At 43.2% G+C, this 63906-nt stretch overlaps 1 protein-coding gene and 1 pseudogene across 1 annotated transcript; one reads left to right on the forward strand and one right to left on the reverse strand.

The window, feature by feature from the left end:
* The first annotated feature begins 12841 nt into the window (after nt 1-12841).
* LOC136377073 (centrosomal protein 20 pseudogene) lies at nt 12842-13472 on the forward strand (annotated as a pseudogene).
* A 31700-nt stretch (nt 13473-45172) lies between these two features.
* Nucleotides 45173-58015, reverse strand: POLR2M (RNA polymerase II subunit M). The gene is made up of 4 exons (XM_066343581.1): nt 57769-58015; nt 54639-55292; nt 51970-52174; nt 45173-49481 (listed from the first exon to the last, which is right to left on the reverse strand). The coding sequence occupies exons 1-4, from the start codon at nt 57879-57881 to the stop codon at nt 49335-49337; spliced, it is 1119 nt and encodes a 372-aa protein (XP_066199678.1). The 5' UTR covers nt 57882-58015; the 3' UTR covers nt 45173-49334.
* Nucleotides 58016-63906: the final 5891 nt, after the last annotated feature.

Consider the following 63906-nt stretch of genomic DNA (forward strand, 5'->3'; position numbering starts at 1 on the left):
GCTCTCAACAGTCTGATGTTCTTGTGTATGTCAACTGTGAGATGAAGGAGGGGACTAACGGCATTTTCAGGCATCGTGTCCATGTTTTTTGTATAAACAAAGGAAAGAAACCAGGCTCAGAGTCAACTGGTGCCTTTACACCACAGATGATTAAACCTCTCTATAGGAAGCACGCGCATCATGACAGACAATATGCTACATGACCCCTCATTAGCTGCAAAAAGAAGACTCTTGTGAAATAGAACCCAGGGCTCCTATTCGGGGAGTTAGGTGATGTGGAGAAAATCTGCTCTAGCCACCCCAGCTATCACTGAGTGAATTTTAGTTTTTAGCAATTTCTGTAGCAATGCACTCTTTTTTATCAATGTAAACCCCCAAGTTCCCACATCACTTACATGATGCAATAACTCATAAAGTTGCAAAAAGTAAATGTTACTTTTCCCACTGGGGTGATCAATCAAGAGAATGGAATTAAACGTATCTTGCAGGTTAGAAGAAAAGAAAGAACTACAGAGGTTTGCCCAAGCTGAGAAGGGTAACCATCCTTCTTCCATGTCAGCCAACTTAAGTATGCTGACAGGCAGGGACCATGAACTGCAGCTCAAGGCCCTTAAGAACCAAGATTGTGTACATCTCCTTGTGGCGGGACCCCCAGTGCTTCTCTTGGGCTTAGCCCATTAAAAGGAACTCAACAAATAGTCACTGAATTCGTGAATAAACAAGTGATCATGGTGCAGATGCATATGCATATCCATAAGAAATAGAATCAGTATGTTGGGTCATAGATAGATAAGTTAAATATATTTGGTGCCTTGAAGGTGCTGAGTACATAATGTATATACTTGAAGTATATAAATGAAAGCACGTGTCCCTCCACTGGGGAGAATGCTAATCAATCTCCATTTTTAAAATGTCAGCTCAACTGCTTGAACATAGAACTAAAACATTTGGAGCCACAGAAATCCGGGACTCCAGGCATTTGTCTGAGATATCAACTGAGAACTAACAGCAATCTATACCTTGTCAGATTCATTTGAAATATTGGTTCTCTCAGAGACAATGCAAGAACATGGAAAAAAGTATTGTTAAGATCCCCAAATTCTACCCCAATGGTGAGTTATATCTGGCTACCTAATAGTCAATGGCCACATTCAGCATTTAAAATGGAGGTAATCTAAATAAAGCTGCGCTACAAATATAAAAAACACATCAGACATCAAAAACTGCATATGAAAAAATGTTACATATTAGTAAATGTTTTACATTGATTATATGTTGAAATGATAAAATCTCAACTGTATTAGGTCAAATAAAACATATATTTTAAATTCATTTCACCTCTTTCTCTTTACCTTTTTAATATCACTACTAGAAAATCTTAAATTACAAATGTGATTCACAGCCGAAAGGTGGAAGCAATTCAAATGTCCCTCAGTGGATGAATGAATAAACAAAGTGTAGTGTAGTATATACATGCAATGAAATATTATTCAGCCTTAAAAAGGAAATAAATTCTGACCCATGCTACAATATGGATGAACTTTGAAAAATTATGCTATGTGAAATAGGCCAGTAACAAAAGGACAGTAGTAGTATATGATTTTACTTATGTGAAGTAGTCAGACATACAGACAGAGAGCAGAATGGTGATTGCAAGGTACTGGGAGGAAAGGGAAGTGGGGAGCTATTGTTTAATGGGTTTGCTAATTCAGTTTGAAAAAATAAAAAAAAAAGTTCTAAAGACAGGTGGTGATGATAGTTGCACAACAATGTGAATGTACTTAATGTTACTGAACTGTACACTAAAAATGGTTAACATAGTAAGTTTTATGCTATGTATATTTTACCAAAAGGAAAAAAAAAGAATACAATTAACTGAAAGGATTTTTAATGAGTTAAAAATAAACCTTGGCCTTGGCCAATGGCTCAGTGGAAAGAGCCCAGAGTATGAATGTCCCAGGTTTGATTCCCAGTCAGGGCACACAAGAGAAGCAACCATCTGCTTCTCCCCCTATCCCACTCCCTCTTCTTTCCCTCTTCTCCTCCTGCAGCCAGTGGTGCAATTGGTTCAAGTGTGGCCCTGGGCACTGAGGATAGCTCCACTGAAGAGCATCAGCCTCAGGTGTTAAAAATAGCTCAGTACTCAAGTGTCAGTCCCAGATGAGTAGCTGGGTGGATTCCGGTTGGGGCACATGTGGGAGTCTGCCTCACTATCTATTGTCCTCTCACCTAAAAAAAAAAAAAAAAAAAAATCTTCATTTTTATTAGATCTTTAGTTTCTAAATCAATTTTAAAAATGCTGCTCCACTACTTCTCATGACTCAACTCAAGAATCTGTCTACATTGAAGGAGATCTTTCAGTGATTATATAGAAGAGTTTTCTAGGTTATTCAATCAGAAATTCTGAGGTTTGCCCTTTGTGGTCCTGCTGAGCCAGGGGACCCCACATGTGAGTGTATACTGCTTGATATGAGTGGAGAGTTCTGGTTTGGGGTCTGAGAAGGAGGAAGGAGAGTTTTGTTGTTGTTGATTGCAGTATATCATAAAAGAAAGGAGAGAGATGAGAACAGGAAAGAGTTGTCACAAGGGGCTCATGCCCTACCAGGTCTCTTGGACTCCAGAGGGAGAAAGAATTAGGGCAGAAAAGAAGCTGTTGTCAAGAGGAAGTGTCCGAGACATAACAAAAGCAGGGCCACTTTGGGGTCCAGGTGACAGTATAGTACCAAGCAGGGGGAAAGGTCTCTTCTCCCTCCACTTGGACATGCAAACCACCTGAGGGCGACTGTGGGAACAGAATCTGCTCTGGGCACAGACGCTAGCTTTGCTACCAGCCACGGAGACTGAGTAAGGAGCAGCAGGAGGAGGACCAGGACAGAAGTCACATGGTGACTACAGACTGCTGGCTGGTTGTGGCCCTATGGGGGCTTCTCTTTGTAAAGTCACAAAAATATTTAGAGAGGCTTTGTAGGAGGCTGGAGGACTCTTATGAGCACATGGGGCAGCAAGAACAGGAACTCAGAGTTATTGACATTAATGTGACTTCACTTGCACTCGGAGCCTGGGAGAGGAGTTATGTTACATGTGTGCTCCAAGGGTGCCCCAGTTTTTCTCTAGAGGAAAAAATACCCTATAAATGCCATAGAATGGTTTGGTAAAGTAAATTTAAGTTCCCTGAACAAACAAAAATCTGAAGGCAGGATGATTTAATTCAGTTTGAAAGGACTGTTTGAAAGGAACCCCAAAGGGGATTCTCTTAAGAAAAGCCTCCAATGTTAGAAACTGGGACTACTTTTCCTGGCAAGTCAACCCCTGGGAAAGAAGAAGGTGAACTCTTTTCTGAAGCAGTTAGGATGCATGTAACCCTGCTCCCTGGTCACAGCCAGTAGGACCAAATATATACATCCCACCTAGCACTAGGGCAGCTGTTCTGTGCTCCATCAAAGCTATGAGTTCTGGTCCAACTTGAAAAATTATCAGGAGCAACTGTATTGCAAATAAAGAACAACCCACTCAGCAGGGTACTTAAAACTAAAGTACCTTTTGGGAGTTGTGAGATTATGCAAAAGAGGGAACTCTCTGTTCCTCTCGCCTTATTCTGACTCTTGCGCAAGAGGACAAATCTTCCTGAACCAGACTTCAGGACATTGAGTGGGCTGGTGTCCCAAGGACCTCATCCTTCTCACTCCCAGGTGAAATTACCCAGGGCCTTACCCAGCACAGGGAGACGTCTGAGCATTTAACCTTTTCCTCCTATTCTGCTTGGAGCAACCCTACTAGTATTTTGATCTCCAATCTATGTTCCTAATAAGTTATGAAATTTTTTTTAAATTTTATTTATTTTTTTTTTACAGAGACAGAGAGTCAGAGAGAGGGATAGACAGGGACAGACAGATAGGAACAAAGAGAGACGAGAAGCATCAATCATTAGTTTTTCATTGAGTGTTGCAACACCTTAGTTGTTCATTGATTGCTTTCTCATACGTGCCTTGACCGTGGGCCTTCAGCAGACCGAGTAACCCCTTGCTGGAGCCAGCGACCTTGGGCTCAAGCTGGTGCACTTTTGCTCAAACCAGATGAGCCCGCGCTCAAGCTGGCGACCTCGGGGTCTTGAACCTGGGTCCTCCGCATCCCAGTCCGACGCTCTATCCACTGTGCCACCGCCTGGTCAGGCTGAAATTTTAATATATAAATATTCTTGGAAATCATAAAAAGAAATAAATTCAGATGGTCTCCAACTTATGATGGTTCGAGTTTTCATTTTTCAACTTTAGGATGCTGCAAAAGTGATACACATTCAGTAGAAATCATATTTTGAATTTTTAATGTTCATCTTTTCCCAGGCTAGCGATTTAAAGAATGGTTCTCTTTTATGAGTCTAGGCAGTGGCAGCCAGATGTTTTGCCCAACTAGAGGCGAATGTAAGTGTTCTGAGCACGTTTACGGTGGGCCAGGCTAAGCTATGACATTCAGGACGATAGGTGTACTAAATGCAGTTCTGACTTACAATATTTTCAACTTAGATAAATTTATCAGGACATGACCTCATCATAAGTGAAGGAGCATCCACATAAGTTTTGGTGGCTACCACTCTTTTTAGTCATTATCATCCCTTGTGTGATTTTCATTAGGGTCCTTAACAGAGTATACTAAAAGTCCCCAAATGGAATTTTTACTTCGTGAGCTATTTCCACATGAAAAAGAACAGCACAATCAGAAGGAATTGCGACACTCTGTTCTTTGTAGAGAAGGATGACAGCCAAGACTTCTGCGGCTTATTGATGTCCACTGATGCCTATTATGTTGATCTTGCATAATCTGGAAGGCCTTCTGAATCATTAAAGAAAGCTTAGTGTTTCTAGTTTAGTTGTTTAATGCTAAGTGTATTTCCTTGTATGTGAACTCTTAGCAAATTTGGAAACCGCCTGTGGTGGTGCAGTTATTAAGCTGTGGAATGTGCTCTCCATTAGCCAAGCGAGCCAGACACACTCTGATGTGGACCCAGAGCACCTGAGCTTTCATGACCAGTTCCAAAATTCTCCCCATGACTGTGCTCCTCTGCTTCATCACCGGATCCAAGGGTGGGTCCTCCCCACAGCCTGTGTCAACATGTAAAGTAAATAAATAAGACCAAGACTAGTTCGCTGAATCACGTTTACGTAAATCAGAGCCTGTTGGGAAGATCAGAGTGACTGCAGAGCATGTGGGCCTCCGCAGATGGGGCACAGGGCCACTGCAGCAGAACCACCCAGGGGCTGTGACCTGTGCACTGCCAATGGCCACCCTGTCCTCACGCCATCCCCCTCATAAGAGGCAGTTATTTTACATTCTTTTTTTATTTAAAAAATTTTTTATTTAAAATAATCTCAGACTTCCCAAAAGCTTGCAAACATAGGACACGTGTACTCTTTATCTGGATTCCCCGAAAGTAAACATCTTCTGTAAGCACAGTACAAGGATCAAGTCAGGGTATTAACATCACTGCAATACTTACTATCTATATTACACACCTCATTCAAACTTCATTGACTGCCCCACTAATGGTGTTTTCCTGATCCAGGAATCAGTCCTGATCACATGTATCTTGGAGCCAATGTTCACACCTATTTCCCACCCTGGGCCCCAAGGAGAGTGGACATTCCGTTTGCATTGCACGAGCAGGGGAGGAGCTCTGTTCTCTGGGCATGGTAAATGCTGAAGGGACAGAGGCCAGACAGTCAGTGGGCATTCAGGATGTGCTTCCCTCCGGAAACCAAAGACAGAATTCATTTCTATCTCCCCACCTCACCCCACACCACCCGGAAAGTGAGACGCCATCCAGAGCTCGATAGAGTGTACCCCATCTAGGGGAGGAATCTTTAGGATTTTCATCCCCCTCCTTTCAGAGTTTTTGCAGACTACACTATTACTTACCCTTTCTTGGTCAAATAATTTGGATTTTCCACAGAGAATTTTTTTCATCATTTTAGCCATGTTGTTTAACCAACAAAGATTCCTTTTCTCCATATTTTCCTCAACCACAATCAGAATATAATTACAGTATATGTCAAGAGGTTATACTCACCATTCTCTCTTTCTCCTTCTCTCACATACACACACACAATTTCCTGAATGAGCATTAACAAGTTTTAGTTATTCTTGAAAAGCAGCATAGCATAGTAGTTACAGTCCACATTCTAGAACCAGACTGTCTGAGCTTTAAACCCAGCTCTGTTCCTTACTAGCTTTGTGACCTTGTGCTCAGTTCTTATCTATGAAATGAGGCTAGTAATAGATCATATATATCTGTGAGAAGGAATAAATGCTTGCAAGGCATTTAAAACAGCTTCTGGAATATAGTTAGTACTATATGAGTATCTGTTTAAAATGTTTAAAAATAAAGAGGCTAGTGAGACTACTTTAACTAATTAGCACCCTTGCTATTCATATGCCATTAGATATAAATCTTCATAAAATGGAATTGGTCACATCAGTTACATTGTTAAAGCTCTTAGGTTGTTGGCAGTGCTCTACAATGGGCAGTTTCCAGATGGAGTCAAATCTACAGATGTGTGTTATGTTCATGTGTGTTCTGCATGTGCATTTCTCCACTTGTTATTAGACCACCGTTTAAAATAAAAGGTCACAAAAAGTAAATTTCTGGCATTTCTTGAAAATTCAGATTTATTCACATGGAGCTTATGTCTCCCCAGAACAATAATGTTAAATGGAGCTAAACAGAGATAAATCCCCTTTAGGCAGGGACTGGGCGGCACTTCAGCCGCAGTCCGCACCCCTCCCCATAGCCTTCCTGGCACTGAAGTGAGAGTGAGTTACCATATAGGATCCTGTGTACACTGTTGTTCTCTTGACCTCTATCAAGAGTAGAGCAAATAATTTTCCAAACACAGGCCTTTTACATCTTGGTGAAATATACTCCTAGATATTTTTTATGCAATTGTAAATAGGATTGTTTTCTTAATTTCCTCTTCTGATCGTTTGTTATTGGTGTATAAAAATGCAAATGATTTCTGGATATTTATTTCATATCCTGCTACTTGACTAAATTCATTTATCAGTTCTGTAGTTTTTTAGTGGATTCTTTAGGGCTGTCTATATAAAGTACCATGTCATCTGCAAATAGTTACAATTTCACTTCTTTCTTTCCAATTTGGATGCCTTTTATTTCTTTTTCTTGTCTGATTGTTGTGGCTAAGACTTCCAGTACTATGTTGAATAAGTGTGGTGAGAGTGGATATCCCTGTCTTATTCCTGACAGGGGAACACTTTTAGTTTTTGCCTATTGAGTATGATGTTGGCTATGGGTTTGTCATATATGGCCTTTATTGTGTTGCGTGGTACATTAATACAATAAAATACTACTCGGCAGTAAAAAGAGAAGGAAATCTTACTTTTTGTGACAGCATGGATGGACTTGGAAAGTATTATGCTAAGTGAAGTAAGCCAGTTAGAAAAAGACAAGTACCATAAGATTTCTCTTATATATAGTATAACAAACAACATAAACTAACAAACAAAATAGAAACAGACTCGTAGATACAGAAAACAGGCTGACATCTGTCAGAAGGGAGGGGCTTGGGGACTGGATGAAAAAGGTGAAGGGATTAAGCAAAAAAAAACCTCTCATAGACACAGATAACAGTACGGTGATTACGAGAGGGGAAGGGGGCTTGAGTTATGTACGGAGCATACAGGTGGGATAAATGGTGATGGATGGAAACGACTAGGTGGTGTACACAAACTACAATAGACAGGTGATGTATTATAAAATTATACCCGTGAAACCTATATAATTTTATTAACCTATGCCACCCCAATAAATTCAATAACAAAAATTTTAAAGAGTAGAACAAATAGTTTGTGAGGGCCACATTTAAAGAAAAACATGAGAATGCATAGTTCTTCATAACCATGACATTTTTCTCCAATAAATTTTATAAGAAAATTGTGTCAGATTTGAGAAAGTACAATCAAAGCTGTCACTTCTTATAGTGGACAGCTTTGTTTGCTGTTGCTTCTCATTGCTGCCTGGCCACAGTCAGTATTCTAGTTTGTGAATAAAGCACCAATATTTGGCCTAAGATTTCAGACCCGTCAGGACCTCATCCCTGTGGACTCCCTCACATTTACTATCCCACACACGTATTTTATACTCAGCAATTTTGCACTATTTTCAGTAATGTGACTCTATGTCTTTTATTTCACATTGATGTCTTATAAATGGAACATCTAGTTACAAAGAAGAAATAACAGCCTTATGTTCAATCTTAAATCACTGGTATTTATCAGCATTATACATTCCAAAATATCCATTAAAAAAAGATAACATTTGGTTTAATCATGTAACCAAATTCCTTTTGATGATAAATCAAAGCTAGACCATCAAGAACAAAAGGTATCTATAAATCTTCAAGTATAATTCATTCTGACTACAAAACAGTAAAAACACACAAGAGGAGAGCAAGTACAATCCCACATGCCATACAGTGATTTAATAAACTGACATATGCTATTATGAATTGGAAAATATATGTGACAGCCTATATTTTGAATAGATTAGTAACATGCTGACATTTCCTTCTGGAGGTTCAGACTGTGTATTTATTACCAGGATCATCTTAGCCCAAACAAAATTGATCCTGGTTTAGGAAAGATCTTGACTTGGTTGAGAGTTCAGAGTAAATGGTGGGGGTGCTGAAAAGAATTTTTTACTTAATGGATATCTGTGGGAACAAGGGCATGATTGCTAGTGGTGCTGCTCACATGGCAGGCCCTTCAGGCAGGGAAAGAGGCCCGGGATTGGGGAGGGCAGGAGAGGAAGGGACAGAGAGGGGAGTCCTCTTCTTCTAGCCCCTGGCAGTTTGGTGATCTAGCAAAACAACAGAATGTGAAATGAACAAAGCTTTGATAGTGCCCTGAAAGAGGTGAGATCTGAAAAAAAAATTTTCTCTGTCCAAATTCACACATTTATGGATGGACATATATCCTTTTTAAATCCTCTATGTAAGAGTTTGACTTGCTTGGGAATGCACAGCTAATAAGACCTTGAATAGTTGAACCCCAGAGGCTGTGATAACTAGCCCACAGCTGCTTTCCCTATCACACTGCAAAAAAAAGAGGACATTTCAGTTTCAATATTTTACTGATTTTTTCTCTCATCTTAAAAAACTTCTTCAGTGTCAAATGGCTATGATTCTTTTGTTGTTGGATGACAAATGATACAAAAGTAATGATATATCTCACACATGGAAATAATTACCACATTTACTGAGTACCTACTATGTGTTAGTCACTAAACATAAGTCATCTCATTTAATTCTCACAATAATACTGTAAGGCAGGTAGTATATCATCTCCATTTTACAGATAATAACATAGAGAAATAACCTGTCCAGGTGACATCACTCATAAATGGTGAAGCCAGGATTTTTCAGGTTTGTCTGACTCCAGATCCTGTGCTCTTTGCTCTAGGCTCATAGATCATTGTTACCACCACACCAAGGAGGATATATTGATATAATTGCCTATTCATGTATATAGAACAGACCTTCAGGGAGAGTTGACACCAGAGTCTGTATTTGAACAAGGGCATTTCAGTGTCCAAAGCCAGGCTTCACCTTAGAAGGGCTCACGGATTCTGGTGGGACATTCTAAACATAGTGAGCAAGTAGTCTAGATGAATGCATTTAGAATCAGCTGTACAGCTTTTAAAAAAAACGTAATGCCCATATTGTTTAATGGGTACAGAGTTTCTGTACTTGGATGATGAAAAAGCTCTGGAAATCAATTATAGGAATGGTGGCACAACATTGTAAAGGTGTTCATCCACACAAGAAGGTTGGTATTGCTTGCCCATGTCCCTGCTACAGCACTGATATTGTAGTGATGGGCATGCCCAGCACTAGAACCCAGCAAGTAGCAGAATCAAAATTTAGGGTCAGATCATGTGGGTACATTTTGAAGATTCAATAGGTTTGGCATGAGCAGAGAATTAATTTAAAATTGACCTGTATCCTCAAAAAAAACACAAAAGCATTTTAGCACAGAGGTTTCAGATTACATTTAGTAGGTGCCAATCTCTGGCTTTTCTTTCTGCCTCCTTCCAAGTCTCAAACCAAGTGCTGTGGGTCCTGCCGGGATTCCAGCGCTAGCAGTCCTGCCCTGGCTACAACCACCACTGTCTCCGGCCTGGAAAAAGCCACTGGCTCCAGCCACTTCCTCCCCCTGGCCAAAGTGCTCTTTCCAAAAGGCACTGATCAAGTCTCATCCATGCTTAAAACCACCATCAGGACCCGTGCCTGCAGGAGAAAGTAGAACTCTCTGGCCTGGCTAGGACTCAGCATTGGTCCACGGACGCTGGGGGTGCATCTCTACTCAATTGCTTTTCAGGTTCCCACATGTCCTGCCCTCCCAACACCTGGATGCTGCTGCTGGTCCCTCTACTTGGCTGCCCTATGCTTCCTTTCCCACTACTTACCTGAGTAACTCTACTCAGCCTCTGGGTTTGGGCTTAGTCACCCCTTTCTTCCAAATCCTTCCAGACCCTCCATCGGCATCCCCAAGCCTTAGTTAGGGCCCACCATCCCCCTGCACCCTGTGGTAACCACACGGCACTCAGGTCCCAACACCCGACTCTTTCTCCCACTAGACCTGGGGACTGGAGCTAAATCTTGTTCATGAAGAGATCCAAGCCCTGGCCCAATGCCTGCAACAGAAAGTGTGCTCAAGTGTTCAAATTCTGAGTCCCCCAGGCCCTGCGGAGGCATGATACAGACTTCTTACCTGCAGCTGGCGGGCTGCCCTCACTGGGAGCTCACCTGTCAGCAGCCACCAGTGAAGCCCAGAGGAAAAGGATGGGAAACAGTGTCACCCAGGCCTGGACAAGCCAGCAGAGGGCCCTTGCTCTACTCACAGTCGATTTAATCTGTGCATGTGATTGTGCCCCTCCTCTGCTCAATCTCAGGGTGGCAGAGTTCACACTGTTCCCTACCAATCCAGCCACTGTACATCTTTTCCACCTTCCGCCCTCCATGTCCTTCATATACCCCACAGAGCAGCCGGAAAAATGCCTCTCTTTTCCCCACACACGCCCCAGTGAATCCTCAGCCTCTGCGCCTTCCACTGGAATGCCTTCCTGCCCCCAGCCCACTCTGCAAATGCCCAGCCTCTCCTACTGCCCTGTCCCCTAATACAACCTCCACGTGAGCGCCTCTAAGATTCCTCTAGCCAGAGAAATGGCTCCTTCCCTGCTCACCCCTCTCATATTATTGTCCCTTTCCAGCAGGCCTTACATAGTTTTCTGTATGCGTCCTGTTTCCTACTAGACCTTCGTGGGGAAACACTTGATCTGCTTTATCTGCCCGCTGCACACTGCAGGCTCTGAGATACCTGTTGAAGGGACTAATTAATTAGGTAAGCAAAGTCAATGATAAGAGGATAAACTGCAAGAAGGCAGCAATTGATAATAATGGCTGCCACTACAATCACACTTTCTGTCTGTGCCGTCTTAACACCTGACACAACCTCACGAATTTCACCCACTCGAGTCCCATGAATATCTTTAGGACTGGCAGGGAAAGTCTCAGTCTCCCTAATATACAGGTTGGAGATACGCCTTCAGGAGGCCCAGTGGCTTGCCCAGGCCACCACAACTGGCCAGAGGTGAGGCTAAAATTAGACTATTCTAAATCCAAATTTGACTCTGTTTTATTAAAACATGTTACACACATAATAACAGTTTGGCCCATTCTTACCTTTTCAAAAAATAGGAACAAGTATAATTTTTGCAGTTCCTGACCCAAAGTAGCAGGAGGGAGGAAGGGAAGGAGGCAGCCCTCACTGCATAGCTTCTCGCCAGGAGGCTCCCAGCACATGAGCCAACCAAACCTTTCTGTCCTGCTGGTGGCACTGCCTGTCCTAGCCCCGGCCCAGCGAGCACGCCAGCGGGGTAATGCTAACTCTGGTCAGGATTAGCCCTCAGACTCCTCCTTCCCCAAAAGCCCGCCTTAGACAGGTTTTTTACACTGTGTGTTCCTCATTCCACTTCAAAAAAAAGGGGGGGGGGGGGGTTCTGTTTTTGCTTAATTTTAATCCTGCAAATGGAGAAACACAGTTTGCTTTGGGTGTCTAACCAAAAAGACTGTAGGAGTTTAAATCAGCTGAAAACTACAAGTCACCTACCATTGCCTTCGACGGGTGATCCGAATGGGCCATGCCTCCCCTGCTCCGGCTCCTGTGCTGAGGGACACAGGCCCCAGCCCCCCTCCAGGGCCCCGGGGAACCGCCCTCACTCGGAGCTGCCCGTCACCACTTCCCTTCTTCTAGGAAGCCTCCATTCTCTGAAGACGGTGGACTGAGGCAACGCTGCCCACCTGTGAACCCAGTGGACCTCTGTGAAGCCCATCGGCCCCTCTCTGGTTCGGAGGGACCTTACATCCTTGCCAGGGTCAGGAGCAGGATAAGGCAAGTGAGGCACCCTCCTCACGTGCAAAATGTAAGGGGCACTGGAAACCTCAGTCATCACAGTGCGTAACAGTAAATGTAACATCAAAAAGTCAAAATTAATGCAAAAAACCCTGATGAATAAAATATCAAACTTTTCAATAAAGATAGAATCAGTATTTCTGATTTTCCTTTTGCCTCAGGCTCCAATATGACTCTGCACAGCCAGCCCTGTTACTGATCTCATCTTTATATAAAAATTGGATATTTTGTTCAGCATCGAGGATTTTTTGCATTACTTTAGATATTTTAAAATGCTGTATTAAATATTTTATTTAGGTTAATTACTGTAGCTTTTGGTGGCCCTTACATTCTTGTAGGAGGTGCCTGGCGGCCATTAGGAATGACGACTGTCACCAAGCCAAAGGCTATTTTAAGAGACACCTTGAGAAAAAAGGGAGTCTTAGGGCACTTAAGAGTGAGAATTTGAGCCCAAGTTTTCAATAATAGTAAGAGCTATTATAGCACTCTCTCTAAAATACTGCTTTGATATTTGTTAAGATATTTTATAATGTGGAGTCTACAGACTGATTTCACTGAAAACTGTTACAGTAGATGATGAAAGTGAACCCCAACCCCAGATGATGAAGGTGAACCCCAACCACCATTGTCTCATGAAAACCTTCTTATCAATGAATTTATGTGGGAGTATTTAGAATTCAACAAATATAATTATACAATGTCCTCCTAGCAGAATCTAATCAACTGTAGCTCCATTGGACAGGCAATTCTCATCTGCGCACTACATGCAATCGAAGAATCAAAGGATGATGCAACTCCTCTTTTTCTGAGGGATTTTAGTTCACCTTTGGCATGGAACTAAGGATGGCATCCAAACTACATTTCTGAAAGGATCTTCACTTCGGCCTCCGAACCCAAATCAGCCTCGTGGAAGAAAGCAAATGGATGACCACCTCAGAAAAGAGAAGGGGGAAATACTAATAGTGGAGGTCTTGGTATTTCTCAAACTGTGAAGTGATGACACTTCTATTTGGAAATCTTTTATCTTAAAACAACCATTTTGGCTTTTCCTGGAAGATTTTAATTATAATGTAGGGGCGGAACTAATTCTTTCAATTTTGCTGTAGATAAAACAAAGAGTTTGTTACATGTAAAGAGTTTATTACATGAGTAATTAGCATGAAGAGGCAGGTTTTAAAAGAATACCTAAAGTACCCTTTAAAAGATGGCATTGTTTAACCTCCATGTGACCTTCAGTTATGCAAACGTAAGATGAGCTATGAAAGAGCCCACCTTTAACATTTGGGCTTTGATACTTTTATTCTTAGGATAGAAAAATAGTAAGAGCTATTATAGCGCTTTCTCTAAAATGCTACTTTGATTAAGATATTTTTTTAATGTGGAGTCTACAGACTGATTTCATTGAAAACTACCTGTTACAGTAGACAGCACCTGATTGGCAACAGTCGTAAGATCTACTGAGAACACAGATGCAGCGGCGCCTGGACACTGACAACATTTAGGTTCCGCGTATTCCGCAGAAAGTGTGGTAAGGGCTGCAGCTGGCAAAATTGGCATTCTTTTTAGGGTATTGACTCTGTGCTACCTTTGGAAATTATTGAAACTTTTGATTCTATATTTAGTGCTAGTCACTGTTTAGTCCTTACAGATTAACCCAGAATTTCTCTGAATACAGAAAATTATTAAAGAAATACACTTAAACCCTACTTTACAAGTCAAAGGATTTTGAAAAGACCTCTTGGTGGGCTAAACTTACATAAATAGATGTAGAAATATTATAAGAGCTCATTTTCATTTTTTAGGTGAAGTCTGTAGTATCTGATTATATTATGAATTCTATTGTATGTGGGAATATAAATATCTGAATTTTTCTCAGCGGATGGGTTACATCCCAGGCTGTTGGCAGTAGACAACAGTAGGTTACCTCAGGAATTGCAACCATGCAGCACTAGATTAAGAAAAAATGCTGTAGTTGAGCATTTGGGATACCGATATTAAATTATCAAAATAGAAGCTTAACAAAATTGTCACATCTAGTTCATTGTGCTTTTATATACATTATTGTGTACCTTGTTTGTACCTAGGCAACTTTTATACTTTTTTTTTTTTAAATTTAGTGAGAGGAAGGGAGGCAGAGACAGATTCCCACATGTGCCCCGACCGGGATCCACCCGGCAAGCCTATGTTCTGCCCACCTGGGACCCTTGCACGGTTGCAGGTTGCAGCCGGGGCCATTTTTTAGCACCTGAGGCAGAAGCCATGGAGCCATCCTCAGTACCTGGGGTCAACTCACTCCAGTCAAGCCATTGCTGAAGGAGGTGAGGAGAAGAGAGAGGTGGGGGAGGGGAGAGGTGGAGAAGCAGATGGGCATGTCTTCTATGTGCCCTGACTGGGAATCAAACCCCTGACAGCACATGCCAGGCCAACTCTCTACCATTGAGCCAACTAACCAGGGCCAACTTTTATACTTTTGATGTGTCATCTAACAAAAATAACAGCAAGAAAATTTTTGTGCAGGAGGCAAGTGCCCACTTGCCTCACCCTAATCCTAGCTCTCGTCCTTTCTATATGAGGAGAGTGGTCTGTTGTGTTCGTCACTGTGCCACATCTTTAGGTCAGGGCTCTGACAGCTACAGAAAACCCACGAAGCCACTCTTCCCACAGCTTATCCAAGAGCTCCTTCTATTGCATTTCTGACCATGGTCATTTGGCTTCAAGGTCAATGGTCATAAACCTTGGCTGCATCTTAGAATCACCTGGAAAGTTTTTTAAAATCTCAATGCTCCTTTAAACCAGAATCTCCGGGAATGGAAAGCATCAGTAAGGTGACCACACATCTTAGTTTCAGATCAAAAGGGTTCTCCGGGACCTGGGATGGTCAGTACTAACACTGGCACTGTCCCTGGCAGACTGATATGACTGGTCACCCTCTCTGTTGTGTGCTTCTCAAATGATCCCAGTGTGCAGCCATGATTGAGAAACATTGATGAATAAATAACTCTAGTGACAGGGAACTCACAACATAGAGACAGCAGCTGTAAATTCTCAAATCTAGAGCATTATTTATTTCCCTCCAACCACAGCATAGGATTGGTAGCAAACAACAGATAAGAGCCTCCATAGAGAGGTGTGAGGAGCCGAATTACATATTATTTGCTTCATAGCAAAATTACATACTATTAGGGACAAATGGGGTATGTAAATAATGGAGATATTCCCACACTTTAGCAGTACTGACCTAGCTCCTGTTTTACCTGGGGCTGAGGCAGGCAAGAATGGAGAAGAGAGGGGAGGGAGAGTCAGTTTCTAGATTAAATGTCATAAGCAAAACCCTAGGTCAACATCCACATCCAAATATTACTTGGCCACACACTCTAATCATCCTTGGTTTTTTCTGACAAGAAAACTTTGTCTTATTCTTTGACCTCATTGCATGTGCCTGTGGTCGCAATCAGAGGGTTAATTGAATATAATAAAAGATATATTCGAGGAGACAGCAGTAAATTAAATTAGGGAAAAACATTCCCACGGTTTTGATTTACTTCACAGGAAGAAACAAAACATTGGACTTCTTCTATTATTTCACTCTCGCCTGGAGGGTAAATGTAAGGTAAACTTGCAGAAAATGCTAAAAAGATTGCTTTAATCCCTAACCATTTCTGGGATGATGTTTTCATTACTGCAAAGGGAAGGTTGTCTTTCAAATGCAAATGAACCCTTGGTAATCCTGTCAAAAATCTACTCTGAGACCCGTAAATCTCACAATTTTAGTTCTAGGACTTCTGAAGAGAATAGCAAAGAGAAGCATTGATTTTTTTTTTTTTCCATTGGAAAAGTTGATTTTAAGCCAACCTGCTTCCACAGTGGCACAGAGATGTTTGCTGTGCTGCTGACACCTACTGAAGGACTGTGAAATAGCACTCCTCCAAGGAAAGAAAATTCAAGTTCCTCTGCAGAAAGCTAGTCTCCACCAGGTAACGCCATCTGCAGTCCATCAGGGACTTTTGAGCAAGCACTCATCGATTTCAGGGGCAGGTTAGGGTCCTGGATTGCTTACCCAGGCAGCTTGTAAAACAAGAATGGGGCTGCCCCAGTCGGGGATAGTGGTTTCTAACTCAGGGTTCTCCACAAAGGGAAAGAAGCCAACGTTTCTTCGTGCTGAATGCACGCAGGTGCTCCAGATCAGTCTTCACCCTTAGTCCTCGTAACGACCCTTCCAGGGTAGCATGATTAACCCCATTGTACAGATGTGAAAACTAAAGTTCAAAAATCGAGCGTGGCTTGTCTAAAGCTTCACAGCTAGGAAGTAGCGGAACAGGAATGGACACCGAGAAGCCTGGCTCCATCCCTGTGCCCCGTCTGTCCTTCCTGTTCCACAAAAGAGAAGCACCTAACAATTCCAACCCTAGGAAATACATGTGTTCTGCTCTGTTCCCAGGAAATCACTATGGATCTATGGCAGAAAATGAGACAGTAACCGAGAAATTCAAACTCTGTGATGAAATCATTCCAACCTTTTCTTCCAAGTTATTATTCTGTTAATGACAAAGCTAAGCCACTAAAAAAAAAAAAAAAGGACTTATGCACTGTAACCTTTGAAAAGATATGAGTCAGATGGCAATTATATTTGGAATATTAAGGGATTGTAAAGGCCAGTTTCTCCTTCACTCTCATTTTTTTCTCTCATGTGACATTTTTAGAAAGTCACTTTAATTTATTATATCATTAATCATGTGCCTCAACCCTCCCCTTCAGTCCAGAGCCTTTCTCTGGCTCTGCTCATCTGTAAATAAATGTATCCCTCTGCAGGTGGATTTCAAATAATCAAGCACACCTCCTTTCCACATGGAGAGGCGCCTGTTTGTAAACATTAGCAGCCATCAGCCTAAAAGCAAAACCATTTTTTACATCTAGCATTCTCTTCACAGTTTTCACGGGGGGGTTTTTTTTTTGGACCATAACTGCTAAAATAAAAGGGGGAGGCTATAAAGGCTTAAAATATTTCACTTCTTTATTAAAAAGGATGTCATTGGAGTTTCTGTTGGTTGGTCTATGAGTGGGATAGAGAAGAGCTGGTATAAGAATGTTTGTTTCTATAAATTAGGTTGGGAAGTTTGGTTTTCTTCTAGAAAGTTGAGTTCCAAAAGACTATACAGAGTAGACAGTGGTCTCAGTAAGTAGTAATTCTGGGGGGAGGCATGCACGTACATGGTCTAGATTTTCAAAGACACAAAAGACTAGACAATGAAAAGCTAGTCTCTCTCCTGCTCTGGACCCTAGCCATCCAGCTTGTCTTCAGAATGCAGTCTTGCCAGCTTTCATACATCCTTCCAGATATAGTCTATATAGCTACAGATAGGCTTTTTTACTTTCAACCTATGATAGCATTCTCCCCCCACCCATCTCACTGGACAATACATTTTGGAGATCCTTCTGCCATTTAAACAAGTTGAGCTGCCCACCAGGACTCTGAGAACACCCTGTAACTTTATAAGTCTTTAAAAGCAGTTGCCAAAATGAATGTTCATCCTGATGATTAAAAGATCTTTTTCTCTTTTGAGGCACCACTAACCTTTGGCTGGGGATGCTCTGAGATTCTTCTCCTCCAAAGTTTCTACTTCGATCTTAATTTATTAGATGGAATGATAAATTTCTATTGTCTTGTGTGCCTTTCTATTTCATTTTCTTCTTCAGTAAACTTGAGAGCACCTGTGAATCAACAACCCAGTAGTGAAGTTTAGCTCAAAGTAGAATTACATGGGTTTCAAAACAAAAGCCCCTGGCATTCTCTTGGAGTGAGACTGGCGCCGTGGGAACAGACTGGTGAAGGGGGCAGCCCTGGGGCCATCTTGCCGAAGTCCGCACATCACAGCATCCCTGAGGTTCTAAGTGTCCTGGTGTTAGTTCCTCTCTGCCAGTCTAGGGAATCTACATTAGAAAGTTGACATTTTATTAACTGAAAGGAAATTTTAAACATTCATAAGCTAACCATTAATTTAAAGGGAAAGGAAAAATACATGAAACATGTACAAACAGAAACCAACATTTCTGATCAAGAACTACGATTCTCCTTTCCGTCCCCTGGTGACTCCTCAGCGGGGACACCCAACCCTGGACCCGTGACACAGAACTGCTCTTCACACTAACCTGCTCTAGCCCGGTCCCAAACCCTGCAGGTCTGAGGTGCTGGTGGCGGCCAGATCCATGGAGTAATTTAGGAAGAGGAAGTGTGGTGAAGTTGGGGCCAGGTGAAAATGCTGCCACCACCCTACCTTTTCACAAACCTTCTAAATTTTACTTTCATCGGCACATTTGTTTTTTTCTTTAAAGACACTGATGGTCATAGTGGCATCACTCTGCCTGCGACCAGGTTATTCTTGCTCATTTGCAAACAGGCCTGGCCAGGTCTGGAGAGCAGCCTGTCCTCTGAGCTGGAAACTGGCTTCTCAGAATATAGGCCTCAGCTTGTAAGTCCATTCAGATCCAGAAAGGGTCAAAGTCCCCTTCAAAATAAGAGTCACTTCTCTTCTCACGGAGCCCTTCACTCATTTGGATCCAGGACCACCGAGTGGAGGAGGTAAATACTAACCTCTGACCTTTTAACCTGCCCCTGTTCCTTGTAACAGCACCAGGTACAATAGCTGGGGAGATTTGAATGAGCAACAAGCCTGCCCAGGGTTCCTCTGGGCTTTAAAAGCGCACACAGTGTTTTCACAAAACAGTCAGATGCCTTTAGCAGGATGTCAAAATATGCTGCGTGATCCTCAAAATCCTCTCCCAGAGATACACTCAAGGGTAGTTTCAGACTGGCCTTGTGCTACATGAAGACCAGGGCAGCTCAGATTAACATCAACATTTCATAGTCTAATAACAAAATGCTCCACACACAGAAAAAATGTTGTCTATCAAAAGTACATGAAACAAAGACTTCCAAATATTAAGACCAGATGTCAGAAATACTGGAGAAAGCATTTTACTTTCGACGTACCCACTGAGATATAAGAAAAAGTATGCAATATCAACGGAATATAGGTTTCCCTGGATTTTTTTCCTCCAAATATTGACCAGGAACAAAGCAATCTGTGCTGAAAGGTTTAATCCCAAAAAGGAGCTTTCTTTCCGTTGCTGGCAGGAACCCGCTTTAGTGTGAAGCCATAATAGCTTAATAAATAAACAAAGCCACCTCTCATTGTCCAATGTTCGAAATGTCCAGTGCTAAGGGAGGGCAGACAGTTCACCTTCTCCCAAGTGCCCATCGGCTTCGATTACAATTAGTCCCCCGGTGACAACCGAAGCGGCATGGAGAACGTAAGCCGGGCAGTTCCAGACAGGAAGTGTCTGTCTACCTCACAGGACGACTCCATTCACAGAGCCAACCTCGGGTTGGGAAGTCGGGGCTTCCTTTGGGGAGTCCACTGTCTTTCCCACCAACCCTCTAGGAGAGCAAAGAGAAGAAGGGGGCCCGTGGCAGAGGGATCCCTCAAATGCCAAATCAATATGGGCAGGCAGCCTGGCCCACAGAGCAACGCTGACAGCTCCGAGGCTGCCCCACCACGCCCTGAAGCCGGCCTGGCCCAGTGACAGGACAGGCCAAAAGCCCGTCAGTGGAGGAGCTTGGAAACTTCAGTTTCAAATTTCCTGGCCGTTGTCAAATTGTCTAGCAAACTCCATATTATCTACACTTAAGAGACTTTTAATTTCCTTTCTTGATAATAAAAATCTGTCTGAGGTGGTTATAAAACGTATATTTATTTACCTCTGGGAATAGGGCAGAGGGCAGCGGAGTGTGGGGCAGGGAGGAAGGAGGGGAGGAGGAAAGCCTCTGGTTTCCTTTCGCTGAACTGTCTCCAGCCCCCTGGGCCTGTCCTCCCTTGCTCTGGCTGATCTCAGGAACAGAGCTGTCAGATGAGGAGCACAGAGTCACCTCAGCGCCCCAGTCCACTTACATACTTGCTGAGGCTGACTGAGTCCAAACAACGAGGAAATCATCTGCTGGGGGAGGAAAATTCCAGGGGGCTGGATGAGCAGAGGGCTTTGTCCGGCACACGGGCTGCAGCGAGACCAGACACAGCAAACCACAGCCCGTGGGCCACGTTGGGCCCACCACCTGTTATGACAGAGAAAGATTTATGGACACACAGCCACTATCGGCTCTGGATGTTTTCTCAGGACAGCCAAGAATTGAATAGTTGAGATGTAAGCATAGGGCCTGCAATGCCTAAAAGATCAACTCTTTGGTCCCACACAGAACAGGTCTGCCAACCCCTGGGCAAAGAAGGTGCAAACAGCCGGTGGGAGATTGTTCCCGTACTCTGAGTAGGATAGGAGGTAATCGTGTTTTCGTGTTCCATGCTGCTAGTGTTAATCTTCCAGACAGTGTCTTTACTTGTTTGAAGGAAGGGCAGTATATTTAGAGAAAGTCGACTTTCTTTAAAGGCCTCTATTATATCTGTGATTCAAGCCCAAATAGCAAAGAGAGGTCACCAAGAGCTGCAGAAGCTGGGGGACAATCCATGCAGGCTGAGGGCATTGAGCTGGGTCTGATAGAGGGGCAGGAGAGACATGCCCAGAAAAGCCTGGTGTTTTCGGTAAGGGCGTTATCATGGGAAACAGGGGGAGGAACTCTCAAGGCCTGCGAAGAGGTCTCGAGGAGCGGAGGGCCCTACCATTTGGAAGCAGTAGAAAGAACAGCTACCACTTATTCAGCGCTCATGATAACCTCTGCCTATATTAACTCACTCTGTCCTCACAACTCAAAAAGGTGAGTATTATTATTGCCCCCACTTTACAGATGAGGAAACTGAGGCACAGGGAGATTAATTTGCCAAATGCCACACAGTAATTGAGTAGCAGAGTGAGCCTGACACCATGAACTCACCTCTGTGCTGAAATAAGCCTACAGAGGAAGGATGGGGCAAGGGTGTTTTTGTTTTTGTTAAGAACTGGAGTAAATTGATGGGAGTGGTATTTTAGAAAAATTAGCTGGTGACAGGTAGAAATTCACAATCAAGGAGGCAGAGAGGAGACAGTTGAAGTAATCCAGGTGTGAGTGATAGAGGATTAAACCAAAGTGGTGGCAGTGGGGATGGAAGGGAAAGTCGAGACCAGCCCAAACTGAGATCCCTCCGCAGCCTGTACTGAGTGCCGCAGTGTAGAGCTCCCTGCACCCTCTCCCCTTGCGCAGCCTGGAATCCTCCCTGTGTATCTCCCCTGCTCTAGTCTAAGCGCCTTCGGGTCTCTCCGAGCCTTTCATTTATCTCTCTACCCTGAGCCCAGGCATGCTGCCTGACACACCATAGACATTCAAGAGCCTTCTGATAACTGACTCCAGAGCTCCTAGCTAGGAACTCTTGAAAGCCTGGCAGGAGCCCTGATTGAATTGTTTGCCTGGATGAGGCACCTGCACATCTTAAAGGGGGTGAGAGACGGAGAGTGGCACTTTGGGCACACTGAGGCTCAGGGGCTCCGGGATGTGTGAGTGGAGATGTCCTGTCAGCGAGTGGAAATGCAGTCTGGAGCGCAGGACAGGGTCATGGCTGCAAAGGTCAACTTGCACGTCATCTGCAAAAAGGTACTAATGAAACCATGAGAATAGACGAGCTCACAGGGAGGGACGGGGCAAAGAGAAGGGGCAGGGGCTGAAAGCAGCCCATTGTTGGGGAGTGAGAGGAAGGAACGGCGCCCATGAAGGGGCAGCCCGAGAGGTAAGAGGAGAAGAGCAAGGTCAGATTGAGGGGGCCCTTTCTTTGGGAGCTGAAAGACACACTTATCAGCTGGCCCAGGAACTGCAGGAGCTGTCAGGGCCTCAGCCTTCTCACCTTGAGATCATTTTGCAAAAAAATTATCCCTAGGGAACAGCAAAAATGTCCCACAAAAATGAGCTCAGGTAGTCTAGGTGGAATTTCAGCAGGCTAAACAAGGTTCCCTTGCCTGAGGATGCTTACAACCTCTCTATGGAACCTTCTTTCCTTTGCCTTAAGGCTATGGTTCCGGGAAGAGCATGGCGCCCCGGGGTAAATGAGTGCTCTGCAGGCAAGTTCTGGTACAACGTCCGAGGATGAATGACAGGTCCCGGGGCTCATGAAGGCACCACAGAAAGGGTAAGACAAGCAACAAAGCAAATAAATGTTGCCCATTTCATCATGAGTGGCAACTTGCCACGAGTTTCCAGCCATTTCTTATTGCTTACTGACTGACTAGTCAACATGGCAACAGTAACCTCAAGAAAACTAGTCGTAATAATGTGAAGTGGCCAGATCAACAGCCTACATGTGGTTCAGTTTTTATACCGTGTCTACTTAATGAGGAACGTAGATTCAGCCCAAGGCAGAGTACACGCACACAGCACACACCCTGTACTGTCATCGTGCAATGCTCAGTGCTGGGAGCCACAGGAGGACAATGAGCCAGGTGAGTGCTTGCAGAGCTGTCCCGTCGGAGAGGTGATGCCTTTGAAGTGTGGCAGGAGAAACAAGGAGTCGGGGTCACGCAGACTGTGGTGTGGGCAGTGCCGTTTCAGCCAGGTTTTGGAGGCCGCAGAGGTCTTTGGTGGAGGTGGGGCCGGGGCATCCAGCTAGAGGTGTGGAAGTGAAGAGCAGACAGCAATGACTAAGAGGGAGAAGAGAGGTGGCTGCAGGGGCCGCGCTGGTCTCTGGCTGCGGAAGACCTAGACTGCCAGACAGACACAAGCCTCTGGATGGGATAGAAATTGAATGTCAGAAATGGCAAGCTTCCAGTTGGGAAAGAAGCACCTGTGCCCCAATCAGGAGCTTCTGGAACAGGAAAGAGAGAATACAAAACAGTCCAGACCCCCGCTGCTGACAAGCCCAGGCATCTGGGCACGCTGCTTTGCCTTGGTAAGCCTCGGTTTCCTCATCTATAAATTCAGGGTAATTAGGCCTGACCTGTGGTGGCGCAGTAGATAAAGCATCGACCTGGAAATGCTGAGGTCGTCGGTTCGAAACCCTGGGCTTGCCTGGTCAAGGCACATATGGGAGTTGATGCTTCCAGCTCCTCCCCACCTTCTCTCTCTGTCTCTCTCTCTCCTTTTCTCTCTCCTCTCTAAAATGAATAAATAAATAAAAAATTCAGAGTAATTATTGTACTGTACTGATTTCAAAGGTTCATAAGGGCACTAAGTGAGATAAGGGATGTCCAGTGTTTAGCACAATGCTTCTCACGTACTGAAAGTTCCATCAGTATTCTCTGAATTACTGAAACTCCTACTAACCAGTAGGAATATTAGGGAGAAGAAGCCTCCCTCAGGATTGACCCCATTGGGCCCCACCTGAAGACTACAGACCGAGGCCCCTCATTCAGCATCTGCTGGACAAAGCACATCCTTTCTCTGCTCTCTCTCTCTCTGCCAGAGGTGGGGCTCCTCCGGCCACAAGTACAGGAACCAGACTTAGGTAAGTGGGTCCGTGCTCAAGGACCATAACCTGAGTGTAGTATAAACCAACAACAGAGAGGGGCCACAAAAGACCAGGGAGCAATGACCCAAACTCCGGGCAGGTCAGGTGGGGTGGAGGGAGGGCAGGGAGTGAGCATCATGGGCAAGACAGTGCATGCAGCCCAGAATAGAAAGAAAGCTCCGCTCAAGCTGACAAAAGTCCACAATTTGCAGAACTCCACTCCTATATTATTTTAATTCATATCCCCCCCTTTTCCCTTTGGCTGTCAGCAACTTCCGTTAGAGACCTGGGAAACAGGTTTGAGGTTCTGTTGATTAGCGTTATCTATTATTTCCTTGCTCCCTGGGGGTATAGGAATCTCATGATTGAAGAGTTAAGCACAAAGGAAAAATAGCCACCACTGTGACCATTAATAGGAAAGTTTACAATTAAGATCATTTCCAAAACTTTCTATCATTTAGGATGGAAAAGAAAATGTCACAGGTACCACTAATGTCCATCTAATAGGATGCTCTTTCTCCCCATAAAACAAGAATAAACTTCAGGTTTCAACTTTAACACCAAGAATACAACAAAATCCCCTCCTGGAATACATTTGGCCTTTGCTTCCACTTGTCAGATGCCCCCTCCACTCACCTCCCTGCACTTCACATATAATTCCTGATGTTATAGGAAATTACCTCAACACTGAGATAAACATGCATATGCTTTCAATATGTCATCAATCCCTGTTACATTTGGGGAGCATTTAGCAGCAACAACAAAATTGGAACCTTGAATTCTGGAAAAATTTAAACTATGGAGACGTTGCAACTCGGGGCTCACTAAGCCACATATACAAACAACCTATAAACTGGCCTTCAGAGTAGAGCTGAGGGGTTTGCAGGTTAAAAAGAGCATCGAGGACACTGATTGGCGTGCTTCTGGCCCTTACACAAAAGGAACATTGCAAGTACCGATGTATGAATCTGTTCAAAGAGCCCAGGGTCCCCTCTATGGCTGCAATTCTTGGAGAGTTAGGCTCTTGCCACCTCACCCCGCCAAATGGACTTAATGGTAGAAAAAGAGAATCTAACAGAGTGAAAAATTTCTCAGTTTATACTTACTTAGTGGTTCATTCAAAGAGAGTAGAAGGGAGAGACTCTGCCATTATTTAAATTCTTTGAAAGTGCTAAAGAAATTGTACATCCATTTCTTCTCCCTTATCTTTGTCTGGAATGATGTTAACTCAGTGAGTGAATGTGGATTATCACAGACTAACCAGGGGACTTGGTGGTTAATATACCTTTAGGTTAATAACTAAGGTAGTTCATACCAGCTTTAAATGAAGTTTGTTTCTAAAGAAAATCTTTCCAGGTGTGAAGTCGGTCTCTGGAGGGAGATGGGTAACAGAGCCGTTCCTGCGAAGGGGCTGGCAGGCACTGGCTATGCCAGCATCAGTGTGCGCAGGGCCCAACCTCTACTGTGGAATGAATAGGGATTTTCCACTTCTTTCAGATTAACTTTTGTTTTAATGATTTTTCAAGTGCATTTTATGTTCCTAAACCCTCTCTCAAAGGTTGTGTATAAGAGGATTTGTTGTTTTGCAATCTAGATGCTGGACAGAACCAGAGAAGTAGATTTGGAAGTAAAAGATATTTAATTGAATTGCCTTTTGTTTTGACAGATGTTTTATACAGTACTTTGTCTGTTAAGAACAAGATGTTCTAATAAATATTGGATAAGTGGGAGAGAAAATTTACTACAAGGCCATAAATCAATTGGCAAGAGGTCATAAACTGCAAGATTGGTGCTCAAAGCATTTATTAGATTATCAGAATCTAAGATTGATCTGTAGCTTTATCTACCTTCTCCTATCCATCATTTTTATGGGACCTTAAAAAGAGTTATAAAAGGACAAATTGCATTTAAAAAATTAAAATACAGGTTTTAGACAAAGCAACATGCCAGGATATAGAACTAGATAAAAACAAGGGATAAATCAAGAAGGTTATTCAAAATAGAAATATTTTTGTTGCTTGGGAGGAGATAAATGCCAGTTTAATAGAAAGTGATATACTAAGATAACAAAAATTACAGAACTTTTTAAAATACAGAGGGGACTAGCCCTGGCCAGTTGGCTCAGTGGTAGAGCGTCAGCCTGGCATGCAGAAGTCTGGGGTTCGATTCCTGGCCAGGGCACATAGGAGAAGCGCCCATTTGCTTCTCCACCCCTCCTCCTCTCCTTCCTCTCTGTCTCTCTCTTTCCCTCCCGCAGCCGAGGCTCCATTGGAGCAAAGATGGCCCGGGCGCTGGGGATGGCTCCTTGGCCTCTGCCCCAGGCGCTAGAGTGGCTCTGATCACAACAGAGCGACGCCCCGGAGGGGCAGAGCATCGCCCCCTGGTGGGCAGAGCATCGCCCCTGGTGGGCGTGCCGGGTGGATCCCGGTCGGGCGCATGCGGGAGTCTGTCTGACTGTCTCTCCCCGTTTCCAGCTTCAGAAAAATACAAAAAAAAAAAAAAAAAATACAGAGGGGACTAGAGATTGTCTCATCTGATCCCCCATCATCTTACAAATCAAGAAGCTAAGCTCCACGAGGTTAAGTGACTTCTACAATAACACAGGCAGGTAATGCATCAAAGACCCTATTTCTGCTAAAGTTAGTGCAGAAAGTTTTGTGATTCTTTTTGGAAAGTATATATTTTAATAACAGATTATTGTGAGAGAGACAGACAGGAAGGGAGAGAGATAAGAATCATCAACTTGTATTTGCGGCACCTTAGTTGTTTATTGATTCCTTCTCATATGTGCCTTGACTGGGGGACTCCAGCTGAGCCAGTGACCCCTTGTTCAAGCCAGCGACCTTGGGCTCAAGCTAGCAACCATGGGTTTTGAACCCGGGTCCTCAGCATCCCATGTCAGCACTCTATTCACCATGCTACCACCTGGTCAGGTAAAAGGTGTGTGTGTGTGTGTGTGTGTGTGTGTGTGTGTGTGTGTGTGTGTGTGTGTTTTGTTTTGTTTTTTGTTTTTTTTTACAGGGACAGAGAGAGTCAGAGAGAGGGATAGACAGACAGGAACAGAGAGAGATGAGAAACAGCAATCATCAGTTTTTCCTTGCGACACCTTAGTTGTTCATTGATTGCTTTCTTATATGTGCCTTGACCACGGGCCTTCAGCAGACCGAGTAACCCCTTGCTCAAGCCAGCGACCTTGGGTCCAAGCTGGTGAGCTTTTGCTCAAACCAGATGAGCCCATGCTCAAGCTGGCGACCTCGGGGTCTCGATGCTCTATTCACTGTGCCACCGCCTAGTCAGGCAGGTATATATTTTTAACTTAAGACACACACCATAAACTCCCTGAGGACAGGCACCGATTCTCATTTTTGCTGCCTGTATCCTAAATATTTGTCTGCAGACTTCAGAAAGTTTTGGAGAATCTTCTATGTGCCTAGAGTGTGTGTTTCACACACCTGCTCTCGTTTGGTAGCATTGTGCTGGTGAATCCACGGACCAAAGGCACAGACCTCGGCATCCACATGCTCTCATGAGGCCCAGGGGACACAAACCAAATACAGGGGTGGGAAACACACTGCTACTGGGTGACTGAAGACCTGTTTTCTTCTTTTATTTTTCTTTAAGATTTTATTTATTCATTTTTAGAGAGGGAAGAGAGAGAGAAAGAGAGAGAGAAGAGGGGAGGAGCAGGAAGCATCAACTCCCATATGTGCCTTGACCAGGCAAGCCCGGGGTTTTGAATCAGTGACCTCCGCGTTCCAGGTTGAGGATTTATACTCTGCGCCACCACAGGTCAGGTCTAGAAACCTGTTTTATTTTGCTTTTACCATAACAGGCAGGGCCAGATTAGCATGGGGCAAGCAAGGCACTAGGGTGTAAAATTTAAGAAGGCATTCTCCCTCAGTGTTGTGCAAATACAGGGTCAGTACTTGCTTGACACTGAAAGTGAGAACCGCCTTAAATCATAGGACCTACTACCTGGCAAGGCAGGAATAGATTTGCCAAAGTAAGGGACCGCCTAAGGGAGGAGGGTGTCTCTCACTTTGGCAAACACACTCCAGACCCCACTCCCACACCCTGGAGACTCAAAAACTAAGGGGACTAGTGGTCGAACAAGACAAAGTCTCAGCCCTAGAGATGATTTCAGTCAAACCAAAAAGATGGCCATACAACATCTCACAACTCACAGAATGAACTCAGCAACTCCTACTTGCTCATCAATCCCAAACAAGATGTGGTGGGACATTTAGGAAAACAAGGAAGATGTATTTGTAGGATGGTGTTAAGCTGTCATTGAGAAATATGAATGAGCTCTTTATATAAGAGGAGAAGGGGACATGACGGGGGCTTCAGTTCTGCCCATCCACTGGATGCTACTCGAAGAGGTAGCAATGCTGAGGGGAGTCTGGGGGTCAGAAGGCAAGCTGCTTCCAGATGGAATGTCCTGCAAGCCTCCAGTGTTCTGCAAACTGGTGCTGTCAGTATAGGATTGCCAGATGAAATGTGGGACAGTCCATTACATTTGAATTTCAAAGAATCAACAAATAAGTTTTTAGGATGACACAGTAATTACATTTGAACTGGGTATCCTGTATTTTTGTTTGCTAAATCTAACAACCCTATCTGAACAGAGCTGATGGAAGGTGAGCAGGGCCTGACCAGGCGGTGGCACAGTGGATAGAGCGTCGGACTGGGATGCAGAGGACCCAGGTTCGAGACCCCAAGGTCGCCAGCTTGAGCGCGGGTTCATCTGGTTTGAGCAGAGCTCACCAGCTTGGACCTAAGGTCACTGACTCGAGCAAGGGGTCACTCAGTCTGCTGGAGCCCCCTGGTCAAGACACATACGAGAAAGCAATCAATGAACAACTAAGGAACCGCAACAAAGAATTGATGTTTCTCATCTCTCTCCCTTCCTGTCTGTCTGTCCCTATCTGTCCCTCTCTCTGACTCTCTCTGTCTCTGTCATAAAAAAAAGAAAAAGAAAAAGAAAGAGAGGTGAGCAGTGCGCAGGGGTGGAAGAGATGCAGAACAGCTGAGGAAGGAGCCGGGAGCTTCGTGGAGAGGTTGGAACCGTCACACCGCAGGGTGTCCGTTGCTCTGTAAGGAAAGCGGGAGAAAGGATCCCGGTGCTGCAGGAGAATTCAGAGCTGTGGCTCTCAATCCAGGATGCACATTAGAATCTCCCACGGGAGCTGTTAAAACCTGTAAGTGGTTGAGTGCATCCTCTGGTTTAATTGGTTTCAGCGTGGCCTAGGTATTAGCATTTTTTTAAAGCTCCCTGGGTGGTTCTCATGTCCAACAGGGTTGAGAACCATTGCTTTAAAGACCACCAAGCCCAGACCTCTGAGGCAGAGGGTCAGACAAAGCTGGTTTAAGATCCAACTCTATTACTTCCTGGCTGTGTAACTTAAACTGCGCCTGTTTCACCATCTGTAAAACAGAGATGATGATTATTCCTACATTATAAGGTCATTGAAGAGATTGTTTAAGATTTGCACATAAATACTACAGATTGAATACATGCATTTAAATCCATTCTATCTTGAAGCCCTCCTATTAGAAGAATAAAAATTTTACCCCATGCTCCCACCCACCTACTTGAGTAGAGAACACTGATATGTAGCTAACTGTAGGTGGGGAGCAAGCAATAAAGAACAAGCCAATTTACACCAGTGAACCCCACAATGGTTCAGAAACAGAGGCAGAGGGATTCTCTGAAAGGTGGGCAAACAACTGCAGGATTCACTGGTAGTATGCAAGGGAAGTAGACAGACCCCAGACCCTTTCTCTAACCCCTGTGTCTGGTGCTGGCCCCTCTGGATAGAGACACCAGAGACTCAAGGACGCTCAAGGATGGACAGTGTAAGTTCTTGAGGCAATTCATTAACAACAGAGGGATGGAGTAAAAGACTGCAGCTTGAGTGGGCCGAGTCCTGGTACTCTCCCCAGAATGCCAGCCACGAGGGCACACCGTAAAGGTAAGAGACTTTCTGAAGAACTCGGTCAGCACAAGAGAAAGATGGACAGATGCTGACATTTGGGGATCTCCCAAAGAAAGGCTGAGTGCCCCCATCACTCTGGGCCCACACACCCTCCCCACCATTTTTTAGTAACTCACTAGAAAGCAAGGTTAGGAGAGATCAGAAGAAAGCCTCTGACATGAGAGGAGACCAAAAAAAAAAAAAAAATGGAGTTGGGGGAAAAGACACATGAAAGAAATAGAAATGATTTAAAGAGGAGGAATAAAACAGAAAGAAAACTATATTGATTTTGAATAAGAATATAACAATAATAATCCAGGAGATCTGATATTTGACTAACAGAAGTTTCAGCATGAAAAGATTTAAAAAAAATGGAAAGCAGTAAATTATTAAATAACTAATACAAGAAAATTTCCCAGGAATCAAGAAATGCTTTTCTATATGGAACAAGTCCAACTAGTAGCAACCCACCCCACAGCTCCATGCAAATAAAAGGGCAAATATCAAAGCACATCATCATAAAACTTCAATATCCAAGGAATTCTTTAAAAGGCCCTAAATGTTGACAGAAGGAGAGAGAGGTCACACACAAAAAAAAATTTTGTAACAGAATGTCATCAAACTTCTCAGCAGCTACACAGAGTCACTAATGCCTTCAAATCCTTAGAGCAAATGATTTTATAGTTAGAATTCTATACCCATCCAAACTATGAATTGAAAGTAGGAATAAAAACAAAACCATCAGATATGCAAAGAATTCAAAATTTATCTTCTATGCTGCCTCTTTGCTGCTTCCATATTTCATCAAAAATGTGTGCCATCAAAGCTGTAAAGAAAAGCAAGAAAGACAAAGACACAGGATCCAGAAAACAGATCACATGCAAGAGCGAAATGAAGGCATTCCGGGATGAGAGTGGAGGGAAGTCTCAGGAAGACAGCGTGTGGTGGACCAAGAGCCTGGTCAGCTGGAGCGGAACAGGACAGGGCATCTGGCAGGGAAGACTGTAAGTAAAAGAGAATTGATGTGTGTTTTATTTGTTTGACAATGTGAAGAGGAGCTTTCTAATCTGTCAGAAAATTAGAGGCTTCTTTTTCTAGCACATATGAAAGTCAGGCAAACAAGTAAACAAAGTGAATTTGAATCCCCAAAGGAAACTGAAATCATATAAAGAATGACACATAATCTTACAATACTTTGAAAATTTTGTCAATAGAAAATACTGTTTATAGTCATTATAATGTAGATTGTAGTTATTATAATGTAAAAATTGGGAGGCTGACATGGGCAGAAATGGGAATCGGTGGATGGGGGATAGGAGCTAAACCACTCTCTTCAATCAGTGGATAATGTCTATTTTTAAAATTAAACAATAGCACCATAAGCATGTTACTTAGAATCCTAGAGATAAATAGCTGAGAAACAACCTAAGTAGCTGCTTTAGGGATAGAATAGGGTTGGGAAGCAAATAGCTATTTTTCATGATAAACCTTCTATTTCTATTTGACTTTTTATATTGTATATATATATATATTTCTTTAATATAGCTCCCAGTATAGTGCTTTGTATTGATAAGAGCTCAATGAATGTTGACTACAATGATCACACCCTATGTCTAAAACTGGACAAATGGAACATTGTAGCTTGCCTAAATCTTTCCCCTTTCAAATTTACCAGAAACAAAACTAGGACCTGTTGATCATATCATTTTAAAAGGGCATCCTCTGTGCCCAACCCACTGATGAGGCAGTTTCAGTCCACGGGTTTGCAGTCTGGTCAGGGTGGGGAGGAACAAGTCTGTACCTATTTCACAAAGTACACTCTGGTAAGTGCCATGTAACAGGCTTCCACCAGATATTAAACCAGCTTCTGAACCAAGACAGCCCCCAGAGTGGGTCATAAATACTGGGGACCATCCACCACAAATGCTAACTTTTAATGCATGAGAGTTTAGGCTATCTGGAGGGAATACATGCGATTCATCACTTTCTCTCTTTCTTTCTCTCTCTCTCTCTCTCTCTCTCTTTCTTTCCCTTCCTTCTTTCCTTCCTTCCTTCCTTCCTTCCTTCCTTCCTTCCTTTCTTCCTTCCTTCCTTCCTTCTTTCCTCCCTCCCTCCCTCCCTCTCTCCCTCCCTCCCTCCCTCCCTCCTTTCCTTTCTTTCTTTCTTTCTTTCTTTCTTTCTTTCTTTCTTTCTTTCTTTCTTTCTTTCTTTCTTTCTTCTTTCTCATTTTCAACTGTTAGAAGCCTGTATTCATGGTATAAAACATACAACAGCAGTCAACAAGCCCATTGGAGCAGCTTTCCTGGCAGACTCCATAGCTAGTTTCACTCAAATCAAGTTTTTCATAAAGTCTGGCTCCCTTGATGTATGGCCAGCACACTGTCCTTCCGGTTCTTTCCTAACTAATGGCCAAATGACTCCAAACAATCACAGAAATCTGGTAAGAAGACCTAGGGAGTCAGCCTTCCCCTTTTATTACCACTGGTGTCCATCACTGGGGCTGGTCATGCTGAACTAGTTCACAGAACAGCAGTGCTGGGGGCTATAAAAGAGTCTGTGCTGAAAATAAAACAATAAAAAAAATCAAGCTCAGCTGGATTCTGATTTAATAGTATCTGGCAAGCCAACTATATTATTTTTGAACACACAGACATAAATTTGATATGAATAATAAAACTGAAGTATAACATGGACAAAGGAAATATAAAATTCACCTAATCTTCAAAAGAAATTCTATACTTGAATAATTAACTATGCTCTATTTATAAAACGAGAATAATTGAAAACAGGATTTTCAGTTGATTCATATAGACTCTGAAATATTTATTATTGCAAGTCGAAAAGATCTGTCTGGGGTTTGTCACTGAAAATGTCTAAACTCAGTGTCCAGATGTTTATTTAAGTTGCTCCCACAGAGTTCTAATGTCAATAACAGAGGTTATCAGAGAGCATCGCTGTGTATCTTCCTTGACTAATATTCTCATTTCTTTTGCATCTTTGATGTTTTCTTTCATTAAAATTCCTGGCCCATATCCACAAAAATCCACTGGGCTTGCATTAAAAATTAGTCTGCAGACTTGATATATGATGATGCCCTACATCTTCACAAAGATAATATTTATCAGCAGCTATCACTTAAGCTTTACAATCAGCAGCATAGAGTCAATTTCAGGGAATAAAAAAGAGTATAGAATCCAGGTTTCCGAATGCCTAACTCACAGATTCTAACTTCCTGCCTATTATTTTTTCCTAATGGTAGAGAAGGCAAAGTTAGAACAAGCAATGAGCTTTCTTACTCTGAGCCTGTGGACTCCTTCCACTCCCTCTCATACACCCTCCCTTTTTTTTTCTTATTTTGATAACCTAAAGTAAGATGACTTTAAAATAAAGGAAACCAGGCTCTCTCAAAACTCACTTCCTCAAGTGTCTGCAGAATAAGACAACAAGGAGAACATTTTAAAGACATGTGATGCTCTTTCCCTTTGTGGGAAGGTGTCGCAAGACAAAATGAGTAGCTATTGGAGCTGACCAGTTGAGGATTTTGTTGATAATCTGCTGTACAAAAGAAACGTGTAGCCTGACCAGGTGGTGGCGCAGTGGATAGAGCGTCGAACTGGGATGCGGAGGACCCAGATTCGAGACCCTGAGGTCGCCAGCTTGAGCGCAGGCTCATCTGGTTTGAGCGAAGCTCACCAGCTTGGACCCAAGGTCGCTGGCTTGAGCAAGGGGTTACTTGGTCTGCTGAAGGCCCACGGTCAAGGCACATATGAGAAAGCAATCAATGAACAACTAAGGTGTTGCAACAAAAAACTGATGATTGATGCTTCTCATCTCTCTTTGTTCTTGTCTGTCTATCCCTCTCTCTGACTCTGTCTCTGTTAAAAAAAAAAAAAAAAAAAAAGAAAAGAAACGTGTACTAAAAGTTCCTCCTTTCCAAAACTAACCAAATTTTGCCCAAATTATTAAAGCACCTAGAACCCAAAGAAAGGAGACATAAGTAAATAACGCTTGTGTGAACATTCCCAAAAAGTCTTGTGCATCTGAAGCTTGGTTCATTCCACGGGGCTAGGTTCTGATGGGCAGTTAAGACTAGCACCAGGTTAACACCACTTACCCACTGCTGTTCACTATATTAATTTAAAAGAATTAAATCTGATTTGAATTCCAATACAATGTGAAGAAAATAATTGGCACTAATGTGCACAACCACTAATGATACTAAACAGTGCGCTCTGAAAGGAAGGAAGTCACTCTTGGGAACTGTGGACAATTAGAAGGTGTTATCTGCAGAAAAAAAATCTCCATCTCCACTGTCCATTTGATTAAATCATAAGATTCATAAACTCACATAATACAGCCCAAGAGGTAACTTCCTAGCACAAAGTAGGCTCTCAATAAATGTTTATTGGCTTTTCAATGAACATCTAGGCTAACATTTCTATATTAATAGGTAGTACATTAAATTGGATCTCCAGGCAAATACATCTGGGAAATGCTGAGTTAAATAAAGTAAAACAGGCTTTTTACCTTCAGGCCTATCAAACCCTTTAATATATTAAGTTGATTTTGAATCCCCATGGGATAGTGAGTAAAGGGAGCAGGAATTATGCTGCATTCTCCCAACTCATTTGACCTTCAAATTTCATTTTTCTTGGGATGTCTGGTTTTTTAATGTTTGTTTGTTTGTTTGTTTGTTTTAACAAGAGAGACAGGGACAGAGACAGGGACAGACAGGCAGGAAGTGAGAGAGATGAGAAGCATTAATTTTCATTGTGGCTTCTTAGTTGTTCATTGATTGCTTTCTCATATGGGCGTTGGCTGGGGGGGGTACAGCCGAGTAAGTGACCCTTTGCTCTCAAGCCAGTGACCTTGGGCTTCAAGCCAGCGGCGATGGGATTATGTCTATGATCCCACGCTCAAGCCAGAGACCCCACGCTCAAGCTGGTGAGCTGGCGCTCAAGCTGGAGACCTTGGAGATTTGAACCTGGGTCCTCTGGGTCCCAGTCTGATGCTCTATCCACTGAGCCAGAACCTGGTCAGGCAGGATTTCTGTTTTAAGAGACACATTTTGGGAGATGCTGACCAGGTCCAATGCCATTTTAGAAAACAGACAATTCAAATCCCTGGAAGTTAAGGGACCTGGCCAAGCACCTGATTTGTTAATAGCAAAGCAGGAACTCTACCTCTCACTCTCCTCTCCCCACCTTCCTATCCCTGCCCCCAAATATATCTTGATAAGAGCCCAAGACTCTTCCTCAGAGCACTTTTATTGTTCTCTTATATTTGTTTTTGCTTCAAGTGGAGCCCAAATGCCCTTTTAAATACAGCATTACTGGTGATGCACTGTAATAATTTTAGCAAGATGTGGTCTCTTTTGAGTGGAAGAGAGTGAAGGGAGCAGTTAACACTTTCCTGTGGGGGTGGTAATTAGAATTCAGTCTTGCTTTCACTCACCCTTCCATCACACTTCCCGCATTTGTCATTGGTAGTATTCGCCACTAGTCCCTTCATTGCAAGAGCTCAAGGAATTAGCCCTCCAGTCTCTCAGTGCCTGATACATAATTAGTGTTAGTGAACATCAGCAGCCTGAATGAATGGATGCATGACCAATGGAACAAACCAACTAGCTGTTGTCTTAAAGAACTTCATAGCTCTTTGAAGAATGACCAAACACCCTTCTGTCAACTGGCACCAGAAGACTCAAAGAGGAAACCCTGTCCATTTCCAAAGAAGATCCAGGCTGGGAGAGAGGGGCTGACAGGAGGCCAAGCAGACTGACCACCCAGCAGCTTCACAGGATGGCGTTCACCTTGGTGGTTTCACAAAAAGAGTCACCCAAACCAGTTTAATCAAAGGTAGCAAGCTGGTTTTGTTTCTTGTATTGTCCATACTTTTAAAATACAGAATTTAGTTGAGGGAGAGGATATATACCAGGGTTATGTATCTCATATATCTAAAGTCAGCAGTAACAGTAATCTGGCAAATTACCTTATTGAGAAGCTGACTTTGCCTGAAAATCTGGTAGTGGGTACTGGCTGTACTTGAACAACAGTTAATTCAGATTGAGGCCCCTAGTGATGAGAGCCCACCAGATTGTTCTTAAAGTGCCTCTGGGTGGAGCGGGATGCATATGGAAATTTCTGGATGACCACTATCCCTTCCTTATACCAGACTGTATCAATATGAATTTTACCTCAGATTTTTTAATGGAGAAGAAAACTTTTTTTAACATTAATAATGTGCACAATGCTTCTGTATGCAAATTCTTCTGGAAAGACTTCTGTTTGGCCATTGGAGATGCCAAGTGAAAATTCCTAAGAGCATTTAAGAAACTTGTGTATTATCTACGCTATTCACAATTAAGGGTAAGGACATTTTCTTTTAAAGAATCAGTGTAACTTGAAGGAAGCAGTAACACAGAAACACACACCCCTAAACTCAGCCCAGGTATGTTTCTGGGACAGAGAAGGGACAGTCCCAAGGGAAGAAATGCGGCAGGACCTCCTGACGAAAACACTCATCTGGGACTCAAGAAATCTGGATTCAATTCTTGGCTCCATCTCTAGCTTACCACATAATTAAGAGGGCAGATCAACTAATCTCGCTGTTCTTCACTTTGTCCTCTTTAAAACGACAGTGCCTGGCGTCTCCCCAGGTCTCAGGAATGCCACATCAGCAGAGGCTGGGGCGCAGGGCCTGAGAAGCCAATGAGCTGTAGGCAGCAGGGGCCTGTGCCCAGCCCCAGCTGCCCCTCCTGCCCCAGCCTGTCCTGCAGATTAATGTCTTCAGTCACACAGAGTCAGCGTGAGAGGGTGTGACTGAATTTCAGACAGCTCAAAGCTCTTCCCTTCAGATGACAAGTCAAAATACCATTTGTTTTGGGAAGCACAAATTCTGTTTCATGCATAAAAATACTATCAGTATCCTGAAAAGAAAGCCTGATTAGGCACATGGAGATGGTGGGGGGGGGGGGGGGAGAGGGGCTATTACAGTCTAAGGGCCTTTTTTCCTGATAGTCAGGAAATGGACTCGAATCCATCTCTGGCAGCTGTGTGCCCTTGGACACACCCGCTATGATAATAGCTGCTGTTTGCTGGGTGCTTACAATATGCTGGGCAACATACAAGTATGAACTCATATGCAGGCCTGCCTTGCTTATAAGTAAGTGCTCAATAAATGTTAGCTACTAATACTAACATCTAAGTTTGTATCCTAGCAATCTTATGAGATGGGTCTCATTATTCCCATGATGTAGGTGGAAAACTAAGGGGCAGAGAAGTGACTAGTATGAGGCATTGTCCAGATCCCCTTTAGGAATGAAATACACGTTCCCCAGGCCGCTAGGGGACTGCTGGACGAGGGCTCGCAGCTGTCAGGCCTCTGCAAGTTGGCCCCACTGAAGAGAACTGGCTCACCCAAGGTCATGCGTCCTTTTAGGGACAATCCCCCTCCCAGACAAGTCGTACATGGTAAAGAAGCCTGGCCTCCTGTATTTGTTTCTAGGCCACCCCAGATGAACATAAATTAACAAAAAGCTTCAAACAACACAAAATGTATTTTCTCACAGTTCTGGAAGCCAAAGCCTGAAATCAGCAGGCAGGTTCCTGCCAGAGGCTCTGAGAGGGAGCCCATCCCATCCCTCTCGCCCAGCTCTGGTGGAGGCAGGCCATCCCGGCATTCCTTGGCGTGGAGATGCATCGGCCCATCTCCCCCTCTGTCTTCACCTGGCTTCCTCCTGTGTGTCTGAGTGTCACATCTCCCTCCCCTTTCTCTCTTTTAAGAGGACACAGGTCATTGGCTCACCCTAAATGCAGGATGATCTCATCTCAAGATCTTTAAATTGGCCCTGGCCGGTTGGCTCAGCGGTAGAGTGTCGGCCTGGCGTGCGGGGGACCCGGGTTCGATTCCCGGCCAGGGCACATAGGAGAAGCGCCCATTTGCTTCTCCTCCCTCCTTCCTCTCTGTCTCTCTCTTCCCCTCCTGCAGCCAAGGCTCCATTGGAGCAAAGATGGCCCGGGCGCTGGCGATGGCTCCTTGGCCTCTGCCCAGGCACTAGAGTGGCTCTGGTCGCGGCAGAGTGACGCCCCGGAGGGGCAGAGCATCGCCCCCTGGTGGGCAGAGCGTCGCCCCTGGTGGGCGTGCCTGGTGGATCCCGGTCGGGCGCATGCGGGAGTCTGTCTGACTGTCTCTCCTCGTTTCCAGCTTCAGAAATTTTAAAGAGAAAAAAGATCTTTAAATTCATGACTTTTGCAAATAGGGTCCCATTCACAGGTGTTAAGGGTTAAGGCTCAGACATCTTTTGGGAGGGCCACTAATCAACCTCCCATAAGGAACCTGCTCTGCAGGGCCATCCGCGCCCCCTCCTGAGCTCCCTGTGAAGTCACCTGAGGTCTCGAGAGAGGCCTCAGCCCCTCGGGGCTCCTTCCATGCCTGATCCTGCTTCCTCCTTCCTCTCCACAGCTGTTTCTTTCAGGAGCTCTCCCTCATAGATGTCCCAACACCACTCTCCACCTCAGCATCTGCAAAAAAAAAGTGCACATTTCAAAGTCTTCCTAAACCTCAATATGTGACTCACATTTTTTTTTTAATGCTTTTGAATTCAAATCAAATTTTGCATTACTCTATGACAGTGGTCCCCAACCCCCGGGCTGCGGACCGGCACCAGTCCGTGGGCCATTTGGTACCGGTCTGCAGAGAAAGAATAAATAACTTACATTATTTACATTTTACTTATATTTAAGTCTGAACGATGCTTGATTTTTTTAAAAATGACCAGATTCCCTCTGTTACATCCATCTAAGACTCACTCTTGACGCTTGTCTCGGTCACATGATACATTTATCCGTCCCACCCTAAAGGCCGGTCTGTGAAAATATTTTCTGACATTAAACCGGTCCGTGGCCCAAAAAAGGTTGGGGACCACTGCTCTGTGAGTACCCCTGGCCAGATATCAAGCAGCTGTCCTGAGTTTTCCTGCCTCCTTGCCTTGCTGATGCTGTGTCTAACCATCTCCCGATCCTGCCAGTCAACATCCCCGTCATGGCTCAAAGCCTAGCTCAAATGCCCTCCTTCGTGGAGTCTGCCTGGCCTCCATGTCTGGGAATGAGGTCCTTGGTCTCTCTCAGTCACTTGGCTCTGTCTACTTTAGATAAGAATCATTACGCAGGTGGCAGCTCTTCAGGATCTGTGGGAGCAGGATTTGAGTCTAGTTTGAGTCTGCTACATGTCAGGCTTGCACCTGCCCACCACTCTCTTCGGCTTCCCATGTCTGTCCCTAGTCCTTTCTCTCCCCACTCTGTGTTCTCCCTGGACATCTAACCTATGGGCTTCAACCGTCTTCTCTGTAGGGAGGGACCTCTCCTTGACTTCCAGTCTTGACTTCTCTCCCAAGGGTCAGGCTCGCCTTTCCAACGGCCCAGTCCACATGTCTGTCTGCAAGACCTCCTGCAGGACTCCCGCAGGTCCAAGTCCAAACCTAGTGCACGTGTTGTCATCCCTCAAACCTGAGCTCTTCCTGTAACCCAGCCCCTCCCACCCTGGCTCCCAAACTTAGGAACCACAATGGGACAGGACAATCCCCATTCCTAAAAGAATGTCTAGTTCTTAATCTGAATGCTGCTGCCTCTGTGACATGAAATTAGGTCCCTTCTGAGGACCGAAGGGCAAAGCCATGCTCCATGGAAGAGCTCTGGGGGGGCCACCTGACTTTACATTCCACAAGGCAGTGACACGGAGGGTGGGGGACACACAGATGTCGAATGGGACCCTCCTTAGGAAGCCAGGCTGGAAGGAAGAATCAGGGCTAACAGTTGTTGTAAACTTAGTATCATCTCATTCTCACAAGCCTGGGATGGTAACACTCTCTCAGATGAGGAGGCTTAGAGAGTTGTGTCCCTTCCCCAAAGTACCCTGCAGCAGGTGGGGGGTCTGGGTTGCTGGCTCAGGCTAGGGCCTAAGTTCTGGCAGCCCTGTGAGGCGAGGCAGTGGCCACAGAAGCTAGAATCAAAGACCTGGGAGGGAGTCAGCTGGAGAAAGGCTGTAACTTGGACTATTTTCATATGTTTGCCCTCTGTCCCCACCCCCCACCCCCCCACCCTTGTCTCTGATCATTAAGGAAAGTATCTGTGAAAGAGGCACAGCCTGTCATAACACTTCTGTCAGGACCAAAGGGCAGGGTCCAGTGGTGGGCCCAGCAAGGCTTTGGTGACACAATCTAAAGTTCATCCTCTGCTCCATCCTTGCCAAACCACCAGTGACAGCCAGGTCCTGGCTGTCTGGAATTCAAACACATAGAGCAAATTAGAAAAGGCAGCATGGGAAATTGGAAAGCACTTGACTTAGAGAAAAACAGATACAGGTCTTACTAGTGTATGACTTTGAAAATGTCATTACCTCGCTGACCCTGTTTTCTTCTCCGGAAAATCCTGTAATCATAACACCTACGTCACGGGGCACATAGAAGAGAGACCACAGATGTGAGAGCGTGTCCTAAGTAACTCATTGCTCTGTGGTAGACATTATGATTACACACAGAAGTAAAGGGGCAGTCAGGAGTGTAGAGATGGCTCCCCAAGCCCTGCTGTCCTCTTCTTTTCTCATTTTCCCTCTCACTTCATTCATTCAGCCAGTTGTTCCGTTGTCAAAATATTGAGCACCCACTTTGTCTGGCTGGCACTGTTCTAGGCCACTGGGGATATATAGCGATAAACAAAACAAATATAGATTCCTGCCCTCACAATCTAGACCAGTGGTCCCCAACCTTTTTTGGGCCACGGACCAGTTTAATGTCAGAAAATATTTTCACGGACCAGCCTTTAGGGTGGGAGGGATAAATGTATCACGTGACCAAGACAAGTGTCAAGAGTGAGTCTTAGGCGGATGTAACAGAGGGAATCTGGTCATTTTTTAAAAATAAAACATCATTCAGACTTAAATATAAATAAAACGGAAATAATGTAAGTTATTTATTCTTTCTCTGCGGACTGATACCAAATGGCCCACGGACCGGTACCGGTCCGCAGCCCAGGGATTAGGGACCACTGATCTAGACAATAAACCAAGAAAAATATATGCTATTCTATGGACAAAAAGAAAGAGTGAAGGGGGTCTATTTATATTCATTTTTATCCCTGATAAAGTGATATTTGGAAGAAATGAGGAGCCAGCCCTGCTAATATGTGGAAAAAGAACATTTAAGGCAGAGAGAACAGCTGTGTGAAGGCCCTCGGTGGGACTCTTGACACGTTACTGTAACTGCCAGGAGGCCTGTGTGGCTGGAGTGGAGCACTTCTGTCACACACCCCGGGCGGGGTCACATGGGTTTTATAGGTCATCATGAGGAGTTCTACTCTTATTCTGAATGAGATGGGTGCCACTGGAGGGCTTTGAGCAGAGAAATGACTTGATCTGAGGATGTCTTTTAAAACATCATGTCGGCTGCTGTGTTGAGACCGTGGGCAAGGGAGAAGCAGGGAGACCAGGTAGGAGGCCCCTGCAACAATCCAGGAAACAGAGCGTGCTAGCTCGTCTGACCACCACAGCCCATGCTCCTCAGGATTTCTGTTTTAAAACACACATTTGGGAGATGCTGACCAAGTCCAACTCCTCCATTTCAGAGACCAGAACACTCAAATTCCAAGAAGTTATGTGACTGGGCCAAGAATATTCAATCTGTTAAAAGCAAAACAAGAACTTTGGTGCTGCCACCAGCCCTAGTATATCCTGACTCATAGCTCAAGCCCAGGACTCTCCTCAGAGAACTAGTGTTGCTGCCGAATATGAATTCAGAGCTGGAGATGTAAGTTTAGAAGTCACGATGTAGCAACAGTATTTACAACCACAAGGCTGGCTGAGGTGACCATGGGAGTGGATGACCGGGGAGAAGAGGTTCAAGAAGAAAACCCTGGGCATTTCAATGTGGAGTGAATGGGATGAGGAGGAAGTGGTCAGTCAAAGTATCTCCAGAGAGAGTGGCATTCCAAAAACCAAGAAATAACGTTTCAAGAAAGAGGGAGTCATCAGCCATGCCCAGTGCTCTGACAGGCGAAGAAAAAGTAGGACTGAGAATTAACTACTGAATTTAGCAACATGAGGGCCATTGGTGATCTTGACAAGTTTTGGGGGAGAATGCTGGAAGTTGAGATTAAAGTGGATTCAAGAGAACATGGGAAGAGAGGAGGTGAAGACAGTGAGATAAAGACCATTTTTCCAAGTATGCTCCTTGCTGCCCTTGGTTGTTCAGGGTCTATCCAAGCCCACCTTCTATACTTGTCCTTGTCCTTCTCCATTCCCCACTTCCCTCTCCCTCTCCCCCTCCGCCAAAATGTGCCTGTTCCACCTCCCTTTCTCTTAAGGAAAAGTCGTCTAATAAGCTGATATGCACTGAGAGATCAATTTGATAGAGTTTACAGTATTGATGTTTTGCTGTCTTCAGGATCATGTGTATTTTAACAAAGAACTGTGACAGATAGATTTTTTTCCCCAGAGGAAATCATGGCAGCCATAGATTAGAGGAGGCAAAAGACACTGAACCAGGGACACCATATTGTTCCCCTGTCCATCATTATCCAGTACCCATTTATGATCTGCACAATTTGCATATCTGAAACAAACTTTTAACATCAACTTTCATACTGAGGAAAAGATAGGAACATTGAGGTTGTTGCCTAGAGCCGTGTTACTCCAGGAACGAATCAAAACACGCTGAGTCTCCACCATTTGTGAGGATAGAAGGACAGATGTCACACAGCAGGGTTGGTGGGAGGTTTGAGGAAGCTTGTGGGGGTCAAACTTCTGAAGACCAAAGGAAGAGGCCACATTCAAAACAGACCAAGTCAGGCAGTTAAAGGGAAAAACTGGGTCACACATAAATAATAAGCACTACATGGCCCATTTTTATTTTACTTTATTTCTTTATACGTTACCTCTTTTTATTTCAGTAGTAATATACGTGGTACTGATTAAGAGAACTGATGTAATTACTAGCAATATTTTCGGACAAAATTTATAAGCACCAAGCTGAGTCTCCATATTTTAAGGAGCATTTCTGTGTGCTCTGAGTAAGGACTTGATTTACAACTCATTCTTTAGCCTTAATAATGTGAAGTTTTTCCACACGAAGCTTGGCCTGTCTTTAACTTAATGTCCTAATTTTCCCTTGTCAAAATAGCTTTTTTAGGGAGTCTCTATTGTTCTCAGTTAATTTTAACACTAAATTAAAAGTTTCATATGGTGGTGATTTTAGAACATTTTACCTCATATACCAAAAGGTGCCTCTTAAACTACTTCCAGTCATAATTGTTTCCATCGTTACAATAAGGTTTTCATAGAGAATCTCTTTTAGATCTCAAAGAGTTCTCTAAAGACCACACTTTGAAATTCTGTTCTCTCAAAACATAACCCCATACGTTAGATAAGGGGTCACTGACCTCATCTTATGGACATAATAGTCATGAGAGTACATAAGTTCCCACTGGATTCAAAGGCAATAGTGGTATTTAAATACTAAATCTAATAATCTAATACTATTCCAGCGGCTTACCCTCTTTTTCGCCTTTTTTTTTTTAATTCCAAGTTTTCTAAAATCATCTGGGAAGTAATAGATCATATTTAATTGTTCAGGCACTTATGCTGTGCTTTCGGAATTGCTTCTGATTTGTGGTCTGGCTCGAGTTAAGTATTATCCAACACTGGGTTTATTTCATCGGCCCTGTATCAAAGCTTCCTCACTTTAGCCAGAAATGGAAATAATGGCTTTAAGTTTCTCCTCCCTGTCAAGGAGCTAGTTAATAATGCAATTTGCCATAGTTTTTAGATGATTTTGTATGCTCTCTATAAAAGCTGGATATATAATCCTTTTATTTATTTATTTAAGCACAGGCACTCTCAACTTTTCCTGTACAGAGACAGAATCTTTTCTTCCCTAACTTTAGTTTCTTTTAGTTTTCCAAACTTATGATGCCTGCAAAGGCTAAACTGCCAGATTTTACCTACTCCTCCAATACCTGATGTCACTTTTCCTGGCATCTCTTCTCCAAAAAGCTTTTTGCAACCCACCACCAAGTGAGAAAAGAGTGAAGATACCAGCGATGGCCAAACGGTCTAACAGTTCTAAGACGATTAAAAACAAAACATTCCAAATGCAAAACGTATCAGAAAACCTCTTTTGTAGTATAAATCATAAAGACATGACAAACGCCCAGTGAGTAATCTGAGCTCTTGCCTAGCGTCAGCACTTTTAAAGCCCAAATGCAACCTTGATTTGTGGTATTCGTGTGCAAGGCCATGCAATCTGGTGCCCAGAGATCTTGAGTGCCGATTCTTGGCTCCCTCTGAGGGACCTTGAACAAATCACCTCAACATCCCAATTGCAGGAAATGGAGATAATTCCACAAACTATTTACCTTCTACCTTGACTCACAGGTTCTGGATGCCCAGAGAATGTGATGTGGATTAGAGACAGGGTCTATGGAAATGAAAAAGTATTACCTATAGATCACTATTACGTATGAGATTAATCCTCGTAACAGAATTCCACAGTTCAGGTTAAGTCCCGAACTTGAGTACTTAACATTCTTCTCTTAAACTAATCACTCAAAAAATGAAGGTTAAGAGTTCATGACTGCAGATTCAATCCATTTTTCCTATTTTAAACCTATATTTGACATTTAAAAAATTCTTCCTTACTTGCTAATACTTCTCAATCAAAACTACACAATACACACTTACACTAAAACAATGTTCTGATTTTCTATTTCATTTGTATACACTAAAAATAGTCATTCTTGTTGAAAGAATAAGTGTACTTAAGTTTATAAATGGCAAGGTTCCAAATCTTGTTTCAAAATACAGAATCTTAGGAATAAAAAGTAAATTAATGACAGAATACCGAACATATTTTTAAAAATAAATGGAGATTTGCACTACCAAGGGTATTTTCTTTTTGGTGGAACATGGCAGGATGATTCTAAATTTATATGCAGATACAACGGGCCAAAGATATCCAATCTACTCTTGAAAAATAGGATAAGATTTACTCCAGCCTTAGCATAAAGCTACCATAAATAACATGGTGTGTTAATGGAATTAAAGAGCGAACCCAGAAAGTAACAGACATATACAAATGCTTGATATGCGGAAGAGGGCACTGCAGTGCCAGGGCAGCGGCTGTGCAGGAGGGTCCGTCCTCAGTCACACAATTTCCAAATATAACCAAGGACATAATGGGAAAGGCAAAATTATAAAACATTTTTAACTAAAAAGATTTTATATTTTCATAATTTAAAATTTCTGGTCATAAAAAAAAAAAAACGAAAAATAATCCAGAGAGGGTAAGGATATTTACAAAAAATATAACCAAATAATGATTAGAATAAAGAATACATTCTACAAATCAATGAGAAAGACGGCTCACACATAACAGAAAGATGGAGGAAAGACTTAAATAGGCACTTTTTAAAAGAAATCCCATGGCCAAGAGACATATGAAGATGCTCTATGACATTCCCAATTAGGGAAAAGCAAAATAAAACCAGAATAAATGTCTACTATAAAAACATCACATTGGCTAAAACTAAAATCTGGCAATATCAAGTGTTGATGAACTAGAACTTTCATACATGGTGGATAGGGGTTGGTGGGAATATTCAGATATGCACACCTTATATTTCAACTCCTACAGAACTTTATGTGCACAGATGCTCACTGTAGCATGCTTGTAACAGCCAAAAACTGAAAATATCAGGTGACTACCACAGTAGAACAAAGTGGAATTAACAAATAAAACATCAAATAGCACTGAAATGAATAAACCGCACCTACACATGACTTGGAATTTTATAAGCAATGTTAAGTGAAAGACAACAGATACAACATACACTATAATTACACTTTTATAAGTCAAAAGTGAACAACAAACAAACCACATTATTACATACATACCAGTAAACCATTTTTTTAAAAGGAGTTATTACTTTAAAATCAGGATAGTAGTTACCTCTGGGGGGATGGGGGGGGGAAGAGACACACAGTAAGTTTCTGGAGAACTGGGAGTAGCTTTTTTGTATCTGGTTTGTGATTAGACAGCTGTTTGCTTTATCCATTCAACAGCACACCTGTTTTATGTACTTTTCTGTAGGTTATATTTCATAACATTTAAATGAGGGAGGAATTGTACTACTAATTATTAATGCTAACTAAAGCCATAATTATTAAAAAGTGTGGGGAAAACTAGAAGGCCCTCAAATAGGGCCAAGACACAAAAGACACATAGGAACGTTCTATGATAGCATTACAAATCAGTGGGGAAATAGTGGGTTATAACACCAAACCAAATGAACAACTACTGGCAAAAATTAAAGTTAAATGTCACCTCATACAATATCCCCAAATAAATTTAAATTAAAGAGAAAGTGAAATTTTTAAAACGTACTAGAGCCCTGGCCAGTTGGCTCAGTGGTAGAGCATTGGCCTGGCACGTGGAAGTCCTGTGTTCAATTTCCAACCGGCATACAGGAGAAGCGACCATCTGCTTCTCCACCGCCCCTACCCATGTCTCTCTCTCTCTTCCCCTCCCACAGCCATGACTCAAATGGTTCCAGCAAAGCTGGGTTAGGCCCAGAGGATGGCTCCATGGACTCACCTCAGGCGCTGGAATAGCTCAGTTGCCAAGCAATAGAACAGCAGCCCAGACAGGCAGAGTATCGCCTGGTAGTGGGCTTACCAGGTAGATCCTAGTTGGGGTGCACGTGGGAGTCTGTCTCTGCCTCCCTACCTCTCACTTAATTAAAAAAAAATGAAAGTAAAAAGTACCAGAAGAAAATAAGGATAAATATGTATCCATCTTTGGGGTAGGGAAGGCATGCTTAAGCACACCTGTAAAGGTAGAATCCTGAAGAGAACTTCTACACTGAAACACCATGAACTGTAGTATAAGGCAAATAACACACTAAATAACAAAAGATGGGCATCTTAATTCATAAAGAATTTATAATCCAGTAAAAATCACAAACTCTCCCAAGATTACAGTAAAGATATAAATACACAATGTCCCCCCAAAATGTATATAAGCTATCAATAAACATGAAAACATACTCAACCTTCATTAAATAATCAGAGAAATACAAATTTTAAAGGTAATCCTTTTCTGCAACTATTCAATTTGCAAAGATTTTAAATAGCAATTTTCAGTTCTAGGAGTGTGATACTTAGCTAGTGGGAATGTAAAAGGACACATCTTTGTGATGAATGGTATGTATAAAGCAGGGGTCTCAAACTCGCGGCCCACGGGCCGCATGCGGCCCGCCGAACAATTTTGTGCGGCCCGCAGACTAATCCACGAAGTTCAAAATATTTTGGATAAAATTAAGTAAGCCTAGGGGCCTACTTGTATTTGCCGAACGGCTGTGATCTTGCTCTGCGGCCCACATGCTGAGTTGAGTTTGAGACCCCTGGATAAAGATTCTCAAAACTTACCTTCATCCAGCAATTTCACTTCTAGAAAAGAATCTTCAGTAAATTAGTCATTTTGGTACAGATGTGATTCTCTTTTACGATGTTATCACATTGTTGTTTCATTATAATTATCAAATTGTTAAGTAAGTTGATTTTTATTTATTTATTTATTTATTTTAGAGAGAGGAGATACAGAGAGAGAAAGAGACAGAGAGAGGAAAGAGATAGAAAGAACAGAGGGAGGAGCAGGAAGCATCAACTCCCATATGTGCCTTGACCAGGCAAGCCTGGGGTTTCAAACCGGCGACCTCAGCGTTCCAGGTCAACGCTTTTACCCACTGCACCACCACAGGTCAGGCTAAGAAAGTTGATTTTAAAAATTACGGTGCATCCACTCATAAAATGAGATATCCTGCAACTATCTAAAATGCCAAAATTTTAACACAGAAAAATGTGTATATAGAGCAGACTGAGTTAATGTATGGTATGATTGCACTATTGAAAATATATATGTATAGCTATACATAGAAAAAAATACGTAAAAGTCCATATACCCAAATGTTCATAGCTCTCTGGGTAGTAGAATTACAGGGATTGTGTGATATGCATGTGAACCCTTCTACATTATCCAACATTCCAGAAATAACATGCATTATTTCATTCTATAACAAAAGAATATCAAATAATTTTATGTTGTAATTTATCATTAGTTTTAAAAACTAAAAATAATGGAACTGCTAGCTCAGTAGTTGTACACTTGCTTTTCTGAGGCGCTGGGAGATGGAGAGCGCCAGCTGCACCCCGAAGTGCACAATCGGGAACTGGGCCTTCCTCTCGCAGGCACATCTGACCTAAATGTACTTTCCATCAAATTACATACAGGAAGTCTCTTTTAAAGTTAAGTTAAATTTAACTAAGTACCAGTAAAAGATCACCATTAACATTCCAAAGTTTCTCTAATTAAAATTTTATTCTTGCTTTCAACACTGATTAAAGGTTCCAACATGTTAAGGATATCATTGATGTGTTAATTTCTCGGGAGACAAACATAATCCTTTAAGGTTACATAAACATGTATATATAGATTGAGGTTTCTTCAGCCTATGTATGCTTCTTTGGGGAAAAATATTGCATTAATTCAATTGTAGCATTAGAAAAAAACACTGGTTCTCTTATCAAACTGAACCTATCATCTGCTAAGAGTGATGAACTCAAGTCAGGGGAAGCATAAGAACAGCTACTCCCTTCACATTCATCAGTCATCTTAGACTTTCCTGTACTTCATGTTACTCTGGGCAATCTTGGTCATTTAGAAAGACTAGTCACCCTCCAGCATCCACTAAAAATATGTAGTCATACACAGTTTTCTACTGAGCAGGATGGCACCCCAACCCCCGCATTGTTCACAAGTCAACTGTACTCCTTATTCGTAATCAGAAAGATAACATTCTTCCGAGGGAAGACAGGAGGAAACAAACATTTAAGCATTTTTCTATGCACGTCTTTCCAGATATTTCACATCCAATACCTCAGTAACCCCATGCAAACATGCATAAAATTCTTTAGACTGCTCATTAAAAAGAGGGACTGTATCTTCCTGATTTATTTTAGGTGAGGCCTGGGACAACTAAATATTCCACTGAAAGACATGTAATAAATGCTACCTGATAGAGGTTAAGAAGAAGGAAAAAAAGCAGTTACCTGCTTTCATTTGGCTTAAAGAAAAAAAATGTGCTCTACAATATACTAAAATATCAGACAACACACAACATACTGAAAAACTTGAACATAATGTGGTTAAACACAATATTCAAATATTAAACTTTTCAAACACATGAGAGTTATCTTCTGAAAGATCAAGTTCGGCTATTCTTATAGCTACCTTCGTGTAACTTAATAAAATTCTTTCCCTTAACGTCTGACACTGATCTTGATACTTGTTAGAAAGTCTGATGTAAGGTAATGACATCTCAACAGGCAGAGAGTCAGGAGAGTGTCCCGATGCCCGGCTTCAGGATTCATCATCAGAGGACTGGCCGTCGTCTTCATCCCTTACTTCTCGGTATTTCCTTGAAGTCTCCCCTTCTGGATTATAGCTCTGCATTTTAATATTCAGTCTTTCAGCTAATTTTTGTGCTGCGAGCTTGGCCTGCAACTCCTTTAAAATAAAACATAAAGCAAAAAGTTATACTCACAGCTCTTCCCTACAATTTCCCAATGGGAGGGCATTTAAACAGAATCAGAAATGAAGGGACTTGTCACTTCACTTGGTGCCCTAGAGCAATACAATGAGACTGACAACTGCGCCCACCACAGATACAAGAAAATTGCTCTGAGAGCTACCAGCCTGCTAGGCTCGTAGTTACAGACCTCCACAAATAAGCAGTGCATAAAATGTATCCCACCTCCACCTGAGAAACGGAGTCATCAGCTTAGTACTATATCAGTTACAAACACAAATACATTTTTAAGTATGGGAACAGGCATGTGTATACAAATTCACAGAACTGAGCTACCAAATGTCAAGAATCACAATGCTGTGCTGACTCTCCCACCAACAATCATCTTTCCTAGATTAAATCACAGCTTCTAGGCTTATGAGTTACATTTCAATGCCACCATGAAAATTAAAAAATTAATATTGACTCTTATTCTCCAAATAAATTCCCATGGTAATTACTATGCAGGGAAAAGTCCAAGTCAATTCTAGACACTGGCAATGCGCTTACGTACGCCCAAGGGCCCTGCCACTAATGGAAGGCAGCGACACTGCTCATTTCTAGTTCAGCTCTTCACACTTCTCAAGCTTCCTCCCACACCCCTTGAACTTCTTTAGGTCTGTCCCCTCAGGACATGAATATCCTGGAAAGGTAGGACTAACGTGGGAGCTATTACTACTACAACTACTCTGCCAAGAAAGTCAGCTCCAAACTGAAGGGTGTAATTCAACCAATGTCTCAGGACAGGCATTTATAAGACCATACATACCAGCGGTAGTCAACCTGGTCCCTACCACCCACTAGTGGTAGTTCCAGCATTCATGGTAGGCGGTAGCGGAGCAACCAAAGTATAAATAAAAAGACAGATTTAACTATAAGTTGTTTTATAAAGATTTATTCTGCCAAACTTAGTGAAAATCTGACATAAAGTATTTGGTAATTATTATTATATGCTTTAACTTGCTGTAACTCTGCTTTATAAATTTTATAAAGTTACTTCCCTACTTTATAAATCACCATTACTGTGGAACCGGTGGGTGGTTAGAAAATTTTACTACTAACAGAGATACAAAAGTGGGCAGTAGGTATAAAAAGGTTGACTACCCCTGATATAGACCATTTAAAAAACAATTTCTTCATGCTATAGTTGTAAATAGACAATGATTTTAATGCACTAAGAGGAAGAAAAATGGCTTTAAAAAGAAGTGCCTTAAAAATGCCAATCCAGCCTGACCAGGCGGTGGCGCAGTGGAAAGAGCGTCGGACTGGGATGCAGAGGACCCAGGTTCAAGACCCTGAGGTCTCCAGCTTGAGCATGGGCTCATCTGGCTTGAGCAAAAAAAAAGCTCACCAGCTTGGACCCAAGGTCGCTGGCTCCAACAAGGGGCTACTCGGTCTGCTGAAGGCCCATGGTCAAGGCACATATGAGAAAGCAATCAATGAACAACTAAGGTGTTGCAACGCGCAATGAAAAACTAATGATTGATGCTTCTCATCTCTCTCTGTTCCTGTCTGTCTGTCCCTGTCTATCCCTCTCTCTGACTCACTCTCTGTCTCTGTAAAAAAAAAAAAAAAAAAAAAAGCCAATCCATGTCAACTCAAAAATTATGAAAAAAATTTTTATGAAAATCCAAGGCAGAACAGCAGCCTGGTTTTGTATTAACTGGTGCACAATGCCTGATTAAAATCTAACTAAGCAGTATTAGCAATTTAGGCTGCTGTTTTCCTGGAGGCTCAAATTATTACTAAGTATATTGAAGCCTTTCTTTTCTCACTATGGTTCTTACACGAATTTTCTCCTATCTCATTTCTATACACAAATTGTCAATATACATATACGTTTCAAGTTCTACTCAGAACATAAAAATCTTTGCAGACAGACACACTCTTGATTAAGGCACTACAGGTAGGAGATTCCTCCACAAGGGCTTCCAGATTCGGCTTTTAAGCTTAGTGTCCAATTGTGTGTTGGCGACACACCGTTCCCCACCCCTTATATGCTCTCCCTGTATTGCAAGAGATGAAAGACGGACCTCACGTTCCTGATTCTCTTTGCTGGGTTCTCAGTTCGAGTCCACCACTAAGAAGCTCTCGCATGGGTTTTACAAGGCAGAAGACACGAGAAATGACACCACTGCTACCCTAACAGTATGGGCTTTCAGGGCTGGTTGCAGCAGCCTCCTCTTATTTCCTGGCAAATACCAGATCAACATTGTAGGTAGCTGTGGTCACTTCCAGCTGCTTCTGCAGTTCTAGCAACTTCAAGATTGAAAACTAGAAGCACATATCCGAGAGCTAATGGCATTACCTGACCACATCTCTAGCAATGAATCCCTACTGTAAAATCCCCTGACCTACCTGAAGTAAATCTATTTATATAGGAAGCATCCAACATACAGACAGGGAACAATTAATACTCTTAAGTACCTCATAACTCTGTTTCTGCTGCTGCTGAAGTGCCAGAGATTCTTCTATGGAGAGCAGCTGTGTAGGCATGTGGTGAAGTGGGAGAAGCCGAGCCGCTGTGATGTCATCAAGGTGCTGCTTGTCCCTGCGCCGCCTCTCCTCCGAGGAAATAGGAGGCCCTCTTGTTTGCTGATGTCTATATGAACCATTCGGTCGCGAAGGTAACCTAGAGGAAAAATTGTTTATGCCATCTTTCTACAGACATACATTTATAACATGTGCACACACAAAAGTGGCCTTCAACCTTAGCTCTTTACCCTTCCTTATCTCTGCAAACCTTATACTTGAACTGAAGCTACCTTTTCATTTTTTTCATTCAAAAAACATTTGCAAAGGGGCTTACCATCCATTAATGGAAAATAACTATTTCAATGCAATTCAGGGCGTGGCAAAAGTAGGTTTACAGTTGAGTATGTGAGTTTATTACTTATTAATTATTGTATTATTTGCCATATGAACTATAAAGCTACTTTTGCCCCACTCCGTATAATACCACAGGTACCATGATTTACATCTATGCATGGTACACGGAAACATGAAGGAAACGGCCAGTTCTGAGGGCAACAGGGAGGCTGTCAGAGGAGTCCTGGAATAAGTGCTCGCCGTGTACACGAGGGGAGGAACCCCAGAACAGAGAATGAGGCACAGCACACAGGAGGTACACAAGGGAGAGGACAGAAAAGGCAGCCAGAGAAGCCTGGGAAGTAGGCTGGGTCAAGACCACAGTGAAGAACTCTAGTCTGTGTTACAGGCTGCAATCTGCATTTTACAAATGTCACTCTGGCAGCAGTGGAGACGATGGGCTGGTGAAGACTTAAGTCTAGAGGCTAGAACAGACCATAGTTACAGCCCTCCCTTAGAAGAGAGGATGAAGATAAGAATGATTAGCTATAAAGATCAAGGAAATAAGTTACATAGGTCATCATGGCTAGAAGATACGGAGATGAGAAAAAAGGAAGACACCTTGAGATAAAAAACGATGAAGTGACACTAACAACTTAGGGAATATGGGAGAAAGACAGCTGGGGAAGAATGAGTTCGACTCCGTATATGATAAACCTAAGATGCCATGACACCCCCATTTCATTGGTAACCGGCAGTATAAATCTGAAGTTCTAGAAAGACCTGCACTAGAGGGAGACAGGGGCAGCCTCCAGCATCAGGCAGGAGCTAGAACATGCAGAAGGCCAAGGGAAGAGCAGAAGAGGAGCCAAAGGACATCTTACCCCACTTTCCAACCCCCAAACCGCTGCTCATGTACCCTCAATCCCCATCAGCCTGTGACCTGCTGACCGCCAAGGCCCAGCCCTTCCTGGTCTGCTCTCCATGCACAGCTCTTTCCCCTGGACCCTTGGTAGCCCTCACCACTATTTCCTTCCTCACCTCCCACTTCCAACTAAATGACCATAACACAAAAGTGGGATCAGCGCCGTTCCTGCTGCATTTACTGACTAGATAATGCTTCCTGTTTTCTGTCTGCCTAGTAGTGAGGAAAGATACCTCTTTGCATACAAGGATAGAGGTTAGTCAAAAATTATTTTACTTCTAACAAAAAATATAACATAATCTGGGCTTCTAGATGAAAGTAAAATGTTTGGAGATTAAATTGGGGTAAGATTAAACTTTAAAGTCTCTATATAGCAGGCATCCCCAAACCCCCTGAGGCCATGTATCCAGCCCCCGCCGTACTTCCGGAAGGGGCACCTCTTTCATTGGTGGTCAGTGAGAGGAGCACTGTATGTGGCGGCCCTCCAATGGTCTGAGGGACAGTGAACTGGCCCCCTGTGTAAAAATTTTGGGGACCCCTGCTATATAGTAATAAAAAATGATTTTAGGTATTTTTAACTAGGTGATTTCAGTTATTCAAAGATAGAGAGTAATGGTTCAACTTTGTATGTGGCAATGTCACATCCTGGTAAATCTAGGCTGGTACCAGTTAAAACTCCCTGACTTGAATGTTGTATTTGCATACAAGTAATACTCTTTTCTCTTCAAAAGCTTTTCTTTCTCTGGAGATCTCAGAAACAAACTATGACAAGGAACTCAGAGGCAGGGTTACTTTGCCCCTCCTGCCCCAATCTGTTTTCAGTTTTTTAGACCCCTTCCTTCCCCCTGAAGTTGTCACACACTTTAATGTTCTTCCAAGTGTGTATGCCTTGGGTCCTCATCCAGACCCTAAATGCCCCAATGAGCAGATCTCTACTTCTGTGTCACCAGAGCACCCGCTGCTTACACCCAGCAAGCACACAACTAGATGCTGAGAAAGTCTTTCAGCTCCTGCAATTGCTTCTTCCTGAGATGACAGTCTAATCAAAGGAGGAGCCGTACACCAGAAAGATTCTGAGAAAAGTCGTAATAAACAGTTTATTATGAAATGTTGCCTAAATATCCTGGAATTTAATACTCCATCTGTTATTTAAAATCTTTTCAATTATTTTGCTAAAATATTAAAGTATTTTTCAACATTAATCCTCTGTCCAGCCAGGCTGGTTTTTCTGTTTCCACACATGCTCATTCCTGACTACAAGCAGTTCTCACACAAAGTCCACTGAACTAAAGCTTTCTCTCATTTTTTTGAGTCTAACAAATAACTATGTTCCAATGACAGGTCCGTTTCCAACAGTACTTACACATTGGTTTTAAATCTCCGCAGTGGGGGCACTGGGTTTTTGGCTCGCAAGTCTAGCACTTCCATGTAATGAGGCTTCCTCTGTGTCTCACTACGAAGGCCTGTCAAGTTCTCAGGCATGTTTTCTTCTGGGTGGTGTTCACTTGGGTCTGCAATTGTGATCCTTTGTAATCTATCAATAAACAGGTCGTTGGAGCTGCTAGAATTATCCTCTGCTTGACCCATCACACGAGGCTGAAGGAGACGCTCACTAGCTTCGGGCTCTCTAGCTTCAGGTGAGAAAGGTGTGCTGGCTCTGCTGCTGGAAGCTGGGCACTTGGTCACCGTGTCCCCGACCTCGGGAGCCTCTTCATCGCTTTTGTGAGAACATACAAGTCCCTGTTGTTGTAAGGTTGTTTTAGGTGATGTGATGTTATCTACAGAAGAAAAGCCAGGAACTAGTGATGAAGTATCAAGTATCTGGCCAGAATTCTGGGTCTTGCCTGTGTTCGCATCAACCGCAATTGGTTCTCGCTTTAGCTGACAGTCTAAACTAACAGGATGATACAGTTCACTTTTTCCTCTAACTTCTTCACGTTTTGCAATGGCAGCTTTCAGTTTGGCAACAGAATCTATGATCTTTTTACCGTTGTCGGGCAATCTGCAAATGAATTTTCTGTAAAAGGGGAAAGAACATGTCTACATTAGAGCTGAGTTTTTAAACTTGAGATAAAAAGACAACGCATCATCTTCAAAGAGAGAAAAACTTAACTTTAAGTTAAAAAATCTCACTTTCAACTGCCCTGATGCAGGAATGTAATTATCCAAAAACAAGGGGTTCCAAAGAATAATGAGTAAGCCTCATTTGTTTCGTCTAATTAGAATTTCAGCAAAGGAATTTTTTTTGTTGTTATTTTTCTGAAGTGAGAAGTGGGGAGGCAGAGAGACAGACTCCTGCATGCACCCGACCAGGATCCACCCGGCATGCCCACTAGGGGGTGATGCTCTTTGCCCATCTGGGGTATTGCTCCGTTGCAACCAGAGCCATTTCAGTTCCTGAGGTGGAAGCCATGGAGCCATCCTCAGTGCCCAGGCCAACTTTGCTCCAGTGGAGCCTTGGCTGCAGGAAGGGAAGAGAGAGATAGAGAGAAAGGAGAGGGGGATAGGTGGAGAAGCAAATGGGCACTTCTCCTGTGTGCCCTGGCTGGGAATCGAACCCGGGACTTCCACAACTGGGCAGATGCTCTACTGCTGAGCTAGCTGGCCAGGGCCAGCAAAAGTATTTTATGTATATAAAACTTATATAAGACATTCCCCAAATCAAGTTTTTAAAATATGATCTCCAAGAACTTCCTGGGGAAGGGTGGTAAATGGATCTGCAAGGCCAAAGTATTTTCATAATAATACTAAGACACTATTGGTCATTTTCACTCTCATTTTCTCACATGGGAACAGTGGAGTTTCCCAGAAGCCATAGGATATGTGATTATGGTTGCTCTGCTGACTAACAAAATGTTTGAGCTTATGTATTCTTGTGTTTTAAAGATTGCTCACTTGTAATTCCTAATACACTGAGAGATAGCAATAGCTACAACACATGAACAAGAGCTCTTTGGAATACTCAATAAGTCTCAAGAGTAGAAAGGGGTCCTGAGACCAAAAAGTTAACATATTTCCCCATGTATAAGATGTACCCTTTTCCAAAAAAATTGGGGTCTGAAAACTGGGTGCATCTTATACAGTGGTTGTAGATTTTTTTTAACTTGCATTTCCCACTTTTTCACGCAGATGAGGAGTTGTGTGAATTTTATGATGAATAAAACTTGAGTTCAATAACTTCATGTAATATTTTTTTTTTTTCAAATTTCGGGCCCCCAAAATAAGATGTGTCTTACACATGGGGAAATACAGTGATTGGCTGCTATAAATTCAAAACCAATTCTCACAAAGTCACAATACTTGCTTGTGTCTATGAAAAAGCCAAATGATCACTTATCCTTTTTGCTGAGTGACACAGTTCCTTTGATTCACCTTGCCATACAATACAGGTGGAGGGAAGGTTACATCTCAGGCCCTGTATTCCTTCTCTGACACTACATTCATTCCCACAACTTCCACCATTACCATCCTCTGCAGTTAAGATTCCTACCTTTTCCTAGCCGCCTTCTCTCTCTCCAGTCTCACAGCCACTTCCCCAGCTTTTAATTAGATAAAATTAACTGCCCCAACTCAGCACGCCCCAACTAAAATCAACCTCGGATCTATTCCCCTCCATTGCCCTGCTTTTATTTATGGTGCTCCATATGGGCTACAAACCTCAGCCATCTCTGTCAACTACCTATTCATCTTACTTCAAGCCTGATGTAGTTTCCCCAACTCCACAACTACTTTTCTAGTTCACTTTCTTACACCCTCCTCGTTGGGCGCCCCTGAAAATACGTATCCTCCTCCTGTCTTCTGCCTCTTGCTTCTTCAAAGCACCCTGCCCCAAGCCCATGAAGGCTTCCTTTAAAAACCGCGTTCATGGCTCTGGCCCTGTTGCTCAGTGGGTAGAGCGTGTCCAGCCATGGAGATAATGGCTTTCGCCCCAGGTCAGGGAACCTGGGAGAAGCAACCAGTGCGTCTACAACTAAATGGGGCAATCAAGAGGAACAACCAGTTGATGTTTTTTTCTCTCTCGCATCAATGGAAAAATTAAATAAAAATAAATCACGTTCATTATATCGTGCCCCTGCTAAATAAGTCCTACAACTAAAAAAAAAAAAAAGCAAAACTTTCTCTGCCTAATAAACCACACTTTAGAACAGGAACTAAAGATGAAACTAACAAGATGTTTGGGGCAGGACTTGGGGGAGGGGGTTCGGGACCAGATCCTCCCTTCAGGGACCCCACACAGTGACGAGGGACTAGAACCAGCCAGGAGCTAACGAAGAGCCGCCACGCGGCGCGGGTTCCGCACAAGCGCCGACCACGCCGGCGGCAGCGCCAGGCCAGGACGCGGTCGGCTGGCGGCTGCAGGCCGCGCGCTCGGCTGCGGGGCTGGGGCGCAGCTGACCGAGGCAAGGTCACCTTCCAGGGGCGGGAACGGGATTGGGGAAGGGCGAGGCGCGTCCCCAGGAGCCTGGCGGTGACTCGGCGGGACCCAAGCTTACTCGTTGCGCAAAAGTCTCGCCTGGCGCTTCAACATCTCCCGCAGCTCCGCCAAACTCCGCTGCCCCAAGTCCTCGGGAGCTGGGGGCTCGAAGCCGCGGGGCGGCGAGGACATTCTGCGGGGGCTGAGGCTGGCGAGGAGGCGGGCACTCGACTTCCTCGGCAGCCCCGGCTGCCAGAGCTGGATCCGCGGCTGGCGGAGACTCCGGGGCTCGAGCGGGAGTAGCCATTTTTCCGGAAGGACAGATCTTTTTCGAGCCGAATCGAACTTTATTGAAACACCGGAAACAAACACGGACGGGTGAAGGGCGTCCCTGGAGGAGCGGGCAGGGGCGGAAGTTGCGGGTGACGTCACGCCCCGGCTGGCGTGCGCTCGCAGTTTGACGTTTTGTGAGGCAGGGCTTCTCTTGGCGATTCAAAAGTATTTAATTAGTGTCGCCGTCACCCCCGACAATAGCGACAGCCCCTGCCATTGTAGAGTTTACGGAGTGGTGGAGGGAGCAAACATGAGTCCAGAAATAATAAAACAATACAATGGTAAGATTGGTGTGAGCACCAGGGAAGGTATTTGAGAAGTGAAATGTTAAGTCGGAACCGGGGTGATGAGTTAGCCATAGGTGAGTTGGAGAGTGCTGGACAGGGATTGGGAGGCCCAGGGCCGTGGTCTGGTGCTCCCTTGGCCAAGTGGAATCCTCAAGAGTTAGAAGTTGGAAGGATCCTTAAAGACCCTCCGCGTTCAGGAATGGAACTCGACAGGCATTTGGAGCCAGACTTTTATTCATTTGTGGCACTGCCTCAGGTATTGCAAGACATTTGGTGTTTGGCTTGAGAACCTCTCTAATGATTTCAGATTCTGCCTATAGAAAAACAAAGGCACAAAACCCAAAGTAAATATCCCCAGTGCACAAAATTAGTAACAGCACTAGCTTTCAAACTCAAATGCCCAGCCACTCTTCTACAAGACCAAGTTGAAAAACCCCTTCATTCATGCAGATTTCCAAATGTTTAAAATTGTTGAAAGCTTGTTTTAAGGCTGTTGAGAAGAGGAAGGCAGCGTAATAAACATCATACCCAGCTCTTACCCTTTCTTTATATACTGCTCACAAAAGTTAGGGGATATTTCAAAACGAATATGAAGCTATAAAATATCCCATAATTTTTGGGAGCAGTGTACATAGTTCAGCTACCAGAGCTGTGTCCCAAAGAATAGAAAGCATGCAGGAGTCACAATAAGTATCAGTTGGGAAGTTTGAATGCCCCCACAATTTCCAACACTGCTTCCCCCTTCTTTGATCCAGAAATTTAAGTTTTCTCAACCCTATGTAAGGTGCTACAGTAAACAGCAATTCCCCCCAATCAGACGGAAGCTGTAGATAAAATCTGAAACTATTCCAAGGGAGGACAGTTGAAGCCATTTCTGTGTCCTTCATTCTACTCCATTCTGATCAGATTAACTGATATATCAAAATTCTCCACATTGGCCCTGCTTTCAAGGACTTCAGTAACTTGCTGTAGCCCTAGCTAAATAATAAATACTTGAGAAAACCCTTGATTTACGGTAGTTGTCCCATGGCAAGCTACCCCCAAACCTCCCTCATCTTGTCCCCAGGCTGCAGCTGAAGGCCTTTATTTCTCCCACAAAAGCAAACCTCTTCTGATCCAGACCACAGGTGTCATCAATGCAAGGATGCCTTTCTGTCAGGCCCCAGAATTTAGCCCCCAGCTGTTTTCCTTTTATAAAAGGCTATCCTTTTCCCCTAGCCTAGTCCATTATAAATCTTAGCTCAAGTCTTATCTCCTCCCTAGATTATTTCACCGAAACTGCTCTCTTTTGAGCACAACTAGAGTGCTTAGTTGAGTTAGAACTTCACTCTGTGAAGCATATTATGCTTCTCCAATTGTGTTATGCATGGTGATTTCTTTATCTTTTCTAATAAAATTGTAGTCAGGGAATTTTGTAAGGGGGCGATGTTTGTACTTGTTATCTCCCCTAATGCATGTTGACTAAATCACACCTCTCACAATTTTTCTTTCTGCCTTTACCCCATATCACTCTTCCTCTTTTTTTTTTAAGTGAGAGGACGAGAGACAGTGAGACAGACTCCCACATGCACCCCAACCTGGATCCATCCCACAACCCCCGTCTGGGGCTGATGCTCAATTCAGCTGAGCTATCCTCAGTGCCTGAGGCCAGCCCTGGAACCAATCAAGCCACTGGCTGTGGGAGGAGAAGAGGGAGAAAAGGGAGAGAGGGAGGGAAGAGAAACAGATGGTTGCTTCTCTTGCGTGCCCTGACCGGGAATAGAACCTGGGACATCCATATGCCAGACTGAGGCTCTATCCACTGAGCCAACTGGCAAGGGCCTTCCTCTTCCTCTTAATGAAATTTTTCATTTGTATATACAAATCTTAAGCTTTTTATACTGCTCACAGAAATTAGGGGATATTTCAAAATGAATATGAAGTGATAAAAAAAGAAGCATTTGGTTTTATTAAACAACATCAGAAAAGCAAACGATAAGTCAAAGAAAGTTGTTTGATGCAAAACCAACTTTTATTTCATTGATGAAAATGCACTATACAAAAGACTGAAAGTACTGGAGTATCTGCACATCCCCTGACCTCCTAATTTCTGTGAGCAATGTCTGTAAGTATTAACCATAATTACTGTAAAGATTTTTTTGTGGTTTGGAGTAGAATCTTTTCCACAACCTAGCTTACAACGTCAAGATGTCACAATATCTGAATTCATAACAACACCCATATACAAACTTTTTAGTTCTATGCTTTGGATACACTATGAGGAATGAGAAGTTTTCTGCCACACTCAAACGTACATTCCATCAGTATAAGTGCCACATAGATTTAATCAAATGATGTGACAAGAAGTGGCTAAGAGGCTACCTTGATGGATTGGGTGATTGAGGTTGGCTTTTCTAAGGTCATTTATAAGCAGAGACCTGAATGACAGGAAGCAATTAGCCATGTGAAAATCTGACATAAAAGCATCCCAAGGAGAGAGAAGAGCAACTAAGAATCTGCAAAGAAAAAGAGCTAGCATGTTCAAATAAAAAGCAGGGCTAGATTTTGCAGGCCTCTGTAGACCAGGATATGAAGATTAAATTTTACACCAAGAGAAATGGGAAGCCACCTGTCATTGGCAGCCTCTAGGATGACCCCCACCAGTTCTGCCCTAGTGTACTCTCCTCCCATTGAAGATGGGCTGGGCTTACTGACTTGCTTCTAACAAATAGAATATGGTAAAAGTGGTACAAAAGGTAAAAGTGAAGGAGTGTCACATCAAGATTAGATTATAAAATATTTGAACAGTCATTTCACCAAAAAAGATGTACAGATGAAAAATAAGTACACAAAAGATGATCAATGTTATTAGCCATTAGGAAAATGCAAATTAAAAACACAATGAGATTGTAAAACCAGTAGCCACGGCCACCATCACAGCCACCTGGCCCATGCAGGTTCACATTAGATTAGGACAGACGGTAATGAAACAACGAAGCCAAGAACTGGCTTTTAATCCTAATTTGCACCCAGCGGGCAAGAAATACACACAGTGGGAAAACACTTCCTTTTCCATTCAAGGCTCCCAAAGTGTATGGCCAGGACCCGCCATCGTGGCCATTCACATGCAGGTTCGCATTGGATTCAGACAGTTGGTAAAGAAACAACGGAGCCAAACACTGGTGGGCCATCATCTTTAATCCTAACTTGCACCCAGCAGGCAAGTAAAAACACACACTGGGCTCCAAAACTCACTCATTCAGCGCTCACAAAGCTACTGACTTATCCGAGTTTTCCTAGAAACAAAGGTTTTTATCTCACCAGACTTATTCACCTCTGTTCCCCATCTCCTTCCTTCTTCCTGCACAAACTCTGCACAGACTGGCTTTGCCTTCAGCACTCCACCATCTTGGCTGCTTCTCCTGGCCTCCTCCACATGGCCTTTCTCTGCTCTCCTCTCTAATGCTAATCTCAGGAACCGTGAGAGAGCAAGCGCCTGGTCTGCCCCACTTTATAGTGCAGAAATCAAAACCTTTAATCCAATATACAAACAAGGAAGTCTCTGATACAAAGTCACTTATCTGAGGCATAATGGGATTCCTTATAAGAATGCACCACCCCACATCATGCAACAGTCAAGGGAGTGGGGAAAAGCTTAGTCTTAAAACTAAGCCTTAGGCTATAACCACCCTGCCTGCTTACAGCCTGTCCCCCACACCCAATGCAAACTATAAGCGAGCAAACATATATATTATATTACAAACTTATTTGACCAACAGATAAATATGATATTGTTGTAAGGTACCAAAAAGCTGCAAATTAATATTGATATTCTAGGAAGAAAAGGTCAGGCTTTCCTGTCGTTTCCTTGGAAAATGGAGGAAAAGGAATATAGAAGTCTCCTGACTTACAAGGACAACGAGGGTCATTTGGTCTTAAGTTCTCTGAAAAGATTAAGGTTAACTGAGAAACTTCTTCCCTTTCAATAGGAGGCAGAATTAACATACCACCTTACACTGATCTTAGCTCTCCCTCCCTTCCTGGAATCCTGAGATGAACGTGTACCTCTAGGCATAGGAGGAGAGATAGATACTGAAAGGATTTGTGAATGTCTTTGATTGTATTACCTTGAAAGTTTTAACAATCCCCTAGACCAGGGGTAGTCAACCTTTTTATACCTACCACCCACTTTTGTATTTCTGTTAGTAGTAAAATTTTCTAACTGCCAACCGGTTCCACAGTAATGGTGATTTATAAGTAGGGAAGTAACTTTATAAAATTTATAAAGCAGAGTTACAGCAAGTTAAAGCATATAATAATAATTACTTACCAAGTACTTTATGTCGGATTTTCGCTGTTTGTCAGAATAAATCTTTATAAAACAACTTACTATAGTTAAATCTATCTTTTTATTTATACTTTGGTTGCTCCACTACCGCCCACCATGAAAGCTGGAACACCCACTAGTGGGCGTTAGGGACCAGGTTGACTACCACTGCCCCAGACAAATGTTAATCTTGTTACTGTAACGTAAATCTTGTTAAATGTTAATCTTGTTAGTGATTATGTCATGCTGTCATGCCCCTCCCACCTGTATGTAGTCAAAGGGTATATAACCAGCCTCTGAAATATACTCGGGCATACACGATTTGGGTTTGCAACTGCCCTGTGTTAGTCAGGCAGCCAGCATATTTAACAAATCTCCTTGTAAAGCCAGAAGCCACGGCCAGGGCCACCATCAGAGCAGCCCGGCCCATGCAGGTTCGCATTGGATTCGGACAGTCAGTAAAGAAACAATGGAGCCACAAACTGGTGGGCCATAGTCTTTAATTCTAGCTTGCACCCGGCGGGCAAGTAAAAACACACACTGGGCTCCAAAACCCAGTCACATTCAGTGCTCACAAAGCTACTGACTTATCCGAGTTTCCTAGAATCAAAGGTTTCTAGCTCACCAGACTTATTCTCCTCTGTTCCTCATCTCCTTCCTTATCCCAGATACAAACTCTACACAAACTGGCATCTCACTCAGCACTCCGCCATCTTAGCTGCTTCTCCTGGCCTCCTCCACGTGGCCTCCTTCCGCTGCTGGCTCTACTCTCTCATGCTAATCATCCCAGGAACCAAGAGCGCAAACTCCCATTTTGCCCCCACTTTATACTGTAGCTTCACAACCTCTAATCCAATATACAAAGTAGGGAAGTCTCCAACCCAAAGTCACCTTCTGAGGCATGATTGGATTGCACCACCTCACATCAAAAAGGGTAGGAAAGGCTTAATCCCAAAACCAAGCCCCAGGCTACAAGGATTCCGCCTGCCTTTAGCCCACCCCAACACACATTAATATCACCTGGGCGACGGCCTCCTCGTGTTATCTTTAACAAAGGGAGCATAATACATTTTATCTGCCCAACAGTCAGGCAGCCAGCATATTTAACAAATCTCCTCCTTCAATAAAACTCTTTAAAATTCATCTGGACTGGGTGTCTCTACGTGGACTCGATGAAGTGAGGTACAGTGCCTTTCAGATGCTGGGGTGTAGTACTTTATAACATTATATATGTTTGCTTGCTTATAGTTTTCATTGAGTGTGGGGGACAGGATGTAAGCAGGCAGGGTTT

This window comes from Saccopteryx leptura, chromosome 6 (assembly GCF_036850995.1).
Source record: "Saccopteryx leptura isolate mSacLep1 chromosome 6, mSacLep1_pri_phased_curated, whole genome shotgun sequence".
Classification (NCBI taxonomy): domain Eukaryota; kingdom Metazoa; phylum Chordata; class Mammalia; order Chiroptera; family Emballonuridae; genus Saccopteryx; species Saccopteryx leptura.

Bases quoted from the DNA above. Each gene is read 5' to 3' on its own strand.
- POLR2M (XM_066343581.1), bottom strand. From the start codon at position 57,881: ATGTCCTCGCCGCCCCGCGGCTTCGAGCCCCCAGCTCCCGAGGACTTG. The intron at 52,175-54,638 runs GTAAGTACTGTT...TTTTTCCTCTAG, and splicing joins CGGAGATTTAAAACCAATGT to GTTACCTTCGCGACCGAATG. The intron at 49,482-51,969 runs GTACTTAAGAGT...TTTATTTTAAAG, and splicing joins AGCAGAAACAGAGTTATGAG to GAGTTGCAGGCCAAGCTCGC.